The 72,089-nt window shown below is 46.0% G+C and overlaps 1 protein-coding gene across 1 annotated transcript; it reads right to left on the bottom strand.

The window, feature by feature from the left end:
* Nucleotides 1-16,838: 16,838 nt before the first annotated feature.
* Nucleotides 16,839-71,741, bottom strand: LOC119961789 (serine/threonine-protein kinase 17B-like). Its single transcript, XM_038789115.1, is given in 8 exon segments — nt 16,839-18,715; nt 18,717-18,975; nt 31,515-31,694; nt 36,566-36,614; nt 46,833-46,959; nt 61,825-61,969; nt 62,747-62,959; nt 71,323-71,741. Coding segments are annotated over 8 exon segments (1,146 nt in total). The 5' UTR covers nt 71,454-71,741; the 3' UTR covers nt 16,839-18,673.
* Nucleotides 71,742-72,089: the final 348 nt, after the last annotated feature.

Here is a 72,089-nt window from a genome sequence, read left to right as displayed (position 1 = left end):
TTAAGGGGGGGGGGGGGGGGGGAGGCTGATTCACCCGGGTCGGACCTAGTTGGAAATCCACATTTTCAGCAAGAGTGTATGAATTTAAAGATAAAGTTACAGTTCGTGATTTGAGATGGTCGGCAACTTGAAAGGATATCAAGCAGTACATAGGGTCGTGAGGTCACCGAAAAGGAGAAGCGGTACCTTTCACCGTAAATCATGAGGTCAAAGATATTGAAGTGATAAGCCATGATCGGTAAACTCAAAGGGTTGCGACTTGTAACACTACACTGGTATCAAACTGGACATGTTAACTTTGGTCGTGGGACCGTTCTTAATGTCTTACTATAGTTGGACCAAACTTCTAAGTTTCAACAGTTGTCTCAGTTGCTTGCTGGTGTGAACACTGGACAGTGGATTGTCTCCTCTTCTGAAGCTGCATAGGCCACAGTAGTATTGACTAATGAACATAACTTACTTACACTTCAATAGGCTATTTTATATTTTTTATCAAGTAGGGGTTTATTTGGCGTTCCTTCAAGTTATTCTTGCAATCATCAACATTCATTTTTCCCAATGTGGGCTATTTTTATTTCAGGAATATTACCCCTACCAGCATGGAAAAGAAAAAGCATAAATCTGGGTCACTAAAACGCAAAGAACAAAAAGAAGCAGAAAGAAAGGAATCAGCCAAGCGATGCAGGCCTATTAGAGAGTTTATAATACCACAAGCACAATCCACATCAATATCCAGTTCTGCAACAAATAATCAAGAAGCAAGAAACAATGCTCATGGTGATGATGCAATGACATGCGAGTTGCAAGAACAGAGAAGAGCTACTTTGAATGTAGAGACAAATACAAGTGCATCCATTACTAATCAACCCAGGCCCAATATTTCTTCTGGCTTCCTTGTTCCGGTATCTGTACTGCCTGTAGTTACAACAGCTGAACACATAGCTTCAACTAGTGACAGGGAATCAGATATTCCTTCAAGCATAAATGACTTGGTTTCTGAAGCACATCCTGTAAATGAACCTACGCAAGAAAATTAAAGATCAATTACTGGAATCTTCCAATATCCATCACAAGCAAAGCTAAAACAGTTTTTTGCTGAACATCCACTTCAGCCACTTGATGATCTGCCATTTGATGCTCGTTTGTATGAGAGGAAAATTATGAATGACTCAGTCCCAAGAAAATGGCTAACATATAACAAAGAAAATAGATGCTTATATTGTTCATACTGCTTAGCCTTTGAGTTTCCCAACATTTGTAATCCATCACCCTTTGTACGTGGCTTTAGTGACTACAGGCGTATTAACCAGAGCTTGACTTTACATGAATCGACAACAACACATTTCAGAAATGCTCAGCAATATATCAGTGTGGTTAATGATGGCACCTTAGATAATTTTTTTGCAGAATCACTAATTAAAAGGAAAGAAGAAGTATTGAAGCAGAGAAGTATTGTCATGAGGATTATAGACATCATAAAGATGTTAGGCAAGCAAGCACTTCCTTTTTGAGGTCACAGAAATGAATCGGCCTACACTCTAGATAATGAGGTTCTGAATCATGGCAATTATTTAGCTACAGTGCAGTTGATGGCAAAATATGACCCCATTATGGCAGCTCACGTTTCTGCGGTGCAAAATAAGTCTAAACAAAGAATCAAACGATTAGAGCAACAAGGAAAGGCTCAAAGTAAAGGCCGTGGTGGACTTGTTACATACCTGAGTAAAACAACTATAAACATGTTAATCAAAATTATGAAGAGTATGATACAAGAAAGAATTAGTCATGAAGTTTCTTAAGCAAAATATTATTCTATTCAGGTTGATTCAACACAAGATAATTCATCCATCGATCAGTTTAGCATTATTATTTGGTATGTGCTTGAAGGTATTATCTGTGAGCGACTACTTTCAGTTGTGCCAAGTAATGATGGTACAGGACAGGGACTTTTGATCTATTGATTGAAACATTACAACATCTTAAAATTGCCCCCAAAAATGTTTATCTGATAGCACAGATGGCGCTGCAAGCTACCATGGCCAGTATAATGGTTTACAAAGTAAAATTGCTGATGTGGCTGATCAACATGTTCATATATGGTGCTATGCCCATGTCTTGAATTTGGCGATAACTGAAACAACAAAATGTTGTGTGCCTGCAGTTTCTTTTTTCAATTTGCTCCAGAATATAGCAACCTTTGTGAAAGCATCATACAAGAGAATGGCTGCATGGATAGAAGTTGTTGGAAAACATCTAGGACAAGAAAATATTAAACGATTAAAGCTAATTGGTGAGACCAGATGGTCAGGAAAATCCAATGCAGCAACAACTATATTTGGACGTTTTGATGATGCCGCTGCCAGTACTTTCGTAAATCTATTGACATGCTTATCAATGATACAAGATTCAGAAAAGTTTGATGCAAAAACAAAACATGAAGCAAATGTTTTACTTCAAAAGTCTTCTAAAGTTTGAAACCATATTGACAGCATTTACTTACTTGTATATATTTGAAACTACAACCCCGTTATCAAGTTATCTACAGACAAGTGGTTTAGATATGTTTACTGCATGGTGTTTGGTAGATTCAGCTACAACAAAGTTGAAGGAACAGACAAGAACATTTGATAACATTCACAGCAAGGCTTTGAAATTTGTAAATAAATGTAATGACAGGATTTCACAGATGAATATGGATGAAAATCAAACATTGGAAATTGATGCGTTGGAAACAGCATTGCCAGTTAAGAGGCAGAGGAAGAAGAAAAGAATGGCAGATGAGCTTATTGATGATGAAAGAAATTCCTCAGATTCTCTAGCTGATTTTCGAGTAAATGTGTTTAACCTAATAATGGATCGCATTGTCCAGTCACTAGAATCACGCTTTGTACAACACAAACAGTTGTATAAAGATTTGTCCTGCTTGGACCCAACAAAGTTTAAAACTATTGCAGAGAAGGGCCTTGAAGATGAAGCATTGGAAGGTATTATTAAGCTGTTTCCACAAATCAGCAAAGATCAAGTAATATTGAAATTGTTTTCTTTTGCTTCAAACTTTGATGTATTAAAGCTATTGCTTAATGATGGTGAGAATATGGATTCCAGTTGCAACAATTGTAAAATTTGCGGCACTTGCCCATCGTGTGTACTAAAAATTCTGGCGTCCAACAGACTTCATGACAAGGCATATGATAACTTTTATGAACTTTATAAAGTCATCTGCACACTATCATTTACTCAAGTCCAATGTGAGAGGACATTTTCAAAGCTAAAGATCATAAAGACAAGGTTAAGAAATTCGTTGTCTGAGGAGAATTTGGAATCATACATGTTGCTATCCATTGAAAAGGAATTGTTAGATGAATTGGATGCAGAAGCAATTATTGGCAGATTCGCACAATCATCAAGCGAACACAAATGATTGCTCTTAATATAGTGGACTGCATGCAATGCTCTATTGTGCTTTTGAACTATCTGTTAATGTGTAAATTGTGCAGTAAACTATTTAAAAATATCAACCAATTACTTAAAATAATTTTTTTTAAAAATTCAATTATAACATTCTGTATTTACATTTGGTATCTACTGCCAGTAATATGTACAGTACATGTACACTGTAATTACTAAGAAATACACATTTTTTTCCACAAAAAGTTTAATTGTACCCTTTTTTCCATATGTATTTTTTGAAAATGTTATTTATTCGTTATGAAAATTAAATGATGGCATTGTAGTTGTGGGCGGGCCCCCTTTGTCTCCTGGCAACCAATATTTTTAGACCCAGTCCGCCACTGCTCACAGTAACTTCCATCATACAACATAGTGCAGAGTGAATTAAACCTATTTAAATAAAAAGAGGTTCTATTAAAATTTTGTCGTGATAGTTGGCAAAAAAAGCATTCCAACAAAACTCAAGCATCAAAATCTGGTAATACTTCTGGCCAGCCATTCTGGTCTATCTGTTTGTGAGCAAATCATAAAGTAGAAGCTATGATATGACACATCCTTCATTAGCAAGAGTAAAGCAACTATGCGGTTGTTATCCTTTGCAGTTTTCAATTACTTCGAAAAAAGTTGGAAAAGCTAGTTTTAATTCTCATGAACCAAATCATTGATCTTTTCAAAGTTATTTTGTCTCCATTCTCTCTTCAGGGCATTCCATATCAGAACTCCAAGCAAAGATTATGCAAATGCATTACATTAAGGGCTTTAGCATACTACTTTAATTTTTTTTGGGGGGGGGGGGGATGGTGAGTGCTACTGGAAAGGCCCATCCCAAATTGCCCTCGAAAATGTGGTGGCGAACTGCCTTCTTGAACCACTGCGTCCCATGTGGTGTAGATATGCTTTTGTGCAGTTAGGGAGAAGGTTGCAGGATTTTGACCCAGCAGTAAAGGAACAGGCATATAGTTCCAAGTCAGGATGGTACAGGCTTGGAGGGAATCCTGGGGGTGATGTTCCCATGCATGTGATCACCTCATTCTTCCACAAGTTTGGAAGATGCTGTCAAAGGAGGCTTGGTGAGTTGCTTCCGTGTATCTTGTAGATGGAACACACTGTTGCCACTGTGCGTCAGTGATGATGGAGAGAATGAATGCTAGAGGTGAAACAACTTTGATTCCTATGGGAACCAATGATTCACTTAATGTTAAAACCGGAGTTTGGTTTTCTAAGGTGAAAGAAATTATGTTCAAGTTTCAATACCGTACCATACATATGCATTCCTATCTTAAATAACTAAATCATTAAATATAAGAAATGCTATATAAATTAAAATTTGATAATACTCACCCAGTCTCTCTTTCTTCTTGGCTAGTCTGTCCGGTTCAGGGATAACTTACTTCCACCCTGTTTAATGGGTTCCAAGACGGCTATATGCGATCTGCAGGCTCTACCACATGAGCAGAGGTGGTGCTTGGAGGGTCAGTTACATAAGTTGTTTGAAGGCTTGTGCACCCACTCCATGACTTTGAGTTTGCCTCCAAATGTTCCTGATGCAGTCTCTCTGCAATCAATGCTTTCCTGACTGAACCTATTCCATTTTGGTTGGTCATCACCTTGCTGGAAACTTTTGACCTTTTCAGGGATGCTTCGAGACCATCCCTAAAAAGTGTGTCTGTGGAGGTGCCGTTGAGCAATTAGCACCTGAAACTGGGCAATATGGCTCATATGGGAGAAGACCTTGCCATTGGACAGCCTCTCTTGCCATTGAATCTTTTAAACTTTTGAGGAGCCTGCTGCAGCCTTGTCCAGGTCTCAGAAGGGAGGAATGCAGAGATCACTGGTGCCCAGTAAACCATGACCTTGGTCTTGGGTTCGAGATCCTGGTACTCAAATTCTCATCCTCAGCTCAGCTGATCTGATGGCACATTCCTTGTCGCTGCAAATATCTACCTTTGTCAAGAGGTGGTCCACATTGAACTTAATCAGAGAGAGGCAGTATTGTGCCTCGGGAGCTGGTTGGAAGAGGAGCTTTTTATAAAATTTGTTCATGGGACGTAGGCGTTTCAGGCTGTGCCAGCATTTGTTGCCCATCCCTACTTGCCCTTGAGGGGGCATTTAAGAGTCAATCACATTGCTGTGGGTCTGGAGTCACATGTAGGCCAGACCAGGTAAGGATGGCAGATTTCCTTCCCTGAAGGACATTAGTGAACCAGATGGGTTTTTACGACAATTGACAATGGTTTCATAGTCATCATTAGACTTTTGGAATTGCAGATTTTTACTTAATTCAAATTTCACCATCTGCGGTGATGGAATTTGAACCTAGGTCCCCAGAGCATTAATCTGGGGATCTGGTTTACTAGTCCAGTGACAATACCACTACGCCACCACCTCCCCATATATTCCAAGTGTTGGTAGTGAAAGGCCTATTTTCCCATTCGCTTTGAGTGAGTACAGACTCAAGCATATTCTGCATACTGAAGTTAAGAGTGATTTGGTTTGTATTGAAGATGGCACAGCCAGGTCCTGGCGGAGGTAACAGGATCACGCACAATCTCTTCTCACCAACTTTAAAATTACCTGTGGAGGTGGGGGCGGCACGCGAAATGAGCATGGGAGCGGCTGTGTTTTCCCAAGCTTTAATCTTTTATTTTATCCTTGTGCACCTTTCATAATTTTGTCTTTTTAGGGACACATGCTTGGCAATAAGTCTCAGGGCGATCCAAAGAACAAAGAGAACAAAGAACATTACAGCACAGGAATAGGCCCTGCGGCCCAAGCCTGCGCCAATCCAGATTCCTTATTTAGACCTACTTCTTATTGCCCATACAATCTGTATCCCTCCTTTCCCTGCCACATCAGGTGTCTATCAAGATATATCTTAAATGTTGCTATCGTACCTGCCTCCATCACCTCAACTGGCAACATGTTCCAGGCATCCATCACTCTCTGCGTGATAAACATTCCCTGCGCATCTCCCCTAAACTTTCCCCCTCTCACCTTGAACCTGTGCCCCCTTGTAAATGAGTCTTCCATCCTGGCAAAAAGCTTCTGATTAATCACCCTATTTATACCTCTTGTAATTTTGGAGACCTCTCAGTTCTACCCTCAGCCTCTGTTTATTCAATATCTCCTCATAGCTAACACCCTCCAGACCAGGCAACATCCTGGTAGACCTTCTTTGCATTTGCTCAAAAGCACCCATCCCCTTCTGGTAGTGTGGCGACCCGAACTGCATGCAATATTCCAAATGTGGTCTAAGTTTTATATAACTGTAACATGATCTGCCAACTCTTGTACTCAATGCCCCCCCAGGCAATGAAGGCAAGCATGCCGTATGCTTTCTTGATCACCTTATCCACCTGCATTGCCACTTTCATGGAACTATGGACCTGAACACCCAAATCTCTCTGTATGTCAATGCTCCTAAGGGATTTACTGTCCAACTCACAACTTAATTTGATCTTCCAAAATGCATCACCTCACATTTATCTGGATTAAACTCCATTTGCTATTTCTCTGCCCCAATTCTTTAGTCTATATTCTGCTGTATTCTCTGACAGTCCTCTCCATATCTGCAACGACAACTAATTTAATGCCATTTGAAAACTTGCTGATCAGACCATCTATATTTTCCTCCAGATCATTAATATATATTACTAACAACAGTGGTCCCAGCACTGATCCCTGTGGAACACCATTAGTTACAGATCTCCATTCTGAAAAAAATCCCACAGTTACTGTCTCCTGTTGTCAAACCAGTTCTTTATCTATCTAACTAGCACACCCCAAATCCCATGCGACTTTACCTTTTTACCAGTCTGCCATGAGGGACCTTGTCAAATGTCTGACTAAAGTCCATGTAGACAACATCCACAGTGCTTTCCTCGTCGATTAATTTTGTCACCTCCTCAAAAAACTCTCACAAGTTGGTAAGATATGACCTTCCCTGCACAAAACCATGTTGCCCATCACTAACAAGTCCATTCGCTTCCAAATATGAATACATCCTGTACCTCAGTATCTTTTGCAACAGATTCCCCACCACTGACGTCAGGCTCACCAGCCTAGTTACCTGGATTATCCCTGCTTCCCTTCTTAAACAAAAGGACAACATTGGTTATTCTCCAGTCCTTTGGAACCTCGCATGTGGTCAAAGATGATGCTAAGATATCTGTTACAGCCCTAGCTATTTCCTCTCTTCCCTCCCACATAACCTGGGATATATCCCATCCTGCCCAGGGGACTTGCCTACCTTAATGCATTTTAAGACAGCCATCACTTCCTCCTTCATTCTGCTGACATGTCCCAGAGTATTCACACACCCGTCCCTAACCTCAACACCCGTCATGACCCCTTCCCTTGGTGAATACTGATGCAAAGTTCTCATGAAGTATCTCACCCACTTCCTCTGACTCCACACATAACTTCCCTCAAGTGGGCCTATTCTTTCCCCAGCTACCCTCTTGATCCTTATAAATGTCTAAAAGACAGTGGGATTTTTCTTGACCCTGCTGTCATTTCATGGCCTCTTTTACCCCTCCTAACTCCCTGTTCCTACTTTCCCTATATTCTTCAAAAGCTTTGTCTGTTTTTAGTTGCCTAGACCTCATGTATGCTTCCCTTATTCTTTTTGACTAGTCTCACAATTTCCCCTGTCATTCATGGTTCCCTAATCCTGCCATTTTGGTCCTTAATTTTCACAGGGCCATGCCTGTCCTGCACTCCAATCAACTAGTCTTTAAAAGACTCCCACAAATCAAATGTGAATTTACCCCGAAACAGCCGCTCCCAATCCACATTCTCCAGCTCTTGCTGAATTCTGTTGTAGTTAGCTTCCCCGCAATTTAGCATCTCTGAAAGGACCACTCTTGGCCTTATCCATGAGTATTCAAAAATTTACAGAATTATGATCATTATTCTCAAAATGTTCCCATACTGAAACTTAGATCATCTGGTCGGGCTCATTCCCCAATACTAGGTCCAGTAAGGCCCCTTCCCTGGATGAACTATCAACATACTGTTTCATAAAACCCTCTTGGGAACACCTAACAATTTGCTCTCCATCCGAACCTCTGGCACTAAGGGAGACCCAGTCAATATGGGGGAAATTAAAATCACCCATCACAACAACTCTGCTATTTTCACATCTTTCCAGAATCTGATGACATGTCTGTTCCTCTGTATCTCGTTGGCTGTTGGGAGGCCTGTAGTATAACCCCAACATTGTGATTGCACCCTTCCTATTTGTGACCTCCACCCATAATACCTCACCCCAAGATATCCTCCTTCATCACAGCTGTGAGATGTTTCCTAACCAGTAATGCAACTCCCCCACCCTTTCTACTACCCTCTCTGTCTCATCTAAAACATTGACATCCCGGAATGTTTAGCTGCCAGTCCTGTCCCCCCTTTAAGCATGTCTCCGTAATAGCAACATTATTATAACTCCCCACATTAATCCAAGCTCCAATTCATCTGACGTACCTGTTATACTTCTTGTGTTGAAGCAAACGCACTCCAAACCTCTAGACCCACTGAGATAAGTGACTTCCCTCTGCCTGGTGTACTTCTTAGCTATGTTTGTCTTAGTCCGAAGTTGTTCCCCAGTTTCTACACTAGCTAGCCTGCTGCTCGGGTTCCCACCCCCTGCCATACTAGTTTAAACCCTCCAAAACCACATTAGCAAATCTCCTGGGCAGGATATTGGGGCCCCTCCAGTATAGGTCCCACCTTTGCTGGAAGACATCTCAATGATCCACATATCTGAAGCCCTCCCCCTTATATCAGCACTTTAGCACATGTTCAACTGCAGTATCGCTCTGTTCCTAGCCTAACACGTGGCATGGGGAGCAATACTGAAATGACTACCCTAGCGGTCCTGATTTTTAGCTTACTACCTCTCTAGAATGCCTTTGCAGAACCTTGCAGCTCTTCCTGTCAATGGCATTTATACCAACATGGATAATGACATCTGTTTGTTTGCCCTCCCGTTTCAGGATATCCTGTACCCCCTCAGAGACATCCATGACCCTGGCAACAGGGAGGCAACACACTATTATGGGCGGCACTGTAGCAGTGGGTAGCACTGCTGCTTCACAGCTCCAGGGTCCCAGGTTCAATTCCCAGCTTGGGTAATTGTGTGGAGTCTGCACGTTCTCCCTATGTCTGCGTGGGTTTCCTCCGGGTGCTCCCATTTTCTCCCACAAGTCCCGAAAGACGTGCTGTTAGGTAAATTGGATATTCTGAATTCTTCCTGTGTACCTGAACATGCGCCGGAATGTGGCGACTCGGGGCTTTTCACAGTAACTCCATTGCAGTGTAAATGTAAGCCTACTTGAGACAATAAAGATTAAAGATTATTATTATTATCCTGGAGTCTCTTTCGCAATCGCAGGAGCACTTACCTTTTAAGATAAAGATAGATAGTTTTCTGAAGAATAAAGGGATTAAGGGTTATGGTGTTCGGGTGGGAAAGTGGAGCTGAGTCCATAAAAGATCAGCCATGATCTCATTGAATGGCGGAGCAGGCTCGAGGGGCCATATACCCTACTCCTGCTCCTAGTTCTTATGTTCTTACCTGTGCCCCTATCGAATCCCAATTAGTATTGCTCTATTATGCTTTGCCCCCTCCTCTGTACAGCAGGGCCAGCCATGGTGCCACAGCTCTGGCTACTATTGCTGCTGTCACCTGATGGGCCATCCCCCTCATCAGTATCCAAAGGGCATACTTGTTCGAGAAGGGCACAACCACAGGGGACATCTGTACTGAATGCCTTCCCCGTCTAGTGGTCACCCATCTATCTTCCTGAACCTTGGGTGACCATATCTCTATAACTTCCATCTATGAAGGTAACACGGTTGTGCAATGGTAGCACTGCAGTCTCACGGTGCCGAAGTCCCAGGTTCGATCCCGGTTCTGGGTCACTGTCTGTGTGGAGTTTGCATATTCTCGCCGTGCTTGCGTTGGTTTTGCCCCCACAACCCAAAGATGTGCAAGGTAGGTGGATTGAACACGTTAAATTGGCCCTTAATTGGAAAAAATGAATTGGGTACTGTAAATTTATAAAAAAAACTTCCATCTATGGCACTTTCTGCTATTTGGTTACTTAGTACGCCCAGCTGTTGCTTAAACCGATCCATTCGTTCAATCAGCAAGTGCAGCTGGATACACTTCGCGCAGATGTAATTGTCAGGGATGCCGTCAGCATTCATGATTGACCACATGTCGCAGGCGGAACACCAAGCCCCACCAACTGTCATGACTAACCCTGTTAAATATTAAATTACTTTTAAGAAAATAAAAAACACTCAGAAAAATGACTCACCAAACAGCTGCCTTCTTAAATCCATACCAGTGTCCCTTGCAGGTCTGGTGCTCTCCTAAAGTTCTGTCTCGCTCTTTTTTTGGTTTGAGGAGGAAGGAGGGATGGAAATACTCCAGCAATGTAACATATGGGCTATTCCGTTCTTTCACAGTATGTCCTCCTCAATCCCCAAGTTGTGGTGACTGCACAGATTTCTTCCAGAATGATTTTCAGTACCACCCTCCGGTGAATGCTGTTCCTCCTGTTTTGGTTTGAGGAGGAAGGAGGGATGGAAACACTACAGCAATGTAATCTGATTGGAGTTTTGCGATGAAAAGCGGAGTGAAATCGTAAAGAATCTTTGTGTGATTGAGATGGTTGGAGTGGGTGAGGGTGTGGGCCAGCTTGCAGTGACGTTGTTGCTGATGAGCAGGCCTGCACTCCGACGGTGCAGTGGGCATCAGGTTGATGACCGCCTCAGTTCTTTCTGGATGACGCTCTCAGCTCAGTGTTGCAGGTCTTTGGCGCTCACCTTGAGGAACCGCAAAGTATCTTGGAGAGGATGGAGGAGGTGGAGACTCCATGCATTTGATAGAACACTTTCCCTGGTAAGTGGCAGCGTTCTGTTTTTTGAGACCGTGCTGCATGTCTCGCATATCCTGACAAACACGTGAGGCAAGGGCTGGGCAAGGGATGTCCATGTGTCTGGTTTCTTACAGGAAGTGAGACGAGTTCCCCACTGAATTTGAAGATTGGCTGTTATGCTTTAGCAATCCGGATTTGGAGGCTGGGCATAACAGGTTCAACAGAGCGCAATGCATCACGTCTTTGAGGCCTGTGGTCGATTGCCCCCCCCACACACAAAATCGCTGGCCATATATTATCCTGTTAAGTGAAGGTGCTGTGTTCTTTAGAATGAGAAATCATGAGAAGTTTTTGCTGATCCTGTCAACCATCCTGGATAACACTCCGTTATGATTATGTTGTTGATAATTTGTTGTCTTTTCTCCTGTAAAAATGTGAGCATGCGGGCAAAAGTTACCTGTCATCCTGTTCTAGCAAAAACCATATTAAGTCAATTATGTGATCTGTTCTCAGTTTTATTCCTTTTTCTGTGCAGTTATCCTTACGGTTATGGGAAGGAAGTGTGTTTTGGACACCCCTTAATCTTGTTGATAGTGAAGATCAGTGGAGCCATGACAGGGCGATGGATAGTGGTTTATAAAAAATTTGTTCATGGGACGAGGGTGTCGCTGGCTGGCCAGCGTTTATTGCCCATCTCTAATTGCCCTCGAAGGGGGGGCTGTTGAGTCAACCACATTGCTGGGTCTAGTCACATGTAGGTCAGACCAGGTAAGGTGGCAGATTTTCTTCCCTAAAGGAGCAGAGTGAACCAGATGGGTTTTTGTGACAATCAACAATGGTTTCATGGTCATCATTAGACTTTTTAAATTCCAGGTTTTTATTGAATTCAAATTTCACCATTGCAGTGATGAGATTCAAACCCAGGTCCCCAGAGCATTACCCTGAGTTACTGGTTTACTAGTCCGGTGATAATAACACTATTCCAACCCCTCCCCTGGTGGAGATGGGTGGTAGAGTTGGTGAAATCCTCACAGAGATCAAAGATAGTCCACTAGTTAGAACTAACCCCAAGTATCTGTGCCTATCTTTGTCAATGGCCTGGCAGATTATGTATCCTGGGGAGGACTGTGCTCCTTCTGATTTTTCCTTAAGGTTGCTGATTTTAGGGAATGAGTGGTGGCACATGTAGAGATGGGCATAGTTAATCCTGGATTGATTTGTTGATCGTTCCTAAAACAACTCGGGTGCTTTTCTGTTAAAGGGTTTTCCTTCTCTTCATCTGGGTGAGCAGGGCGCTGTTCTGTGGAGGAGGTCTACTGCCCTGGGTGTGGTGGAGGATGTGCAGGACTGGCTGGGCTATAAGTTTTGGGATGTGCTGAGGGAACTGACGTGTGTCAGAGTGTCCTCTCACTCGCTCAAATGGCACCAGTCAGGTCACGTAACCCCACATAACTCTCAGCATGAATATTATGCTGAAAAGATCAACCATGAATATTGGCTCTATAACACACTTGGCATTATATTAGAACAGGGGTGGGCAAACTATTTCTGCGGCCCACCAAGTCATTAAAAAAAATTTTTTTTTTTAAGGTTAATGGGGGGGGGGGGGGGGGGGGCGGGGGTGGTGCGGGTGCTGTTGGGTTACTTACTGGTATAGGGTGGATACGTTGACTTGAGTAGGGTGATCATTGCTCGGCACAACGTCGAGGGCCGAAGGGCCTGTTCTGTGCTGTACTGTTCTATGTTCTATATGAGGTGCCCAGAATCATAACCGGGTGAAGTAATTATTTTACTTAATATACTATGCGGCCCTTTGTGAATTTCTGAATGTGGCCCTTGCACGGAAAAGTTTGCCCACCCCTGTATTAGAACATAAAACAGGGCAACTTAAAAGTGGAAACTTACTGTACATTCCACAATCCACCTAATATGTGATCACCTGAGAGAGGGAAGAAACAGAAATACCCAGGTCAATTTTGAGAGAAATATATCCCCTCAGCTCAAAGCACTGCAGGAGGTTAGGCTCCGAATTAAACAACATCAGAATCAGACCCCCCAAAACAGGTCTAGCTCATGCTTCTCCCTCAGTGTATCCGAACAGGCGCCATAGTATGGCAACTAGGGGATTTTCACAGTGACTTCATTGTAGTGTTAATGTACACCTACTTATGACACTAATAAAGATTATTAAATGAATCCAGTGAATCAGTGGGCACTATATAAGCTGGCAGCCTGTTCCAAAGGTCCCTGATTCTGTGGGAGAGTTAGCCTGCGATATCTAACATGGATCTGATCTTGTACAACTTGAAAAGTTACCATCTCCGATCCTCCTTAACCTATTTAATTGGAACACATCTGCTGAAACACAAACTATTCCCTTCATCTTATAGACCACACCACCTTAAAGTTTACACCCTCTCTAAAGGCCTAGAGTTCCAGTTTTTTAATCCTATCTTGAAAACCAAAGTGCTTCAAATTGTGAATTCATCTCGTGGCCCTCATTTTCACTCCTTTGAAAGCCTCAGTACGACTCATCGCATGTTGACCAAAACTCCAGGATTCTAACTAAAACCTTGTACTACAGACTTGTACAGTGTGCTTCACCTTAATGAAACCACCACATCAATGTACCACAACAACCCAATTCTCTCTCGTTACCACCCCAGATCTCACTTTTCCTGGCATATGTACGTACGTATGTTTAGGATTCACACATCTGTTCATAAGCATTGCATGATTCCAAGTTAAATATCCAAGTTGAGTCAGTCAGAATTTTACAGCAAAAAGAGGCCCTTCGACCCATCGTGCCCGCTCTGGCCATCAAGCACCTACCTATGATAATCCAATTTTTCAGCACTTTGCCTGTTGCCTTATATGGAATGGCATATCCAGTGCTCATTTAAATGCTGGAAGGATTTCCGTCTCTACCATCCTTTCAGGCAGTGAGTTGCAGATTCCCACCACTCTCTGGGTGAAAAGGTTTTCCCTCAAATCCCCTCTAAATCTCCTGCCTCGGCCCTTAAATCTATGCCCCATGGAAATGGCCCCTTGGATATTGACCCCTCTAAGTGGAAAGGTTTCTTCCATCTACCCTACTTCCCTCAATTTTATTCACCTCAATCAGGTCTCTCTCCTGCCACCCCCCCCCCCCCCCCCCCCCAAGCATTCTGCTCCAAAGAAAACAATTCCACCTAGTGTAAAAGACATTAAGGTGGACAAGTCCCCAGGACCGGATGGGATCTATCCCAGGTTACTGAGGGAAGCGAGGGTCGAAATAGCTGGGGCCTTAACAGATATCTTTGCAGCATCCTCGAGCACGGGTGAGGTCCCGGAGGACTGGAGAATTGCTAATGTTGTCCCTTTGTTTAAGAAGGGTAGCAGGGATAATCCAGGGAATTATAGACCTGTGAGCTTGACGTCAGTGGTAGGCAAACTGTTGGAGAAGATACTGAGGGATAGGATCTATTCACATCTGGAAGAAAATAAGACTTATCAGTGATAGGCAGCATGGTTTTGTACAGGGAAGGTCATGTCTTACAAACCTAATAGAATTCTTTGAGGAAGTGACAAAGTTAATTGATGAGGGAAGGGCTGTAGATGTCGTATACATGGACTTTAGTAAGGCATTTGATAAGGTTTCCCATGACAGGTTGATGGAAAAAGTGAAGTCGTATGGGGTTCAGGGTGTACTAGCTAGATGGATAAAGAACTGGCTGGGCAACAGGAGACAGAGAGTAGTGGTGGAAGGGAGTGTCTCAAAATGGAGAAGGGTGACTAGTGGTGTTCCACAGGGATCCGTGCTCGGACCACTGTTGTTTGTGATCTACATAAATGACCTGGAGGAAGGTATAGGTGGTCTGATTAGCAAGTTTGCAGATGATACTAAGATTGGTGGAGTTGCAGATAGCGAGGAGGACTGTCAGAGAATACAACAAAATATAGATAGATTGGAGAGTTGGGCATGAGAAATGGCAGACGGAATTCAATCCAGGCAAATGCGAGGTGATGCATTCTGGAAGATCAAATTCAAGAGCGGACTATATGGTCAATGGAAGGGTCTTGGGGAAAATTGATGTACAGAGAGATCTGGGAGTTCAGGTCCATTGTACCCTGAAGGTGGCAACGCAGGTTGATAGAGTGGTCAAGAAGGCATACAGCATGCTTGCCTTCATCGGACGGGGTATTGAGTACAAGAGTTGGCAGGTCATGTTACAGTTGTATAGGACTTTGGTTCGGCCACATTTGGAATACTGCATGCAGTTCTGGTCGCCACATTACCAGAAGGATGTGGATGCCTTGGAGAGGGTGCAGAGGAGGTTCACCAGGATGTTGCCTGGTATGGAGGGTGCTAGCTATGAAGAAAGGTTCAGTAGATTAGGATTGTTTTCGTTGGAAAGACGGAGGTTGAGGGGGGACCTGATTGAGGTCTACAAAATTATGAGAGGTATGGACAGGGTGGACAGCAACAAGCTTTTCCCAAGAGTGGGGGTGTCAGTTACAAGGGGTCATGATTTCAAGGTGAGAGGGGGAAAGTTTAAGGGAGATGTGCGTGGAAAGTTTATAACGCAGAGGGTGGTGGGTGCCTGGAACGCTTTACCAGCGGAGGTGGTAGAGGCGGGCACGATAGCATCATTTAAGAAGCATCTAGACAGGTATATGAATGGCGGGAACAGAGGGAAGTAGACCTTGGAAAATAGGAGACAGGTTTAGATAAAGGATCTGGATCGGTGCAGGCTGGGAGGGCCGAAGGACCTGTTCCTGTGCTGTAATTTTCTTTGTTCTTTGTTCTAGTCAGCCACTCTTCACAACCGAAACGTTCCAGGCCATCCTGGGGAATCTCCTCTCTGCCCTCCCTTTCTATAGTATGGCAACCAGAACTGCACACAATACTCCAGCTGTGACCTAACAAGCATTTTATACAGCTCCATTATAACCTGCCTGCTCTTATATTCTATGCCTCAGCTAACAGAGGCAAGTATCCCATAAGTCTTCTTAACCACCTTATCCATCTGTTCATTTGCCATTGTTCTGCCCATCTGATCAGCCCCTCTATATTGTCCTGTAATCCAAGGCTTTCCTCATTGCTATTTACCATCTCACAAATTTTTGTGTCATCTGCAAACTGTACCGACTGTGGACTGTCATGTCAAGCATTTCCTTCGAAGCCTAAATTTCAGATTCCCTGAACGAACAAAGTTGGCTTCACAAGCACAGTTGTTACATATTGAACCATTGGTGAAAGATATTTCTGGCTCATTTCACCCCCTCCCCCCCCCCTCACACCCACCATTGCCTTTACAAAATAAGAGGCAGATGGGACTTAAATCTGGTTCCTGGAAACTGCTGAGCAGAACTTCAGATATATAATAAATATATTCATTTCATATATTACAAAGACCTTCGTTCAAGCTTGAATTAAATAAATTGACAAAATATTTCTGAGAAATTAAATTATAATTTGCAAAATGTCATAAAAAATGAAAAGATTTCCAAGCACGAAAGTCATATTTCATCAGATTTAATTTTCAAATTATAAAACATTAACATGAATGAATCAAAATTAGATATGTATCCTAAGTTTTAAATTTTCAAAAGGGAAAGTGTCATCTTCATTGGATTGAAGATTCCATGACTTCCATTGTAGCAATGACCCATGCATTCTATGTTTAAAGCCATGATTCAGGCTTCCTGCATTGTCATGTGAACATAGAATATACAATGCAGAAGGTGGTCATTCGGCCCATCGAGTCTGCACCGAGCCACTTATGCCCTCACTTCCACCCCATCCCCTTAACCCAATAACCCCATCTAATCTTTTTGGCCACTAAGGGCAATTTAGCATGGTCAATGCACCTAACCTGCACGTCTTTGGACTGTGGGAGGAAACTGGAGTACCTGGAAGAAACCCACGCAGACACTGGGAGAACTGCAGACCAGATCCGCACAGTGACCCAGCGGGGAATCAAACCTGGGACCCTGGCACTATGAAGCCACAGTGCTATCCACTTGTCCTACTGTGCTGTCCTTAAGTTTTGACTGGACATCTAAAAGCATGATTATTCATGAAGCCATTAAAATATCTCTAAATATTGGCAGGTAATACATCCCCAAATTTCATTTGAGACAGACCACTTCCACATGTACATTACCCTCTTAAAAAATTAAAATTGGTTGCCTTAGGATTCCAAAATAAGGCAACTGTCACATATAAAGTGGAAAAAGTGCAGAAAAATATTTACTCAAAATATTTTCAACTATCCATCTATTGCTTCAATTTAATATGCATAATCAACACATCCAAAACCACAACTGGAAAAAGTTATAATCCTTGGTGAATCAAGATTTCCTTCTGAAAAAGCTGAGAACAATGCCAAATGTGTTTGCACCAAATTAAGAACATGAATGAATGCAAGACAGGGTTTTTCACCCCTGCATTTGTCACCCCATATATCTTCTCCTATTCATCATAATGAAACAATCATGAATAGGTGAGCACAGAAGTAGGCCAAAACCTAACAATATTGTTACATGGAAGCATAACTTCTAATTGTTTGTTCAGAATTTATTTTTGAGATTTATGTACATTTATACTAAAAACTGAAAGAATCAAATCCGTCAGGCTACCAATCAGCAATGAACCTTGGTACAACAAAAAGGAATGCAACTTTTTTTTTTATAAACAGAATGCAACAGAAGCAGTTTTCTCTGCAGGGAATAATTTTATTTTATACTGAAGACTATTGTTTAGAAGAACAAAATTTTCAAACTACAACTACAATTGCAACATGCCATTTGAGCAAGTTTGAACAACCTCCTTACAAATTGAACCACCTCAGGGTTTCTCACATAATCACAATTTATCCAAATAAATTATCTTTATCATGGAGTTGCTGCAACTGTGAAAAATCTTTAATAATTATATTATATTAAATTTGTGAACTATAATCACTGACCTCAATTACAGCTGTCCAGTAAAACCTAGCTGCCTTAAAAAGGAGGTTCATATTGGTGTACTAATAGAACCATTCAACATGGAATGAATCAAGTAGACATTAAGACATCACTTTCAATTTGCTCATTATCCTAAGCTTAATAGCCATAATTCTAAATCATTTCACATGAGTATTTCCTATCGAGATAAGTGCAAAAGGTTGGTGTGCTTCCATGTAACTTTTTTTTAAAAAAAAGTTTGAAAGTGCTAATTTATCAGTGCTCCACGGAGTCACTGCTTAAATTTACCAAGAAAACATTTATCGACTTACAAGTCACATACATCTGGATCACTTTTATAAAGTGATCAAGCCCAACATAAAAGGGGAGGATTTCCCAAAGTGCATTCAATTTGCAATGAACTGTGTAGTTTCAGAATACCAATTCCCCGGTGACCTCATGACAACTTTTGTACGAATCATCAAATCGGAATCGTTTGGGAACGATAGTAGATTCATCAGAAATATTTTCTTTATCCAAATGTCTGCAAACGCCAAATGTCAGGGATCGTACAGGGTTTTCTTCTAACGGCTTAGTGCACTCTTCGGACTGTGAAGCACACGGCATAATTTCAGGCACAGAATTCATCATCAATTCTTCTGCTTGCAGCCATGGATGAAAAAGACATGCTTCAGCATTTAATCGGTCCCTTCAAGATGAAAAGAGAAGTTATAATTTGTCTAATTTTTTTTTAAGAAAGACAAAATGATGCCGATTAATGAAAACAGTTAAAATAGTTGTTCAATCACATCAAACCAAACTATTGTGCATCTGCCAGTGACTTAAACAGCTAAAGATCAATTTCATGACAGTACAAAACACCATTGATTTATTTGTTAAACAAGATAAACAAAAAGCATCATGAACAAAACAAGACGTAGCAACCAGTCAAGTCATTAAATGACTTCATGAATAAAAGAATGGGTCAAGGCTGATAGGCTCAAGACTGATGGGCAGAAAGGTTAACCAATGTAGTAGGGTACATTTCCTCCTCCAAACTGAAGCAACTGCTAAACATTACAGAATTGAGACCAACGTAAAAGGTGTTTCTTTAACAAGTTTTACATAAAGTGAAAATAGGGCACAGTCCTGTGATTTTCGCTTCCCGTCATAGAAATGAGGCAAGAACCATGGATAAGTAGTGAAATACAGGTCAGCCAAAAGGAAATATTTGAAAACTAAATGGATGGATTGTGGGCGGGATTGGCAAATCTGCATATTAGAGCGAGACAGCTAGTCTGACTCTAATGTGCAGATACATGAGGTACCTGAGGCTTTGGGATCCAGCCCCTTTGCCTCAGAGACCTCAAACAACCACAAATGGGAACCAGGCAGAATGGCACTCAAGGGGATTGGAGGCCCCCAGCTTCATGCCCTTTGGGCTGGATGCTGCTCTGACACTCCTGGTGTCACGTGGGTACCCTGGCAGTGCTGCCTGGGTGCCAGCCTGAAATTGCCAAGCCCCCATATGGCATTGTCAGTTGGCATTGGCACTGCCAAGATGCCATTTCTTGCGCATGTGCAATTGGGGCAGGGTGCCCTATGTGGGGGAAGCTAGTTAGGGTTCACTTTGGAGGCCTCGGAGAACAGGACGGCATTTGAAAATGGTGTTCTGACTACTCGCTACACTGGGGAGCTCTAGTGAGCGGAGCTCCCCACTGTACAAAACAGGGCTATGTGCAGTCTTAGCATAATCCCATTCGGGCTCCTTATACAATGCGAGTCGCGTTGAATAGCTATCCCTTGCATAATTTCTACATAATCCCAATGAAAAGCCTTAATGCCGTTTATTAGTTTGAACTGCACATACCAAACTATTGGTAGTCCCACTCTGCTTGGCTGAGTATACCCTCCTGAATTACATTGTCTGCCAATTGAGAAAACAGATCGGTGGCATTATACAAAAAATGGCACTGGGCTGTGTCCAAGTCTTCATTTGACCAAACTCTGCCATTTTTTCCGGTATTGGAGTGGTATGTATACTGCACAGGGGTAACTGTGCATGTACTCATGCAACTTGGTACTTGCCTCCAACCAGTGAAATTCTTTTAATTCTGTCTGGCACAACCAAGTTTGTGTCAGTTTTTGGGACACTGACAAACTCCAATTTCTCCAAGACTGTTTCTTTCCCAGGATGCTTTGAATTGTATGAAAGATTTGGACAGGGTGAGATTGTTTAGTTCTGTGAGGTACTGTGGCACAGTGGGTGCAGTGCTGCCAGTGCCAGGGACCTGGGATGAATTCCGGCCTTGTGTGACTGGTGTGGAGTTTGCACTTTGTACCTGTGTCTTGCGTGGGTTTCCTCCAGGTGCTCTGGTTTCCTCGTACAGACCAAAGATATGCAGGTTGGGTGGATTGGCCATGCTAAATTGCCCCTTAATGTCCAACAGTTAGGTGAGGTTACGGGGATAGGACAGAGTGTGGGCCGCTCTTTTGGAGGGCCAGTGCAGACCCAATGGGCCAAATGACCTCCTTCTGATCTCTATGATTTTGTGTGTTTCTTGGCACTGCAAACGCCGGGAAACACATGGTAATCGCATGGGGACGTTGTTCCCCTTTGGGAGAGTCATGCCCATAGTTTCCTTTTGTATCGTCCATAATGGTGACCATGAAACTATCAATTATCACGAAAAACCATCTGGTTTATTAATGGTCTTTACAGAATAAAACCTGTAGCCTCATCTGATCTGGTGTACTTGTGATTCCAGATCTAAAGCAATGAGGTTGACTCTTAATTTTCTCAAAAGGTAATAAACCTTGCCAGGTAACCCACATCCCATGAACAAAAAAATGACAGATCTGGCAAGTTGGATCTTGATGCACTTTGGTTGTGCAAGATCTTGATAATCCACTAATTTTTACGGTTTGTTATTGGTCTGTAACATCTACTAATTTTATTTAACAACTTTTAAATGGTTCAATTTCTTTTAGTGAGATGATGGACAGTCAAGACAGTTGGAAATCTTTACAGGAAGGCTGTTGTCTGTGAGAAAGACATTTTAATTTTTTTTTAAACTTAAGTGCCTAGAAATCTGGTATTCCGCAGCTATTTGAAGAAATAGCTAAAACTAGTGTGTTCTTAGAATAATAAATTGCACTCTATTCATAAATACTAGTTATTCATACCTTATAAGTCAAGTACAAGTGAGGGTTTTAAAATCAATTAATACCAAAGTCCTAAAATCTTACAGTGCAACTCCAAATGGTATGGAAACCAAATGGAAAGTTGGCAAAGTTGACCTATTTAAATATCTTTCGACTACAAAGTTAGATGACAACAGAATTCATCTGTTTTGAAATGTTCTCACTGGATAGGCAGGAGATACATAACAACCTAGTTTTTGATCCACACTAATGTTTTCTGGAGAAAGAAAAGGCTGATCAAGCATCTACAAAGTACAATTTAGACTGTAACTCCAATTCATGTAGGAGGTAGACAGAATGAAGAAATAGCAATTCTGTGAAGAGAATTGTGAAACCTGAAGGAATTGAAGAGTACAGCAGCCCCTCTGACATCCCAGAACTCCTCATTCCCATTCTTCAATACACACTTCAATAACTTGCCTCTTCAAACCCACCAGTTTCACAATACATGCATGGCGGTGTCATAACCCATAATAACACATTCCCACAATTGATGGACCCTGGAACCTCTCTCCAATGCTTATAATCCTGGGCTCTTTTGTCAAACTCCAGACGTTGGTGTCGCTCCAAGACAACAGAGTTCATTCGTAAGTGCTCCCACACTCCAACAGTTCCACATCACTGGCAGATCCTTGCTGACTTTCAGTAATACCATACTTCACTATTCCCACCAATTTCTGATATATTCTAATGATCATCCCAATTCTACTCATGTTAAAGGGCACAGCGTCTTCCATGGTGTTATCACAAGTGTCCGGAAACCCTCACTTGCGATACCTTAGAAAGTTCTACTTCTAGGTTTTCACAGTATTTTCCAGTATCCTCATATTTTAGCCCTGCTCCTCTCTCATTACAGTGCAAAGGAAATATGATTTTTTTAAAATCATGGAACCTTTTCTTGGAACAGTGAAAGTATTTTTCATACAAACACTAAAATAATTTAAAGCATGAATTGTGTTTTTCCTTGGTTACTTCATTCAAGGCATTGTTTATGTATTCAAAAATGCTTGCATCAGTTTATTTTATTTTTTAGATTGTATTCGCAAGTAGCAAACAAAAAATTAGTCATTTTGTAGTACAGAACTAGAAGACAACATTTTGTCAAAGCTTTTCGTTTTGCACTCATCAGGACATCGCAAAAATATCAAAGTACAGGGAAACAACAACAATATAATGTATGAAGAGAGGGTGTTGATCGGTTGGACTCTGATTGAAGCATTGCCATGGAGAATGCACCAGTTGATGGTAATTGAAACTTAACTGCCCAGCATTTTTTGAAATTTAAACCAGGCAGCTTGACTCAGATTGGTCAAGGCAGTGCCGTGAGGAATGAACCAGCAAATGGTCACCACTTATTTTGTTTAGCTGAAATGGGCAGTGTGTGCACATTCTTTCTGACTACAAATAACAGAGTCCTGTGTATTAATACATGTAGCTTCCAGTGTACGTAAACGCGCCAAACTGTGAGCCAGACTGAATGTTAATTTGGTTGTTGTTGACTTCGGCTTTTTTCAGCAATACTCAGGATACAAAATTAAATATTTTCCCCTGGTTATATTTAAAACTCACATAAAACACAACTTTTAAGCACTACTCCAACATAAAACTCAAACAAGAATGCTGCTATGACATTGAAGAGTCAGTTGCAACAGTAATCAAGTGCTTCTGCAGTGCTAACCAGTCACCTATCCATTTACAAATAGTTTGGCTGCCTTGCTCATCACTGAACAAAGTACAACTGAATATTTGCTTGCCAATCTTTACTTCTTCCTTTCTGCCAAAAAAGTGACTTGGTCAAAATTATGGATTGGCAATTTTTATTCCATAACAACAGGAGCATCAAATGCAAGATTATTATCGAGATTTGGATCAGTGTCAGCGCTTTATTAGCTTTAGAGTATATATTACATGCTTTGGAATTTGCACCTTCATCTCATGGGTTATTTCTCAATTAGCATTTTCCTCATGACACTGATAAGATATTTATGAAATAAAGGACCATTCACCTCATTAACCCAGAACTTTCAACAAACATCCACAAATCATGGTTAATATCCCATGAAACCTTAACCACTGACTTATCTAAAATACACTGAAGCTCAAAGATAACAATTTATGTTATTCAGTCCTAATCAGTTGCATTCCATAAATTACATCCCTATGATTGCAAATGGGACTGGATTTGATTCCCGAAACCACTTCAATTTAAAACCAAGCCCCTGATTCAGTGATCTCGTCAAGAATTACAAACCTGGGCTTCCGGTGGCGGAGATGTCCGAGTGAGCCGCACATTCGGCGGGCTCTCACTCCGGCGGGGCTGAACAGCTGATTCCCCGCGATAGTGGGACCACGGGGGCGGCAGAAAGGCTGCCGTGAAAGAAGAGGAGAGCGGGCTGCAGCAGATGGAAGTGTGGGAGGCCAGCAGGTGAGGAAGAAAGAGAGAGAGACGGAGGCAAGGAGGAAGCTGACCTGAAGGGTAAGATGGCGGACCCACGGACCTTCCTTCCTCCAGGACAAAGGGAAAAAAAAGTTTGGAGTTGCTGAGGAGGGACAGCTTGGACCCACTTCAGATGCCCAGGAGGTAAAATTTAAGGAGCTGGGCGAAGGAAAGCGGCAGCGAAGGTGCTGAGGAGTGGGTTGCGGCATATGGAACAGCGGGATTCCAGAAGGCAGAAGAAGAAGGAGAAAAAGGGACAGAGACAAGGACCGGAAGAAAATTACCTGGGACCTAAGATGGCGGACACACGGACCCCGGACTCGGCAATCGAGCTGGCGCTGGATAACATGCTCCAGGTAATGAAGTCCACTTTTGAAGCGCTGAAGCGGGATAGCTTGGACCCAATCCAGAAAGCGGTGGATCAGCTGAACCAGAGGCTGGACGCCCAGGATGTTAAAGTTAAGGAGCTGGGAGAGGCGGTGGAGGAGCAGGCGGATGCGCAAACGGTTGCAGCGCTAGAAGTGGACGGCCTGAAAGAGCGGCAGAGAAGACTGCTGGACAGAGTGGAGGAGCTGGAGAATAGAGTCCGCAGGAACAATCTGAGGATGGTCGGCCTCCCGGAGGGGGCGGAGGGAGCTGATGCTGCAGCGTTTGTAGCAGACCTGCTGAAGGAGCTGATGGGGGCCGAAGCCTTTCCGCGACTGCTGGAGCTGGAGGGGGCACACAGAGTGCAGGCAAGGCAGGGGCGGCCCCCCCCGCCCGATGGTGATTAAGTTCCACAGGTTCGTGGACAAGGAGCGGGTGCTGCAGTGGGCAAAGAGCGCCAGGAGCAGCACGTGGAACAACAGTGTTCTCCGCATTTATCAGGACTTAAGCCAGGAGGTGGCTCGGCGGCGAGCAGCCTTTAAGAATGTCAAGGAGGTGCTGTTCAAGAAGCACGTGAAGTTTGGACTGCTGTTCCCAGCCCGGCTATGGGTCACACACCAGGGTCAACACCACTACTTCTCCGAGCCCGAAGAAGCGATGGATTTTGTGAGGGACCTGGGGCTGGTCCCGAAAGGAGGCCCCAAGGACGCGAGTTAGGGCCCGAGGATTTTTGTGGGAAGGAACGCCGAATGTGCCTGGACTGCTGCTCAACGGTTTGCTGGGCCAAAGGGGCCAAGCGGAACATTTGAGACTCTTTCCCTTGTTCATGGACATTTATGTGCTTTTTCTCTTTTTTCTGTGGTTTTTTCTTTTTTTTTCCTGTTTGGGCTTTTGTGCAGCTCGCGGAAGACACTGGAGCCGGCTTGCCCAGTGGGTGGGGAGGAGGACAGGGAAACAAGGGGAATGGGACAGGAAGGCGCCGGAGTGTTGAGTCACCGGGCTAGCAGATTGGCTAGTCAAGGAAGTCAGATGGGGGGGGGGGGGGGGGGGGGGAGTTACAGCCAGTAGATGGCAGGGGTGGGGGTATTGGGGGATGGGGTTAGGGGAGGGGGGGGTTGTTCTGCTGACGGGAGAGGGACTTGAAATAGGCACTGGAAAGGAGGTCGAGGGTGGAGGCAGCCAAAGGGCGGGCCAGGAATGGCGCGACGCACGGGTCAGGGGCCGGCCCGAGAAAGGCTATGGCTGACCGCCGGCGGGGTGGGGGGGGGATGGGATGTGCCCCCCGACCAGGCTGATCACCTGGAACGTCAAGGGACTGAATGGGCCGGTTAAGAGGGTGTTCGCGCACTTGCGGGCCCTGAGGGCGGACGTAATTATGTTGCAGGAGACACATCTGAAAGTGTCAGACCAGACCAGGCTAAGGAAGGGCTGGATTAGCCAGGTCTTCCACTCGGACTTGGACTCGAAGTCCAGAGGGGTGGCAATCATGATCAACAAGCGCGTGCAATTTGAGGCAGAGGGCATATCCGCAGACAGGGGGGGCAGATACCTGATGGTACGGGGCAGACTGGAGGGGAGAAGAGTGGTGCTGGTGAATATATATGCCCCGAACTGGGACGACGTGGACTTCATTAAAAGAGTGCTGGGGAAGATCCCGGACTTAGATTCTCGCAGGCTAATAATGGGAGGGGACTTTAACATGGTCCTTGACCCGACTTTGGATCGGTCGTGTCCCAGAACGGGTAGACTCTCAGCAATGGCAAGGGAGCTGAAAGGGTTTATGGAGCAAATGGGGGCAGTGGACCCCTGGAGAGAGGGACAGCCAACAGGAAGGGGCTACTCGTTTTATTCGCACGTCCATAAAGTATATTCCAGGATAGATTTCTTTGTACTAAGCAGGGACTGTATGGGGGAGGTAAAGAACACGGAATACTCAGCAATTACCATTTCAGACCATGCCCCGCATTGGGTGGACCTGCAGTTCGGGGGAGTGAGTTATCAACGCCCGCAATGGAGGCTAGATGTGGGACTGCTGTCGGAGGAGGGGATCTGCGAGAGGCTTCGGAAATGTATAAAAAATTACCTGCAGGTGAATCTGACACTGGGGAGGTCTCAGCGGCGACCGTGTGGGAGGCGCTAAAGGCAGTAGTGCGGGGGGAGCTGATTTCAATTGGGGCCCACAGAGCCAAGGCAGACCGGGCAGAGATGGATAGATTGGTCAGGGAAATGGGTCGGATAGATGAAGAGCACGCGGAGTCCCCGGGGGAGGTTTTACTCAGGGAGAGGCAGAGGCTACAGGCGGAACTGGGGGCACTATCCACGAGCAGGGCCGTGGAACAGCTTAGGAAGGCGAGGGGAGTGGTGTACGAGTATGGGGAAAAGGCTAGCAGACTGTTAGCGCAGCAACTCAGGAGGAGGGAGGCGGCCAGGGAAATAGGTAGAGTGAGGGACGAGGGGGGGGGCGCAAAGTGGAGGATCCGGCAGAATTGAATAGGGTATTCCGGGACTTCTATCGTAAGCTGTATACTTCGGAGCCGCCGGAAGAACCGGAGGGGATGAAAAGGTTTCTGGACGGGTTAACATTCCCAACAGTTGGGGGGGGGGGGGCGAGTGGAAGAGCTGGGGGCCCCGATTAGAGTAGAGGAGATATTGGGGGGCCTAAAGGCCATGCAGTCGGGGAAGTACCCGGGGCCGGATGGATACCCAGTTGAGTTTTATAGGAAGTTCTCTGAGCTGGTGGGCCCGGTCTTGGCGAGGGTTTTCAATGAGGCAAGGGACAGAGGGACCCTGCCGCCGACAATGTCACAAGCCACCATATCTCTGATATTGAAGCGGGGTAAAGACCCGGAGGTGTGCGGGTCCTACAGGCCAATCTCCCTGATTAATGTAGACGCCAAGCTCCTGGCAAAGGTACTGGCGGGTAGAATGGAGGACTGTGTACCGGAGGTGATTGGGGAGGATCAAACGGGGTTCGTGAAAGGTAGACAGCTGGCGGCCAATCTGAGGAGATTGCTCAATGTGATAATGATGCCCCCGGCGGGTAGAGAGGTGGCGGTAGTGGTGGCAATGGACGCCGAGAAGGCTTTTGACCGGGTGGAGTGGGACTATCTATGGGAGGTGCTCGGACGGTTTGGGTTCGGGGAGGGATTGGATCAAATTATTATATCAGGCCCCGAGGGCCAGCGTCAGGACCAACAGAGAAGTGTTGAAGTACTTTAGGTTGTACCGAGGGACCAGGCAGGGCTGCCCGCTCTCCCCGCTGCTGTTTGCGCTGGCCATAGAGCCGCTGGCGATTGCGCTGAGAGCCGCAGAGGGTTGGAAGGGGATGGTGAGGGGCGGGGTTGAACACAGGGTTTCTCTTTATGCAGACGACCTGCTCCTGTACGTATCGGACCCAGTGGCCGGGATGGGAACTATACTGGGAATGCTGAGGGAGTTCGGCCAGTTCTCAGGATACAAATTAAATACGGTCAAGAGTGAAATGTTTGTGGTCCAGGCAAGGGGCCAGGAGAACAGATTGAGAGGGCTACCGTTTAGGCTAGTTGAGGAAAATTTCCGGTATTTGGGAATCCAGGTGGCACGAGACTGGGGCAGGCTGCATAAGTTAAATTTGGCCAGGGTGGTGGAGCAAATGAAGGGAGAGTTTCGGGGATGAGATGCACTCCCGCTGTCGCTGGCAGGGAGGGTGCAGACTGTAAAGATGACAATCCTCCCTCGATTTTTGTTTATTTTTCAGTGCCTCCTGATCTTTATCCCACAGTCCTTCTTCAAAAGAGTTAACGGGCTGATCATGAGCTTTGTCTGGGCGGGAAAGTCTCCGCGGGTGAAGAAGGCGATGTTGGAGAGGAACCGCAGCGAGGGAGGGCTGGCTTTGCCGAGTCTGGTTAATTATTACTGGGCGGCCAACATTGCTATGATAAGGAAGTGGATGGTGGGTACGGGGTCTATTTGGGAGCGGGTGGAGGCGGCTTCGTGCAGGGGCTCCAGTTTGGAAGCCCTGGTCACGGCTCCTCTACCGCTGCCGCCGGCCAAGTACACCACCAGCCCGGTAGTGGTGGCGACCCTGCGGATATGGGGCCAGTGGAGAAGGCATGTGGGGGAGATGGGGGCGTCTGTCTGGGCGCCAATCTGCGACAACCATCGGTTTGCCCCCGGCAGTATGGATGGGGGGTTCCGAGTATGGCGGCGAGCAAGGGCGGGAAGGGTGGGTGATATGTTCCTGGAAGGGAGCTTCGCGAGTTTGAGGAGCTTGGAGGAGAAATTTGGGTTGGTAAGGGTAAATGATTTTAGATACCTACAGTTGCGGGACTTTGTTCGTAGACAGGTCCCATCTTTCCCGCGCCTCCCGCCAATGGGGATCCTAGACAGAATAGTCTCTGGGAGGGACGAAGGGGAGGGTAGAGTCTCGGGTATTTATAAGGTGCTCATGAGGGAGGAAGGGTCCCAGACAGAGGAACTGAAACTTAAATGGGAGGAGGAGATAGGCAGGGAAATGGAGGATGGGCTGTGGGCAGAGGCCCTGAGTAGGATAAACTCGACCGCGACATGTGCTAGGCTCGGGCTGATCCAATTTAAGGTCGTTCACCGGGCCCATATGACGGTGGCTCGGATGAGCAAATTTTTCGGGATAGAGGACAAATGCGCTAGGTGCGCGGGAGGACCAGCGAACCATGTTCACATGTTTTGGGCATGCCCCGAGCTGAGGGGGTACTGGGAGGGATTTGCGGGGGTCATGTCCCAGGTGCTAAAAACAAGGGTGGTGATGAGTCCAGGGGTGGCAATTTGTGGGGTTTCGGAAGACCCGGGCGTCCAGGGGGAGAAAGAGGCCGATGTTTTGGCCTTTGCTTCCCTGATAGCCCGGCGACGAATGTTATTGGCGTGGAGGGACTCAAAGCCCCCGAAGACTGAGTGGTGGCTTGCGGACATGTCGAGTTTCCTGGGGATGGAAAAAATTAAGTTCGCCTTGAGGGGATCTGTGCAGGGGTTCACCCGGAGGTGGCAACCATTTATTGACTTCTTTGCGGGGGAGTGAGCGTCAGCAGGGGGGTGGGGGGAGGGAGGTAGAGTAGAGTAGGAGGAAAATATGGCGGGTAGTACCGGTGGGAGGGGAGCGGGTTTGTGCAATATGTTACGGTGGAAGTATTGAAAGTACGTGGATTTTTGCCTTTTTTGCTTCCTTTCTGATGATGTCTGTAACTGTTTATAAAGCCAAAAACTACCTCAATAAAATTGTTTATTAAAAAAAAAGAATTACAAACCTACTCTGACCATTTGTAATTTTGTTGAAGGGCAATAATCCAATAAGTACAGTAAAATCTTTATTATCCAGTATGCACATTTAACGGATGGTGCTGATATAGTGATGGTTCGTATTAGGAGATCAGAAATTCCAGTTAGTATAGAATTCCAGTTATGTGGGCTGGATAACAGTCTACTGTGTTTGAGAACATTCATATGGATCTACAAATAGGCCTAAGTAAAACTTCCGTTCATCCACAAGTCGAGGATTGCCAGTAAGGGTCCAATATCGTGGATGCTGGAAATCGGAAATAAAAAACAGAAAATGCAGGAAATATTCAGCAAATTGGGCAGCATTTGTTGAGAGAAACATACTTAACATTTTGGGTCGGTGACCTTCTGAAACCTTGATGAAACTGTTTCTCTCTCCAGAAATGCTGCCAAACCTGTTGAATGATTCCAACACTTTTTTGAGAATCATAGACTTTACAGTGCAGAAGGAGGCGATTCGGCTCAGAGTTTGCACCAGCCCTTGGAAAGAGCACCCTACCCAAGCCCACACCTCCACCCTATCCCCATAACCATTAACCCCACTTAGTTTTTTTGGACACCAAGGGCAATTAAGCATGGGCAATCTACCTAAGCTGCACATCTTTACATTGTGGGAGGAAACCGGAGCACCCGGAGGAAACCCAAGCAGACACGGGGAGAATGTGCAGACTCCACACAGGCAGTGCCCTAAACTGGGAATGGAACCTGGGACCCTGGAGCTTTGAATCAACTATGGTAACCACTGTGCTATTGTGTCGCAAGTGTTTTGTTTTTATTTCAGGGTCCCTATGCTCTTCTACATCATTTTCAAGCTCCGATTCATGCACATCATCCTTCAACAACTGTACCATTTAAAAACTAATTGCTGTCAGCCACAACCATGAAGTAAATCAGATATTAATTTTATTGTAGTTATCTGCCAACTTCACTTGATTGTAAAGCACCAAGAAACCCTGAATAGACAAGTGAAAATACAGTTAAAGCACTTGAATGGTTTCAGATCCACTGACTTATTTGGTTTCTAGTTGGAAGTTCAAGCATCTTGATTAGTGGCTTTGAGTGGTCAGCATTGGTAGGGCTGATGGATTTAACATGCCATTGTAGCTTAAGCACAGTGAGCCTGTTTAAAAGTGGAATAGGTCATCTGCTTTGCCATTCATATATATGGTAGTCCACTTTCAGTTCTTCCAGTAGCTTTGCTATTCTGCCCGATTTATTCTACTGCCCCAGCCACTTTAAACAAAGTTATTTTCAACATTATAGCTGATTGAAATGCAGTTCATTGAGTTGCAATGTAGAAAACTACCATGTTGATTTAAAATAAGGCTGATAATAAAATGGTAAAATATCAAGGAGAGCAGAAGGTAGAATATCACAGCTGTTTAGTTTGCAGTAGTGTTGATGCGGCTTCTGTATACAGCACACAGCTGTCTACCAAGTTCTGTAATTCTGTAAAACTTCCGTAATTCTGAAATGCCATTCAATCCCTGAACAAAATATTCTGCTTGAGAGCAGATAAAGGCAATCCATTCTCAGCCTGTGCCAATTTGCACTTTACAAAAAAATGCCCAACGTGATTTTCATTATTTTATTTTTGGAAAGTCAATCTCCTGCATGATAGAACTTCGAACATAGTTAACGCAGAAGCACACTTCCCAACATGATTGAGACATTGACATTTAACCTGATCTAACACTTAAATTCAATAAAAATCGAATTATCTATTTTTCTTCAAGATTTATTTTACCAATGCCACGTTTTAACTTGAGAAAAGTCAAAATGACAATTGTAGTTTAGTGCCAATCACATAGAACATTAAAGCTATCAAAAACACCATGTGACAACTTTACAAATTTGTGCAGTTCAACAAACAACTTATTGCAGAATTCGTGAACTATTTTAAGATGCTTTTAAGTACATGATTTTATTTTTCCCATCAAATGCATACTTACTCAGGTTTTTTGACGAGAAGCTGCTGAATAAATTCAATGGCAGTTTTAGAGATTCCTTCAAATGTTTCTTCTGAATAATCAACATTAACTTGAGAGATATTGAGAAAAGTCTCTTGTTTATCTTCACCCTGAAATGGTGACTTTCCTGTCAGCAGCATATAAACCAACACTCCAATGCTCCTGTAGATAACAGACAAAACAAAACTGCAAATCAGAATCTCTAATTGTTTGTCCAATTTCAGTGCAAAGAATCACAGCTGTGTGCATCATTACACAACTTTGGCGTAATTTCTTGAGAGCATGGTGGATATGCTTGGCACAGCTCTCTTTAAAACATCACACCTGTGCACCTATGATAACATCAAGGTGACAAGTTTATCCAAATAACTTCCAGTTGATGGTGACTGACAGTTAACTGTCCAGCATTGTTTGACTTTGGTCAAGGCATTGCCCTGAGAAATGAACCAGCAAATGGTAGTCACTTATTTTGTTTAGCTGAAACAGGTGCAATGTGTGCATATTGTCCTCGGTCTGCAAAGAACAGGGCCCTGTGTATTAATAAATGTAGCTTCCAATGCACGCAAATGCACCACACTGCAAGCCCGACTGACAGTCTTAAATTGGTTGTCAGCATAATTCTTAGCACGTTGCTCAAAAGCAGAATCACATCAAATATTGGACATAATTTTGGGTTTTGTAAACAGGCTGATTAGGTATATTCTAAACCTTACCTGCAGCAACAGGGAAATGCCGTTTGACACAATGCACCAGCCTTTTGATGTATAGCCTACATACCTAACATTACAATGGCACTGAAATGCATATACCACGTTACTCATTTGTGCGATCCTGTTAGTGGCAAATACCACTTGTGTTGCCACTGCACAGTAGCAGCTTGAAATGGCTAGCTTCACCTAATGTTCAAATTTTAAAAAAAAATACCTTGACCTTCCAGGGGAGAATCGGAGATAAACTGGACACCTTGCAGGGCCGAAAGTGACGGCCGTTGGCCTGTTCAAGGGATTATCATGAGACTTGACACATGGATGATGTTTGCTAGATTTAAAGCTACAGCTCCATGTAATAACTTCCTTACATGCCTCAATGAGCTTCATCTCTACTTAAATTTTCTTTTGAAATAGAGCAGTCAAACAAACTCTCCTTCCTCGATCGGTTGATGCTGAAATAGGACGCATTAACGACATCCTACAGGGCAGCACGGTGGGGCAGTGGGTTAGCCCTGCTGCCTCACTGCGCCAAGGTCCCAGGTTTGATCCCGGCTCTGTCCATGTGGAGTTTGCACATTTTCCCCGTGATCGTGGGGGTTTCGGCCCCACAGCCCAAAGATGTGCTATGTAGGTGGATTGGACACGTTAAATTGCCCCTTAATTGGAAAAAATTAATTGGGTACTCTAAATTTATTTTTAAAAATAAAAGGCATCCTACAGAATAATAGCGCTGCATATTGCACAAATCCACGGACGGGCCTATGGCCATCGCTTAGGCTCAGTGTTTAATCCAAGGTAAAATGAAAGGGGCCATGTGACCTGCCTAACAGGCCTGAGCGACGTGGCTGTTAATGATTAAAGGGAGGCCTGGGTTGTTTTGCTGGAAAGAAGGTACAAGGTGCTCACACTTAGAGACAATGGCAGCAGCAACTGTGTTTAGTGGTTTGACTGCTGGTCTCCAAAGTCCCAAAAAGTTGTTGAAAATGTCCATTTGTAAACAGTAAAGCTTTAAACTATCAACTTTCTTCCAAGAGAAAATAGAGTTGAGTCGAAGACGGATTAATTTGCATTTCTACCTGGTTCCAAGGCTCATGTGATTCACATCGCCACGGAGGTGGGATTTCAGAAGGTGTTTTATAAGAAGCCATTATGAGATAAGGTTGTAATTTTCCTAAAAACATATCATCAAACCTCACCGCTAGGATTGGGGAGAGAGCAGCTAGTGGTTAAGTTTCTCTCGTTTGCAATGCAGGCGAGAGCTCACGCTCAGAATGAAATGACAGGTCTTGCGTAAGGATTTGAAATGAGACTGGAAGATTTGCCTAGCTTGAACTAGAGGGAGAATCTCCAGGAAGAACCCCAACAGTGAAGGACAAGCTACCAAGGAAAGGAAAATAATGGAAACAAACTTTCTTGATCCGAGTATCACTTTGGACTTTTTCCAGAATTTTAAGTGTATTTTATTCCAAACTGATTCAAACATAAATAATCCAGGGAACACACTCCCCAACGCAGTTTTACAGTCTGGACAAATTTTTCCCCTTTTCACTCCCCCCCCCCCCCTCCCCCATGAAGAACAACTCCTCAAACGTAGCCACAGTCCCCACCGTGCCTCTAAGCACTCCGCTGAATCTCTTATGAGTTATCTCATTGGTCCATACGCTCGCCACCGAGGCTACATACAATAGTCGCACCCATGCCACAAAATTTAGCCAAATGCAAACCTTGCCAGGATCTTGAACAGGTACCGCCCGCCACTCCACCCGATCAAATGCCTTCTCCACGTACATAGGCACCAACACCTCTGGTGCCTGTGCTCTTGACGGGGCCATGATCACATTCAGTAATCGCCTTGAATGGCTCAAGAGTTGCCTGAATTTTACAAAGCCAGATTGTCCTCTGCAACCACCCCCAGAAAGCATCCTTCCATCCTCCCAGCCACCAACTTAGCCAGCACTTTTACGTCAAGTGTTTAACAGTCATAAGGGGCTGTATGACCCACATTCCAATGGGTCCTTCCCTTTCTTTGGTGTAGCAAGGACCCCGGGGTTCTTAAATCTCCACGGGTCCACCATACCCATCCTTTCCATATACCCTCCCAGCTCCTTTGCCACCCACAGCCTTCCCATTCACCTGGGGCTCAACCTGTCCACCCTCAGCTCCAGCCCACAGTTAAAGCCCCCTCCCGTAACCAAGTGATGTGCAGCCAAGTCCGGAATCGCTCCCTATAAACCCCACCTCGTCCCAATTTGGTGCGTATACATTCACTAGCACAACCGGCGTTCCCTCCAACATCCCGCTCACCATCAAATATCTGGCAGTTGGCCCCCGTACAAACTTATTACCCCTGTAACAAGTAGTCGACCCAACAAAAGTTCTCCCACCTAGGAAGAAAATAAACTCCCCCCAACCCCTCTCCACCCCTACACTACTCGTATTCACCAAACTCCACTGTGTCAACTCCTCCATCGCCCAAAGATCAGTTCTTCCCCAGTTTATGTTCTTTAATAAATCCATTGGCCACCTCTGGAGTTTCAAAATAATACTCCCGACATTTGAAAGTCACCCACAGTTTTGCCAGGTAGAGCACCCCAAACCTAATCTGCCATTAATAAAGCACTGCCTTGGCCCTGTCGAATCCAGAATGCCTTTTTGCCAGTTCTGCTCCAATGTCCTGGCATATCCGGACCTTGTTCCCCTCCCATTCACAGTTCTGTTTCTTCCTGGCCCACTGCAGGATCTTTTCCTTCTCCACAAACTTGTGGAGTCTTACGATCACCGCTTTGCTTCTGCCTTAGAGACCTGTGGGGGCCTTGTCCAGCACCCTCTCTGTCACCGGGCCTGTCAGCATCCTAGAGGTGTATCTCGTGGCACTCGGGCCTTCCACTCCTTCAGGCAGGCCAATGAAAAGCAGGCCCTGCCAGCTAGACCAGTTTTCCGGCTCTTCCACTTTTGTTCTTAACGTCTTGCAAAGATCTCTCAGGAGCCCCACCTCCGCCTCCAATGCAATGACTGTGGTCCGACATCACTTTTTCCATCTCCTGGATCTGCGACCCTCATGCCTCCAAACACTTTGGCCCTTTCCCGGATGCAACTGCCCCTGATGGGTCTTCCTGCAATTCCTTTCTTTGTTGACAAAACTCCTCTCTAATAAAAACCATCAATTGCTTAATCTGGGGCTTTCCAACCTGTGCCAACCTTTCCCCCTCTACCATCTTTCTATTGCTGCTGTGCCAAAGGTCTCTTCCAACTCCTTGGCCTGGTCTTCCACCTTCTTCTGCTGGGTCTGGTAACCAGCAGACATGCCATTCCCCAGGAAGGTTTTGGGGGAGGGGGGAGGGGAAAGAGACTTCTCCACACCTTCAACTAAACTTTCCCATTGAAATTTCTCCCGTTCCCTGGTGAAAAAAAGAGCTCAGTTCGACACTTTTGAGCAGGAGCTGCCCTGTGTGCGACCACTCACTCCATTGGCCGCCACCAGAAGTCCTTTTTCCAGAATTGAACGTCCACTTGAGGAATAGCATAAAGTATATCTATGAAGTGGGCATTCTGTGCTGTAGTTTAAAGTACAAGCTGCCTACAAAAATAGTGTTCAGTGCACACTGCATTTTTGTCTATTTATTATAGCAAAAGCCATAAAACGTGAAATGTTGTTGCATCGTCACTGGAAGTTCCAATTTCCTTTTAAAAGATGGTGGTCTCAACAAAGATTATAACAACTGAGATCAAGATTTTGAGATACAATACAATACCATGATAGAGACAAAATATGAAACGACAAAGGGCAGCACGGAGGCACAGTGGTTAGTTAGCATTGCTGCCTCACAGCTCCAGGGACCCGGATTCAATTCCAGACTGTCCGAGTCAAGTTTTCACTTTCTCTCAGTGTCTGCAAGGGTTTCCTCTGGGTGCTCTGGTTTCCTTCCCCAGTCTAAAGATGTGCAGGTTAGGTGAACTGGCCATGCTAAATTGCCCCTTAGTGTCCAAAAGTTAGGTATGGTTACAGAGATAGGGTGGAGGCGTGGATTTAAGTGGGGTGCTCTTCCCAAGGACCGGTGCAGATTGGATGGGCTGAATGGCCTCCTTTTGCACTGTAGGGATTCCATGAAAAGCCTGGTTTAATGTCTAAGATCGATCAGAATGGTCAGGTGCACTTGCATGGAATGTGGTTATAAAAAAACTTCTGGCGGTTGTTTCCTGCCAAACACTAGCTTGCAGAGTTATCAATGCTCCCATCTATCATGAAATCTTGCTCACTTCTTCGTTGGAACTATCATACTCGGATACAAGGGGCACTACTATTACTGCACAATTTTAACATACCACATGTCTGTTTCTGTGGAAATCGGATCATAGTTCAAAATTTCAGGGGCTGCAAGAGAAAGAAAAACTACATTAAGATAAAACATTCCTATACCTTTTATGAAATGGAAATCATATTTTGTAAATTTATTAGAGCTTTGAGGAATATAACTACAAAGCTAGATAAAAGGGGGACCTGTGAAAGTGGTGTATTTGGATTTCTAACGGGGTTGGGGTTATACATTAGCATAAATAAAGGGTCAGTTAACAGACAGAAAGCAAAACAGTAGAGGTAAATGGGACATTTTCAAGTGAGCAGGTTGCAACAATGTGGTGCATCAAGGATCAGTGATGGGGCTTCAGCAATTTGAAATCTATATCACTAACTTCTATGAAGGGTTCATGGGTAATTTATCCAGGTCTGGTGATAATGCAAAGTTAGATTGGACAGCAAGATGTGAGGACAACATAAAGGTTACAGAGGAGCATGGAGGTTAATGAGTGGAAATTAAGTGGCAGAAGGAGCATCATGTGGCAAAATGTGAGGTTATTCACTTTGGTAAAAATAGAAACACAGAATATTTATGAAATGGTGACAAACTTTATATGATGTTCAGAGATATTCTAATTGTTTTTCTTACAAGAGAAACAAAGTGGTAGCTGCAACAAGCAATTAGGAAGGCAAATGGTATGTTGGTCTTTATTGCAAGGTGAATGGAGTATAACAAATGTCTGGTTCATGAGCATTCTACCAAAGGGAACAATCTCTCTCGACCTAATCTATGTAGACCCTTCATGATTTTGAACACCTCTATCAAATCTCTTTTTTAATGAGAATACTCACAAGCTTCTCCCTCGTATAGATTCCCAAATCAGTATCATCCCTCCTCTTATCACCCTTTTGCTATGTATATGCCATTCACTTCTCATTCTGTCTCCCAGCCTCATTTCCTTTTTCACTTCTCCTCTTCAATTTTCATATACAGCCCTGTTCTTACTTCCACAACCTGACATCTTGCCATATGCTCCTTCATCCTCCGCTCTCTCTTTTGTCATGTGAGAGTACCTTTAAGAAATGGATGTTTAAGCAATGTACCTTTAAGAAATGGAGCAGCTCATATTACTGAAGTGATGTCAGAGGGGGGAGCTGAGCTGAGATCACTTCTGCTTTTGGTTTCAGTTTGAGAAAGCAGCTGAAAAGTGCCTGGCTGGTTTGCTGTGAGCTGTTTTGAAACGAGAAAGCCAGTTTTGAGAAAAGAGCTTGGGTGTGTCTATGTTTGCAGTAAGTTGGATCTGCTGTGATCTTTGCCAGGAAAGAATATCTCGGAATCATTTGGGTGATTTAAACTCATAATAGTAATGTCTTTAACCTGATTTCTGTTTAAAGGTGTTAAGTCTTTGGAGGTTTGAAGGAACATTTTGAGGAATTATTTAGTGTTGTATTATTTTAAGTAAGGGGTGTTAAGGGATCCAATGTTTATTTAAGAAGGTTAAGTTGAATTCATGGAATAAACATTGTTTTGTGTTTAAAACCCCACGTGTCCATAATTGTAGTACCACACATGGAGAACAAGCCGTGTGCTTCAAACGCAACAATACATTAAAGTGGGGGTTGGTTGAACTCCATGATACATTTTGGGGTTCTGGAAATGCCGCTCCCATAACACTTTCATCATCCAGGAAACTCTGGCTTTGTTTGTCCCACCGTTCCACATCATGGAAATGTACCTTGATTTTGATTAGCTGTGATCACTGTCCCCCAAATGTTGCCCAAATAACGGTTGATCCACTTGACCCACCTCATTCCCCAGAGCCAGTCACTGCAATGCTTTCTTACTCATTTGGCCAGAACCTTATCTGAAAAAAACTTCTCCCAAATGCACTTTAGAATCTCTTCTCCCTCTCAGCCCAATGTGGACTGAAATTACAGGGTAATCACTATTGTTCCTGAAGTGAAAATGAAATGAAAATCGCTTATTGTCACAAGTTGGCTTTAAATGAAGTTACTGTGAAAAGCCCCTAGTCACCACATTCCGGCACCTGTTCGGGGAGGCTGGTACAGGAATTGAACTGTGCTGGTGGCCTGCCTTGGTCAGCTTTAAAAGCCAGCTATTTAGCCCGGTGCTAAACCAGCCCCATCATCTCTAATTCTCATGCACATTTGTTTCTCTATATCATGCCCATTAATTGGTAGCCTACAGATTACAAGCAGTAGTGTAAAGGCGCCCCTATTATTTCTCAACTCTAACCAAATAGATTCTGTCCTCATCTCTTCTAGTTCATCCTCTCTTGTTCCAGCACTGTCATATTTTCCTCAATCAATACTATTTTCTTTTAATCCCCATGATTCTCAAACACCTTGTATTCATGAATATTTTGTATCTGTTCTGTCCTTTTTGATCCAGAAGAAAACCCGCAGCTGGAAATTGCACTTGTGAATGTCAGGTAAGGAAAACAAGTTGCACTTAGCAAAAGGAAACAAAAAAGGATGCTGAGGCTTTTAAGTAAAGTATTAGGTTCAACGGTTGATCAAGAGGGGCAGCAGGGTAGCATGGGGCAGCAGGGTAGCATGGTGGTTAGCATAAATGCTTCACAGCTCCAGGGTCCCAGGTTCGATTCCCGGCTGGGTCACTGTCTGTGTGGAGTCTGCACGTCCTCCCCCTGTTTGCGTGGGTTTCCTCCGGGTGCTCCGGTTTCCTCCCACAGTCCAAAGATGTGCAGGTTAGGTGGATTGGCCATGCTAAATTGCCCGTAGTGTCCTAATAAAAGTAAGGTTAAGGGGGGGTTGTTGGGTTACGGGTATAGGGTGGATACGTGGGTTTGAGTAGGGTGATCATGGCTCGGCACAACATTGAGGGCCGAAGGGCCTGTTCTGTGCTGTACTGTTCTATGTTCTATAAGAGATGGCTTTGTCTTAAGACAGGCGTGCGGGGAGTGTAGAGGGGTACAGAGGTTTAAGGAAAGAAAAAAAAAAGGCTCACTCTTGCTAACAACAAGCCAAACCACCAAAACACCTTTTGCTTCAAATATTCACAAGAGAATTCTTGGGTACCAACAAGGAGTAACGTCTTTCAGAAAAAACAGTTTACAAAAGAAGATCATTCAACATGTTATGTCCATGCTGGTTTGTTTATACAATAATCCAAAGTTATACTGTCCTCGAGTGTGGATTGGATAAGACCATAAAAACGCACCGTACATTTACACTGATTTAAGATGTCATTCTCCACTCGGAGCATACGGCATGATAGCACAGTGGTTAGGACTGTTGCTTCACAGTGCCAGGGTCCCAGGTTCAACTCCTGCTTGGGTTACTATCTGTGGAGAGTCTGCACGTTCTCCTGGTGCCTGCTTGGGTTTCTTACGGGTGCTCCGGTTTCTTACGGGTGCTCCGGTTTCCTCCCACAAGTCCTGAAAGACGTGCTTTTTAAAAAAAATAAATTTAGAGGGCCCAATTATTTATTTCCAATTAAGGGGCAATTTAGCTTGGCCAATCCACCTAACCAGCGCATCTTTTTGGGTTGTGGGGGTGAAACACACGGAGGCATTGGAGAATGTGCAAACTTCACACGGACAGTGACCTGGGGCCGGGATTCGAACCCAGGTCCTCAGCGCCATAATCCCAGTGCTAACCACTGCAGCACCGTGCTGCCCTCCAAAAGGCATGCTTGTTCAGTGAATTGGACATTCTGAATTCTCCCTGTGGACTCGAACAGGCGCCAGAGTGTGGTGACTAGGGGCTTTTCACAGTAACTTCATTGTAGTGTTAATGCAAGCCTACTTGTGACAATAATAACGATTATTATTATAATAATCGCTTATTGTCACAAGTAGGCTTCAATGAAGTTACTGTGAAAAGCCCCTAGTGGCCACATTCCGGCGCCTGTTCGGGGAGGCTGGTACGGGAATTGAACCTGCGCTGCTGCCTTGTTCTGCATTACAAGCCAGTTATTTAGGCCAGTGTGCTGAACCAGTCCCTATTATAAGTGGTACCTCAACAAAAACGTTTTTTAAAAAAAAAGACATATATGGAACTTTAGTGTAAAATTAATCTTACCGGACTTCCGGTGTGCATCATGAAGTGAGTGAGCACACACGAGGCAGCTCCTGCCTAAGGTTGCAGAAAAGAGCTCTTTTTTGGGCAGCACGGGTTGGAATTTCGATGAAAAGGCATGGGTGAATGTTCAAGGAGTATTTTCCCCCAGGAATAGGATGTTTCTTGGTTATCAGACCCTCAGAAACAGTGCAAGATTTGTCTGAGCAGCAGCAAACAAAAGCCTCTGCAAGCATGCAAGCGGGGGAAGGGCCAGCTTATAGGTCTCAAGCTGACCTGAGGGCCTTTATGAAAGCTGAATTCTAGCAGCAGAGGGAAGAACTGTGAAAAGATCTCACCAAGGCCATTGAAGAAGCGGAGACGGACTTCCGGTAGCGGTGATGCGGAGCTAAGCCGCACGTTCAGTGGCTCCCACTTTTTTCGGACTTTGGGGCTCTTTTAAGGGCTCGTAGTGGTGCTGTTTGGAATTTTCCCCGTGTGGGAACACTCCTTCTCAGATTCTCCACCGGTGGATGGCCTGGACTAGGAGTGGAGCGGTCAGAAAACCGGCTTTGCAGTTGCGGCTAAGCCGCACCGCAGCTCCCGCTACTTAAGGACTTTTGGGCCGATTTGAGGGCCCCAAACGGCGCTGTCTCGACGAATCCTGGTGGGGGAAGGTGTCTAGAGGAGCATTCCCCATAATTTATGGTGCTCACCCGGAGTGGGGCAAAGGAAAAGGCTGCAGCAGCTCCACAAGAAAAGCGGGGGAAGAAGGACAAAATGGCGGCCGGCGGAACACCTGAGGACTGGTGGAAGTGGGCGCAGGAGCAGCAAGCTGCTCTTCTGCGCTGTTTTGCGGAGCTGAAGGCTGAGTTGCTGGACTCGCTGAATGCGACTACCAACAAGCTGCTTGGAGCTCAGGCGGCCCAGGAGGTGTCTATCCGGGAGTTGCAGCAGCAGGCCGCTGAGCGGAAGGAGGAGGCCGTGGTCCTTGTGGGGAAAGTGGAGTTGCACGAGGCACTTCACAAAAAGTGGCAAAACCACTTGGAGGAGCTGGACGTTCGCACGAGGCGAAAGAATTTGAGGATCCTGGGCCTGGCGGAGGGGCTGGAGGGGTCGGATCTCCCGTGGTACGTGACCACGATGTTGAGCTCGTTGATGGGAGCGGGGTCCTTCCATTTGCCCCTGGAGCTTGAGGGAGCTCACAGAGTGCTGGCCAGGAGGCCGAAGGCAAATGAACCCCCGCGGGCGGTGCTGGTGCGGTTCCATCGATTTAGTGACCGGGAGTGTGTGCTGCGCTGGGCCAAGAAAGAGAGGAGCAGCAAGTGGGAGAATTCGGTAGTACGAATCTACCAGGACTGGAGTGCGGAGGTGGCAAAGCGGAGGGCCGGGTTCAACCGGACGAAGGCGGTGCTGCATGCCAAGCAGGTCAGATTTGGAATGCTGCAGCCTGCACGTCTGTGGGTGACATACAAGGACCGGCACCACTACTTCGAGTCCCCGGAGGAGGCGTGGGCCTTTGTACAGGCGGAGAAACTGGATTCGAACTAGGATCTGGGGACACACTATGGCCGTTGCTGTTTTCGCCGTTGCTGTTCTTCAATTTTGACACGTGTTTTTTTTATGCTGCTTTTCTTTTTGCTCTGTTTCCGGGTGGGTTTGTCTGTTGGGTATGGGGTATGTGGGGAACGTTGGGGGTATGTGCTTTATATGTTCTCTTCTGTACGGGGCCGGGGGTTGGGGTGAAACTGGATTTTGAGGAGCTGCGTCGGAAGGGTGGGGTGTGGCAGTGTGAAAGCGCGGGCTTTCCTCTGGTTGTCCGCGCTGCGGGGCAGGGGGGGGCGGAGCTGGAGGTGGGGGCGTGGCCTCTACTGGTTTTCTTTCCCGCGCTGAAGCGGTGCCAAGGAGGTGTGGCAAGAGGGGATGACCCCATGCCGGGAGGAGATGGGTTTTGGCAGGAGCTGCCGGGACAGCAGAAGTCAGCTGACTCACGGAAGTACCATGGAGGGTGCTTCGCGGCTAGGTGGGGTCCGAGCCTGGGGGGGTGGGGGGGGGGGATACCGGGTTGCTGCTGGAATGGCCAGGAAGGAGCTGGTGTGGGCCGGGGGGGTAGAGGAGAGGCGTTATCGCCATGGGGAAACGGGTCAGGCGGGGCGAGCTGGCCTGGGGCGAGCAGCCGATAAGCTATGGCTAGCCGGCGGGGGAGAGGGGGAGGTTGCTCTCTGATTCGGCTGATTACCTGGAACGTGAGGGGGCTGAATGGGCCGGTTAAGAGAACCAGGGTATTTTCTCATCTGAAGGGGCTGAAGGCGGACGTGGCTATGCTCCAGGAGACCCACTTGAAGGTGGCGGACCAGGTTCGTCTGAGGAAGGGGTGGGTGGGGCAGGTTTTTCACTCAGGATTGGACGCGAAGAACCGGGGGGTGGCGATCCTGGTGGGGAAGAGGATGGCGTTCGAGGCGGCTGAGGTGGTGTCGGACAAGGAGGGCAGATATATTATGGTGATGGGTAGGCTGCAGGGAGAGAAGGTGGTGCTGGTTAATGTATATGCCCCGAATTGGGATGATGCCGGCTTCATGAGGCGCTTGTTGGGCCGCATTCCGGACCTGGAGGCAGGGGGCCTGATCATGGGGGGAGACTTTAACACAGTGCTGGATCCCCCACTGGACCGGTCCAGTTCAAGGACGGGTAGGAGACCGGCGGCGGCCAGAGTGCTGAGGGGGTTTATGGACCAGATGGGAGGGGTGGATCCCGGGAGGTTTGGGAGGGCGAGAGCGCGGGAGTATTCCTTTTTCTCCCATGTCCATAGGGTCTATTCCCGAATAGATTTTTTCATCCTGAGCAGGGGATTGATCCCGAAGGTGCAGGATGCAGAGTATTCGGCCAAAGCGATCTCAGACCATGCTCCGCACTGGGTTGATCTGGAGATGGGGGAGGCGCGGGACCAGCACCCGCTCTGGCGCCTGGATGTGGGGCTGCTGGCTGATGAGGAGGTGCGTAGGAGGGTCCGGGGAAGTATTGAGGGGTATCTTGATACCAATGATACGGGGGAGGTCCGGGTGGGGATGGTCTGGGAGGCTCTGAAAGCAGTGATCCGGGGAGAGCTGATCTCCATCCGGGCCCATAGGGAAAGGAGGGAGAGGAAGGAGAGGGAGAGACTGGTGTGAGAGCTCCTAGATGTGGACAGGAGATACGCGGAGGCACCGGAGGAGGGGTTGCTGGGGGAACGGCGCAGTTTGCAGGCCAAATTTGACTTGTTGACCACCAGAAAGGCGGAGACACAGTGGAGGAGGTCGCAGGGCACGGTATATCAGTATGGGGAGAAGGCAAGCAGGATGTTGGCGCATCAGCTCCGCAGGCGAGATGCGGCTAGGGAAATTGGTGGAGTGACGGATAGGGGTGGGAATGTAGTGCAGAAGGGGACAGAAGTAAATGGGGTCTTTAGGGACTTCTACGAGGAACTGTACCGGTCAGAACCTCCGATGGGGAGAGGGGGGGATGGAGAGCTTCATGAACAGGCTACGGTTCCCAAGGGTTCAAGAGGAGCTGGTAGAGGGGCTGGGGGCGCCGACAGAGTTGGAGGAGCTAGTCAGGGGGATTGGACAAATGCAGTCAGGTAAGGCGCCGGGGCCGGTCGGGTTCCCGGTGGAATTTTATAAAAAGTATGCGGATCTGGTGGGCCCCATGTTGGTGCGAGCTTTCAATGAGGCACGGGATGGGGGGGCTTTGCCCCTGACGATGTCGCGGGCACTGATCTCTCTGATCCTAAAGCGGGATAAGGACCCCTTGCAGTGTGGATCATACAGGCCTATCTCGCTCCTCAATGTTGATGCTAAGTTGCTGGCGAAGATCCTGGCCACCAGGACAGAGGACTGTGTGCCGGGGTGATACATGAGGATCAGACAGGATTTGTCAAGGGACGGCAGCTCAACACGAATGTGCGGAGACTGCTAAATGTTATTATGATGCCGGCAGTGGAGGGGGAGGCGGAGATAGTGGTGGCGCTGGATGCGGAGAAAGCGTTTGATAGAGTTGAGTGGGGGTACCTGTGGGAGGTGCTGGAGCGGTTCGGATTCGGGGAGGGATTCATCAAATGGGTGAGGCTGCTCTACGCGGCTCCGATGGCGAGTGTAGTTACAAATGGAAGGAGATCGGAGTACTTTCGGCTCTACCGTGGGACCAGGCAGGGGTGCCCCCTGTCCCCCTTGCTCTTTGCACTGGCGATTGAACCTTTGGCTATGGCGTTGAGGGAGTCAGGGAGATGGAGGGGTCTGGTGCGGGGTGGGGAGGAACATCGTGTATCGCTGTATGCGGACGACCTGCTGTTGTATGTGGCGGATCCAGAAGGGGGAAAGCCGGGGGTGATGGAGCTGTTAGCGGAATTTGGGGGCTTCTCGGGCTATAAGTTAAATTTAGGCAAGAGTGAGGTATTTGTAGTACACCCGGGTGATCAGGAGGGAATTGGGAGACTCCCATTTAAGAGGGCAGTGAAGAGTTTCAGATACCTGGGGGTGCAGGTGGCCAGGAGTTGGGGGACTGTCCATAAGCTTAATTTTACCAGGCTGGTGGAGCAGATGGAAGAGGAATTTAAAAGGTGGGACATGGTGCCGCTATCGTTGGCGGGTAGAGTGCAGTCCGTCAAAATGACGGTTCTCCCGAGGTTCTTGTTCCTTTTTCAGTGTTTGCCCATCTTTATCCCTAGGGCCTTTTTAGAAGGGTTACTAGCAGCATCATGAGCTTTGTTTGGGCGCATGGGACCCCGAGGGTGAAGAGGGTCTTCTTGGAGCGGGGTAGAGATGGGGGGGGGCTGGCATTACCCAATCTCTCGGGGTATCACTGGGCGGCCAATGTGTCGATGGTGCGCAAGTGGGTAATGGAGGGGGAGGGGGCAGCATGGAAACGGATGGAGAGGGCGTCCTGTGGAGATACAAGCCTGGGGGCCCTGGTAACGGCGCCGTGGCCGCTCCCTCCTACGAGGTATACCACGAGTCCGGTGGTGGCGGCTACCCTCAAGATTTGGGGGCAGTGGAGGCGACATAGGGGAGAAGTGGGGGGCTCGATGGAGGCTCCGTTAAGGGGGAACCATAGGTTCGTCCCGGGGAACATTGATGGGGGATTTCAGGGTTGGTACAGAGCGGGCATCAGACAGCTGAGGGACCTGTTTATTGATGGGAGGTTTGCGAGCCTGGGGGAGTTGGAGGAGAAATTTGGGCTCCCACCGGGGAACATGTTCAGGTATCTGCAGGTAAAGGCATTTGCTAGGCGGCAGGTGGAGGGATTCCCTTCGCTTCCCGCGAGGGGGGTGAGCGACAGGGTGCTTTCGGGGGTCTGGGTCGGAGAGGGGAAGATATCTGATATCTACAAGGTTATGCAGGAGGCGGAGGAGGCGTCAGTAGAGGAGCTGAAAGCTAAGTGGGAGGGGGAACTGGGGGAACAGATCGAAGACGGGACATGGGCTGATGCCCTGGAGAGGGTTAATTCTTCCCCCTCGTGTGCGCGGCTTAGCCTCATCCAATTCAAGGTGCTGCACCGGGCCCACATGACTGGGACGAGGATGAGTAGGTTCTTTGGGGGTGAAGACAGGTGTGTCAGGTGCTCGGGGAGTCCAGCGAACCATGCCCATATGTTCTGGGCATGCCCGGCACTGGAGGAGTTCTGGAAGGGGGTGGCGAGGACAGTGTCGAGGGTGTTAGGATCCAGGGTCAAGCCAGGCTGGGGACTCGCGATTTTTGGGGTTCGGGTGGAGCCGGGAGTGCAGGAGGCGAAAGAGGCCGGTGTGCTGGCCTTTGCATCCCTAGTAGCCCGGCGAAGGATCTTGCTACAATGGAAGGATGCGAGGCCCCCAAGCGTGGAGACCTGGATCAATGACATGGCAGGTTTCATTAAGCTAGAGAAGGTCACATTCGCCCTGAGAGGGTCGGTACAAGGATTCTTTAGGCGGTGGCAACCTTTTCTCGACTTTCTGGCTCAACGATAGGGTACGGGGACAGTAGCAGTAGCAACCCGGGGGGAGGGAAAAGGTGGTGGGGGCGGATGATGACTATGTTTGTTTATTTAATTTAAATTTATTTTGAAGTTCTTTTGTTGTTCATTGGGGTTGGGGGGGGTGGGGGATGGGATACATGCGTCGATACGGTCTGGGGGTGGTACGGTTATTATGGGTTATTTTGTTGCATTTCATGGTTTGTCGTTATGTTTTATATTTTCTGTAAAAAATTCCAATAAAAATTATATTTAAAAAAAAATTAATCTTACCAACATACTCTGGCGTTCCAGTAATTTCTCTTAATTCGCCAACATTGTCAACTCGCCTGGACAAGCCAAAATCAACTATCTTTATATCGCCCAATGGTAATGAACTGGTTAATAAAATATTCTGCGGCTAAAAAGAAAACCACACAAAAATAAAAGTAGTTAGCAAACATATAAAATGTTAGCAAAAGTAGCTTTTGATAATTCCATTTATTATGAATCTATGCCGGACAATATCACCGACCCAATTTATAAAAAGGTTTAGATAAATTGTACAAGTTGTGGAATTTCCTATACCATTTATACTCAAAGTTTCTGTGACTGACTAAACTTTTAGCCAAAATGGGGAATGGGTAAACCTTTACATCAGCAATTGACCAATAGTTTTGAGGGATTTAATTCTTCCTCCCTTTATGGTAGAGTTATCAGGTCGGGGACTGTGCCTGCCAACTCTATCACAAAAGTAACGCACAAGGAGCCAAAAAGTATTTTCAGCATGTGTTGACATGTGCAGACACAAGGAGCTTAACAACCATTTTCAATGGTGGGCTATTCTACAATTCTATCAATGAGCAGTTTCGCACCAGGGGGAGTTTGACTTTAGTAGCAAGTGCAATTTACAAAGAGTTTGGAATTTTTGGCGAAAAGTCAGAGGTCAATTGTTACACAAGATTAACCATTACTCAAGTATATATACGGTAACATCATTCAAAAGAGCAAAGTTTTAAGCTGCCAGAAACAGCCTTAGTATCACTAGGCCACATTCAAAGCATCTTGATAATTATTGAGCTACATAGCTCAAAAGTCATCTGCCAATCTTCATTTGCACTGAGCTGGTTAAGTCCAAAAGAGAAACACAAAAGAAATGGCAAAATTAAGAACCTGCGCCCGAGACCAACAAACAGAAATGTAGAGTGAACCAATAGTGCCATTCTCAATCGTGTATTGTCCATTTTAAAAATGAGGAACTGAAGGTTGTTTACTGTAAATTTGCAAAGCACTTGAAAATAAATTGCCTGCAAAGTATTTGTCTTTTAATTTCCTCCTCTTTCCACAGTGCATTATTTTAGGTTAATTTTCAGAAAATTTGGCTTGAACCTATATAATTCAACGCTGCTCTTGTGCTAAACTTCCAGACTTGAACAATTTTAGCATTAATCTACTATATAATGGGCGGAATTCTCCGCAACGGCTGACGCCGTTGTGAAACCCGGAGTGTTTCACGACGATGTCGGAGGCCGCTCCTCGCCCCCTATTCTCCCCCCCCCCCGGGGGGCTAGGAGCGGTGTTTTGTGAAGCTCGGCCGCCGGGCCTTGACACTGGCGTAAAGGCGGCACGCCGATAATGATGCGGCCGGCGACGCCTTAGTGATATCAGCCGCGCATGCGCAGGTTGGCCGGCTCCAACCCGCGCATGCGCGGTTGCCGTCTGCCCCTCCGCTGCCCCGCAAGACGTGGCGGCTTGATCTTGCGGGGCAGCGGAGGGGAAAGAGTGCGTCTCTTGGAGACACCGGCCCGACGATCGGTGGGCACCGATCGCGGGCCAGTCCCCTCCCGAGCACGGCCGTGGTGCTCAATCCCCTCTCCGCCCCCCACAGGCCCCAAACTCACCTTTCGCACGATGTTCACGCCGGCAGCGACCAGGTGTGGTTGTCGCCGGCGTGAACCATTCGGGGTGGTCAGGCCGCTCGGCCCATCTGGGCGGGAGAATCGGCGGTCGCCGGGAAAAACGGCGAGCGCGATTCTCCAAACAGGGGTGGGAGAATCGCAGGGGGTGCCAGAGCGGCCCTCCCGCGATTCTCCCACCCGGCGTGGGGAGCAGTGAATCGCGCCCAATAACTTCCACAATGTTCTGTTACTAGTTCAAACTTATCAAGGCAAGTTCTGGCCACTTGAAGAATGATTTAAGTAAATACCGACCTCTTTTCTCCTTCCATTCAAAACTATTTTTTTAAAAAATCAAACCAAGATATAAACTTCCAAAATTATCTAACCATGAGCATTTGGATTTCAACACTCAGAAGGGCAACTAGAGAACAATCATCATCCCACACAACATAGAACATAGAACAGTACAGCACAGAACAGGCCCTTCGGCCCTCGATGTTGTGCCGAGCAATGATCACCCTACTTAAACCCACGTAACCCGTATACCCGTAACCCAACAATCCCCCCATTAACCTTACACTACGGGCAATTTAGTATGGCCAATCCACCTAACCCGCACATCTTTGGACTGTGGGAGGAAACCGGAGGACCCGGAGGAAACCCACGCACACACGGGGAGGACGTGCAGACTCCACACAGACAGTGACCCAGCCGGGAATCGAACCTGGGACCCTGGAGCTGTGAAGCATTGATGCTAACCACCATGCTACCGTGAGGCCCCACAAGGAGGGACAAAACATACAATTAACAAGTTCAGAGGGCTACTGCTTTGTACGCCTATTAGATCGACTGGCTGGCTGCTGACTGAAAATATGTTCAACAGACAGATACTGGCAAGTTTTCTTAATTGCTTTGAAAGATATAGAGCAATATGAACTTAGGTTGCATAAATGCTAAAGAATGGCAGCAAAACTTGCAAAATTGGCTTGCTACTCAACATCAAACAATCCAGTATAGATTGGAAGTACATTAAAAATTTCTACAATGCAACGCATAGTAATCCATTCTCTTCAAGATGTGCTTTGCCTAAAAATGATTCATTTTAACTTGTAGCAGTGATTTGTACGAGAAAATGTTCCAACTCGTCCAGCTTAAAAAACAACCACGTTCTAAATTTTGAGTTATTCCAAAATCTCTCACCAATTATTCATTTGGACTATTATTGTGCAAAGATTGGTCCCATTGTTAGGAAAACAAGACTAGTTTGAAGGGATTTATATTGGTAAACAATCAATATAAAGTAAAGTTTGAAGTATGTTTAACGTTTCTGTTCCTAGAAGGGTAAAACCTATGGTCCTGCTGGACAAAGGTGTGAAGAATAAATAAACCAGCAGTGATTGCTTAGCAACTGGGGCCTTCAAGGTAGAGAACCATTTAAGTTTTAGTTTAGATAACTTGATTGCAGTTGAAGAAAGAAAGCAGTTCTCAGAGCTCAGATAGAAGCAGTTGTTTTAGAAGGCGAGAGAGAGAGCAGCTCTCCACTTTTCCAGAAGCAAAAGCATACCATGGAGTAATGGTTAAGAAAACAAGTGCAGGGATCTGAAGAGCACCTAGTTAAGGAAACTGGATAAATGAAGAGAAGTCTTAAGAAGTCTGAGGTGAAAGGTACTAGAACAGAGCACTGTTCAGTAAAGACAGAGCTGAGAAGGCGGCGGAGACACCAGAAAGAAATCGGAACTGATTTTCAGGTTTGAGAGATTTTACTACAGCGACTTGATAACTATGAAGGGCTTCCAGTGGAGGCCATGAAGTGAGTGGTTGCATGGCTCCAGCTTGGGGATTTGGTTGTTGGTCCTTTTTAGCCATTTAACGGGTGGGTAGTTGAAGAGTTTGGGATCCTCTTCTGGCATGTCTGCAGGCTACAGCACAAGGAATGAGCAGGGTCAGGGCATCTCTTTGGACTCTACAGGCCTGCATATTGCAGGAGGGAAGAAAATGAGGGAGGTCTCTGTATTGTCATAGCCCTCTCAGTGGACAACTGAGAGGCTGGTGGAATTTTTGGCAGAGGAGTTTTGAAAGCAGAGGCAGGTGATCACAGCTGATCTGGCAAAGGTGACTGAGCCAATTCAGGCAGCTCTGGACAGGGTGGAACAATGGTTGGAGACACAGGGCTCGACCACCCGGAAGCAAGAGGAGGCTGTCTTGGATCATGATGACCGGTTCACTTCCTTGGAAGCAGAGGTGACTGTGTGGTGGAGGGGCAGAAAGCATGGAAGGACAAGGTCGACGACCTGGAGAATCGCTTCAGACACCAGAATTGAGGATGATTGGGTTGCTGGAGGGCATGCAAGGTGCTAAAGCCATGGACTACATAGCAAAGATGTTCAGGAACCTGGTGAGGGAGGGGGTTTCACAAACCCTCCTGCAGTGGATTGGGCCCACAGATCATTGTGACAGAAGCCCAGATCTAGAAGCCACCACGGCCGATCATAGTCCAACTCCACAGGTGCTTAGACAAGGAAAAGATCCCGAGGTGGGCGAAGGAAACACGGAATGCAGATGGGAGAGTCAGAATTTACCAGAACGTTGGGGCAGAACTGACAAAAAGGCAGGCGGGGTCCAATACGACCAAGGCAGCTCTTTGCAAGAACAAAGTGAGGTTCAGAGCGATGTACCCGGCTCGCCTGCGGGTCACATTTGGAAACAAGGACCATTACTTCGATATGCCAGAGGGGACGAATAACTTTGTTAAGAAGCATGGACTGGGGGAAATTTGAATGCAATGGTTGCCTTCACCAGAGTAGTGGGATTTTATTAATTTTCATGTTTATGTCTGTAATCCTGTATTTGGAGGATGGCATTTTGATGTCTTAAAAGCATTGCTAGAAAAAGTTGGAAATGTAGCGGGGCGAAGGAGTGGGTTTGTAACATGTTCAATAGTAAACTTGGGTTTGGGTAGGGGGGCTGTTTGTGGAATTATTTAGTGCATAACCTGTGTTCCACCCCCCACCCCCAAGGTGAGGGTCACCCTGCTAGCAGAGATGCCAGTTAATGGGAGCGAAGTTGGGGGAGAGAGCCGCGGCTGGTTACCAGGGTGGTGGGACTAGTTGAGGTAACGAGCCTCGGGTGGTTGGATTTTCTTTCTTCAGGATGGGGAAGGGAGAGGGGGGCTGATGGAGAGGGGAGGGCTGTTTGTTTGGTGTTTGCAGCAAGTGGGATGGGTGGGGTGAGATTGGGGAGACAAAGGCTGATGAGGAAAGGTTCTTTGCTGAGATGCTGGTTTGAGGGGGATGGCTGTGGCCATCTTGGGTGGGCCTGGAGCCAGGGGGAGGTGGGGCCCTGCCTGACAGCCTTGCGGTTGGACTATGGCTGTTCAGTGTAGGATGTGGTGGGGGCTGGAGGTCCCCAAACAGGCTGGTCACATGGTACGCTGGTTACATGGAACACAAAGGGGTTAAATAGGCCAGTTAAAAAATCTTGGGGTGGTGGGGAAAGAATGGATCCGTAGAAATTCAGACACCAGAGTGAGAAGGAGTTCTCCTTCTCTTCACAAGTACATCAGGTCTATTCCCCTATTGACTTCTTTGTGGTGGGTAAGCCCCAGGGTTGTAGGGGCGGAGTATTCGGCGATTATCATATCTGACCATGCTCTGCACTATGTATCTGGAGGAGGGCTGAGCTTAGTGACTTCCGTAGAGGTCGTACACGCCGTTGCTCACAGATAAGGGTGCATATGAGAAGATGGCTTCCGCTATTGGGGTCTATGTGGAGTTCAATAAGAACAAGGGGGGCTTGCCTTCCACCTTCTGGGAGGCATTAAAGACAGTGATTATCATAGAATTTACAGTGCAGAAAGAGGCCATTCGGCCCATCGAGTCTGCACCGGCCCTTGGAAAGAGCACCCTACCCGAGGTCAACACCTCCACCCTATCCCCATAACCCAGTAACCCCACCCAACACTAAGGGCAATTTTGGACACTAAGGGCAATTTATCATGGCCAATCCACCTAACCCTTGGGGGGTGGGGAGGGTTAATTTTGATTAAATTTCACTGGGGCAACTCAGGGAGGGAGGAACAGCAGAGATCGGTGGAGCCTATTCTAGCGGTGGACTGTCAATACGCTGATCCCCCAACGGCAGAGAGCAAGAAGCTCCAGGTAGTTATCAAGTTGGTGTAGATGGAGAAAGCGGTTAGCCAGCTTCATTGTGCGTGGGGAAACTTTTAGGAGTATGGGGAGAAGGCCAGCTTTTTTATTGGCTCACCAGCTGAGGCAACAGGCAGCCTTTTGGGAGATAGCTCAGGTTAAGGGCCGGGGGGAGGATTTACCAGGGGTTGTACAGGTTTGAGCCTCTGGAGGAAGACTCGACTAGGGCACAGTTCTTGGTCTTTCCAATGGTGGAGAGGGAGAGAGTGCAGAAGCTGGAGGCACCACTCAGGCTGGAGGAAATTATGAAGGGTATCTGTTCGATGCAGTCTGGGAAGGAACCGGACCCAGACAGATTCCCGGTGGAATTTTATTTAAACATTTGCGATAGAACTGGGGCCACATCTGTTGGACATGTTTAACGGTTCACTGTCCCAGAGGGTACTGCTGGCTACATTGGCGCAGGTATCCATTTCTTTAATCCTGAAGGATAAAGATCGCGTGGAGTGTGGGGCATACCGGCCCATCTCTGTTGAATGCAGATGCAAAGCTATTGGCGAGGTGTTTGCAACTCGTTGGGAAGGGTGCCTGCCAAGGGTAATTTCAGAGGATCAGACGGAATTTGTCAAGAGCCAACAATTGTCAGCCAACATTTGGAGACTCCTGGATGTGGTGTTGTCGCCCTAGTCAGGGGCCAAGATAGAGGTAATGATTTCCATGGATGCGGAGAAACTGTTCGACTGGGTGAAGTAGGGTACCTTCTTTTTTTTATTAAATAAACATTTTATTGAGGTATTTTTGGTATTATAGCAACAACAAAACAAACAATGTACTTGAAACTATGAACATAGTGCAAAAGCCGTCTCCCTCCCTTACAGGTCCCACCTTTATTAACCCCCTACTCCAAGCTAAACTAACCACCCTCCCCTTCCGCTGACGATAAATTTTCTGCAAAGAAGTCGACGAACAGTTGCCACCTCCGGGCGAACCCTAACATTGACCCTCTCAAGGCGAACTTGATTGTCTCCAAACAGAGAAAGCTAGCCATGTCCGATAGCCAGGTCTCAGACTTCGGGGGCTTCCCTCCAAGCTAATAGTATCCATCTCTGGGCTACCAGGGAAGCAAAGGCCAGAAGGTCTGCCTCTTTCTCCTCCTGGATTCCCGGGTCTTCCGACACCCCAAAAATCGTCACCTCTGGACTCAGTACCATTCTTGTTTTTAACACCGTGGACATGACATCTGCAAACCCCTGCCAAAATCCCTCAAGCTTCGGACAAGCCCAGAACATGGAGACATGGTTTGCTGGTCCTCCCGCACATTTTGCGCACCTATCTTCCGCCCCAAAGAATCTGCTCGTCTGGGCCACTGTCATGTAAGCCCGATGAACGACCTTGAATTGTATCAGGCTGAGCCTGGCACATGTTGCGGACACGTTGACTCTACTCAACGTGTCCGCCCGTAGGCCATCCTCTATCTCTCCTCCCAACTCTTCCTCCCACTTGCGCTTCAGCTCCTCGGTCTGCATCTCCTCTGACCCCATAGGTTCCTTGTAAATGTCAGAGACGCTCCCTTCTCCTACCCACCCTCTGGAAACTACCCGGTCCTGAATCCCCCTTAGCGGTAAGAGCAGGAGGTTTGACACCTGTTTACGTAGGAAGTCCTGCACCTGCAGGTACCTGAATTTGTTTCCCCTCACCAACCCAAACTTTCTACTCCAGTGTCCTCATACTCGGAAAGCTCCACTCTATAAATATATCCCCCATCCTCTCAATCCCTGCTCTCCGCCATATCCGGAAGCCCCAATACATACTTCCCGGGGCAAACCGGTGATTATTACAGATTGGGGACCACACCGATGCTCCCTCAGCTCCCAAGTCTTCTCCATTGCCCCAGGCTCTCAGGGCCGCCACCACCATGGGGCTGGTGGAGTACCGTGCCGGCAGGAACGGCAGAGGCGCAGTTACCAACGCCCCCAGACTGGTGCCCTTGCATGAAGCCACCTCCATACGTTACCATGCCAACCCTACCCACTGCCTGATCATGGTTATATTCGCTGCCCAGTAATGGTTACTAAAATTTGGCAGCGCCAGCCCGCCCTCTCCCCGACTCCGCTCAAGCATTACCTTCCTTACTCGCGGGGTATTGCCCGCCCAAATGAAGCCAGTGATCACTTTGTTGTCCCGTTTAAAAAAGGACCGCGGAATAAAGATGGAGAGACATCTGGAGAGATTGAAACACAAACAGGAATCTTGGGAGGACCATCATCTTCACCGTCTGCACCCTCCCAGCCAGTGACAACGGAAGCGCGTCCCACCTCCGAAAATCGTCCTTCATTTGGTCCACTAGTCGGACCAGATTCAATTTATGCAGCCGGTCCCATTCCCGAGCCACTTGAATGCCTCGGTACCTAAAGCTTCCCACTACTAATCGAAACAGCAGCTCCCCCAATTGCCTCTCCTGTCCCTCGCCTGGACCGCAAACATCTCACTTTTCCCCATATACACCGAAAACCAGCCAAATTCCCCTAGAATCCGAATAATTTCTTCCATCCCCTCTATTGGGTCCGATACATAGATAAGCAGGTCGGCTGCATAGAGCGAGACTCTGTGCTCCACCCCACCCCCGGACCAGCCCTTTGAGGCTCTCAGTGCAATTGCCAACAGCTCTATAGCTAGCACGAACTACGGTGGGGAAAGGGGGCATCCCTGTCTCGTCCCCCGGGGCAGTCTAAAATAGTCTGATGTTGTCCTATTCGTCTGTATGCTTGTCACAGGAGCCTGATACAGCAACCTGACCCAGTCAATAAGGCCCTGCCCAAATCCGAACCATGCCAGCACCTCCCACAGATAATCCCATTCTACCCAATCAAAAGCCTTTTCTGCATCCATTGCGATCACTACCTCCACCTCCCTACCTTTCAGGGGCATCAAGATTACGTTTAACAACCTTCTTACATTGGCCACCAACTGCCTACCCTTAACAAACCCCGTCTGCTCCTCCCCAATAACGTTCGGAACACAATCCTCAATCCTGGAGGACAGCAATGTGGCATCCACATTCAACAGGGATATCGGCCTGCAGGACCCACACAGCTCCGGATTCTTGTCCCGCTTCAGAATCAGCGAAATTGTGGCCTGTGACATTGTCGGAGGTAGCACCCCTCTTTCCCTTGCCTCATTGAACATCCTCATCAATACCTGCCCCAATATCCCAGAGAACTTTTCATAAAACTCCATTGGGTACCTGTCCGGCCCCGGGGCTGTACCCGACTGCATGGCCTTCAGACCCTCCAGCAGGGTCTGAAGGCCATGCAGTAGGGGCAGCACGGTAGCATTGTGGATAGCACAATCGCTTCACAGCTCCAGGGTCCCAGGTTCGATTCCGGCTTGGGTCACTGTCTGTGCGGAGTCTGCACATCCTCCCCGTGTGTGCGTGGGTTTCCTCCGGGTGCTCCCGTTTCCTCCCACAGTCCAAAGATGTGCAGGTTAGGTGGATTGGCCATGATAAATTGCCCTTAGTGTCCAAAATTGCCCTTAGTGTTGGGTGGGGTTGCTGGTTTATGGGGATAGGGTGGAGGTGTTGACCTTGGGTAGGGTACTCTTTCCAAGAGCCGGTGCAGACTCGATGGGCCGAATGGCCTCCTTCTGCACTGTAAATTCTATGATCTATGTCTTCCAACCCGATCGGGGCCCCAAGCCCTTCTACCAGCTCCATGTCCACCTTTGAGAAATTCAGCCCCTCCAAGAAGTGCCTCATCCCCTCCTGCCCTGGAGGGGGCCCATAGGGGGTTCCGACCTGCCTGCTGTAGAAATCCCCAAATGCCTTATTCATACCTGCTGAATCGCCAACCTGGTTCCCATCTCCGTCATTTACTTTCCCCATCTCCCTGGCTGCCTCCCTCTTTCTAAGCTGCTGGCCTTCTCTCCATACTCATAGATCATCCCCCCCCACCTCCTCACCTTTCTCAGCTGCTCCACCACCTCCCCTGTGGTTAACAAGCTGAACTCCACTTGTAGTCCGCCGTTCCTTTAAAAGCACTGCCTCTGGGGTCACCGCATACTCGATCTGTAGTATCTCCTTTACCAGTCGGTCTGTCTCTGCCCTGTCCATCTTCTCCCTATGGGCCCGTATCGAGATCATCTCCCCTCTGACCAACACCTTCAGTGTTTCCCAGACCACCACTGCTGAAATTTCCCCTGTGTCGTTGACCTGCAGGTAGTTCTGAATACATTTCCTCAGCCGCTCGCACACCCTTTTGTCAGCCAAAAGTCCCACATCTAAACTCCAGTGCAGTCACTGGTTACTGTCTTTACCAACCTGCAGATCAACCCAGTGCAGAGCATGGTCTGAGATTGTGATCGCAGAGTACCCCATGTCCATCCTGCCAGTAAGGCCCTGCTCAAAATAAAGAAATCAATCCGGGAGTACACTTTATGCACGTGAGAGTAGAAGGAGAACTCCTTCACCCTCGGCTGCCCAAATATCCATGGGTCCCCCCCGCCCCACATCATTTGCTCCATGAACCCTTTTAGTTCCTTTGCCATTGCTGGCACCCTGCCCTTTTTCCAGCTTGACCGGTCCAAACCAGGTCAATAACTGTGTTCAAGTCCCATGACAAACCTGTGCGGATCCAGGCCCGGTATCTTCCCTAGCACCCTCTTCATAAACACCACATCATCCCAATTTGGCGCATACCTATTTACTAATACCACCTGCACCCCCTCCAGTTTCCCACTGACCATAATGTACCGACCTCCCACATCCGAGACTATTCTACTCGCCTCAAACACCACCTGCTTATTGATCAGGATCGCGACCCCTCTAGTCTTTGAATCCATTCCAGAGTGAAAGACCTGACTGACCCAGCCTTTCCTCAATCTAATCTGGTCAGTTACTATAAGGTGCATCTCCTGCAACATTACCACGTCCGCCTTCAGTCCCTTGAGGGCACGTGGGTTTGCGCATCTTTTGACTGGCCCATTTAACCCTCGAACACTCCAGGTGATCAGCCAAGTTGGGATTGGGGGGGGGGGGGGGGGGGGGCTCATTGCCCCCCATCTTCGCCGATCAGCCATCCCCTTTATTTGGCCCGCCTCCAGCCCATGCTCCGCGCCTCCACCGGCCTGCCCCTAGGCAGCCTACGCCCCCAACCTCCTCTCTGTCCCTTCCTCGTCAGCAGAACATTTACCCCCCCCCGCCCCCAGTAACAACATTCTGTAATCCAACTCCTTTACTAAACCGAACATATGCACACCCCCCACTGTGCTTCCGTGAGCTAGCCCGCCCAGCCAGCTTGGAGGCCCCACCCCTGGCGCCGGATAGCCTCCCACCAATTGTTCCCCACCCACTCTTCCCCTACCCCCCTCCCACCCCAGCCCATACAAACATACTCCAACATCAAACAATCCCCACAGAACTGGCCGACAGATCAGTCCACCACCAGTCCTTTCCTCGAACTCCAGTGCGTCCTCAGGCGACTCGAAATAAAACTGCTGTTCCTTGTGTGTGACCCAGAGACGGGCCGGATACAACAGTCCGAACTTTACCTTTTTCTTAAAAAGGGTCGACCTAATCTGGTTGAAGCCTGCTCTTCTCCTGGCCACCTCCACATTCAGGTCTTGGTAAACACGCAGGATATTGTTGTCCCACTTACAGCTCCGTGTCTCCTTGTCCCACTGAAAAATCACAATGCGCTCCTTATCCAAATACCGGTGGAATCTCATCACCATTGCCCACGGGGGGGGGGGGGGGGGGGGGTCCGCATTCGCGGCTTCTTCGCGAGTGCTGTGTGAACCCTGTCCACCTCCAAGCGCCGGGCGAATGCTCCATCCCCCAGCAGCTTCTCAAACATGTCTGCGATGTATGCCCCAGCAACCGCTCCTTCGGACCCCTCCGGGAGCCCAGCGATTCTCAAGTTCTGCCGGCGGGACCTATTCTCTGGGTACTTCACCTTCTCCAGGAGCTTCTACTGCTGGTCTCTCAGCATCCCCACCTCCAACTCCACCGCAGTTTGATGTTCCTCCTGCTCAGCCAGCACCTTCTCCACCTTCTGGATCGCCCGATCTTGGGTGTCCAATCCAAGCTCCAGCCACTCAATTGACCCTTTTATCGGGTCCAAGCAGTCCCATTTCTGCTTAGCAAAGCCTTCCTGAATAACTTGCATCAGCTGCTCCGTTGACCGCTGGGTCGACAAACCAGAGGTCCGGTCCTCCGCCATGCTGTCTCCTGCTGCAGCTTCAGCCCCCGCTTTCTCTGTCTTTCTGTTTCTGCCTTTACGAGCACTTCTAGTCCTTCTCTCCATGCACCGATGTGGGAATTCAGTACACAATTACCTCTGTCATCAGTTTTACAATTCAAGTCTGGTAGAAAATTGGGGGAAAAGGTCCAAATGTCCGACCCGACCGGGAGACACCAAATGTGCAACGTACTCCTTTATAGCCGCCCCGGAAGTGTGGGGTACCTTCTCTAGGTTCATTTCATGGATTAGATTCTTGTACAGGGTGTACACAGGGTGTACACTGTGAGCACCAATGCATTACATTCAGAGTACTTTTGGTCGTAGGGGCACAGGGTACTTTCCCCGTGGCGATTGAGCCATTGGCTATCATACTTGTATAGAGAGGCATGGTAGGGAGCATTGGATGTCACTTTACTGTTCTATATTATGGACCCTTTCTCTAATGTGGAAAGATAACGAAGGTATGAAGGAAGTTTGGCTCTTTCTCAGGATTGAACATGGGTAAGAGTGAGGGGAGCTGATCTGGGGAGATTGCAGTTTCGACTAGCCAGGTCAAGTTTTAGGTAGTTGGTAATGCGGGTGGTTCATGATTGGGCCTCGTTACACAAGTTGAACCTGGCCAGTCTGGTAGAGGGGGTGAAGGCAGATTTAAAAAGATGGGACGCCCTCCCGTTATAATTGGCAAGAAGGGTCCAAGTGGTCAAAATAAACATTTATTCAAGGTAATCTTTATTAGTGTCACAAGTAGACTTACATTAATATGGCAATGAAGTTATGTGAAAATCCCCTAGTTGCCACACTACGGCGCTTGTTCGGGTACACGGAGAGATAATTCAGAACGTCCAATTCACCTAACAAGCGCGTTTTTCAGGACTTGTGGGAGGAAACCGGAGCACCCAGAGGAAACTCATGCAGACACGGGGAGAACGTGCAAACTACGCATTGACAGTGACCCAAGCCAGGAATCGGACCCAGGTCCCTGGTGCTGTGACGCAACAGTGCCAACCACGGCTACCATGCTACCCATTCTCGTTTGTATTTCAGAACCTTCCAATTTTTCTGCCTAATGCGTTTTTCGATAAGATTAACAAGCTGATCTCGACCTGTGTGAGCGGGTAACACCCCCCCCCCCCCCCCCGCCAATGGGTTCGTCGGGCATTCCTACAGCATTTTAAGCTGAAATCTGTCATGGCACCGATCTGTAGGAACCATAGATTTATTCCAGTGGGAATGGACTCATCATATAGGACCTGGGAGAGGGAGAAGGTAGAGAGGTTTTGGGATATGTTTGTGGAGGGTAGATTTGGCGGGAAGGAACTCCCTTTGTTACCTTGTTTGCTGATCCCTTCTCTGGTGGATACGTTAGTGTCTTTGGATAAGATAGGGGAAGGGAGGATTTCTGATATTTATGGGCAGTTGATGGAAGTAAAGGGCAAATAGGAGGAAGAGTGGGGGTGTGCTTTTAAGGAGAGGGGGGTGTGAGGAGAAATGTGGAGTGAGGTTTTACTTAGGGTTAATTCTACCTCCTCGTGCACATGATTCAGTTTAAAATGGTGCATAGGGCTCGGATGAGTGGATTCTTCCAGGCAGGCTGGCGAATCACTCACATATGCTTTGGTCCTTCCCCAAATTGGGTGAATTCTGGGCTTCCTCCTTTTGAGATTATGTTGGAAGTTTTGGGGGTTACATTGGAGCTGTGCCCATGGGTGACGATCTCTGGAGTATCAAACGACCATGTCTGCAGGAGGGGAAGGCAGTTGATTCCTGGTCTTCGTCTGATAGCCTGGAAGCAGGTCTTGCTTGGGTGGAGGGCATTGAAACTGCCTAGGTGCAACAGCATGGCTGGGCGACCTGCCAGTCTTAGCAGAAAAACTTGGAGAAAATCAAATATGCCATCAGAAGGATGAAGGTGGGGTTCTATTCAAGGTGCATGCTGTTCATTTCCTTCTTTAAGGATCTGGCAGTCGTCAACAAAAAAGGGGAGGGGTTGGATAAATGAGGGAAATAGGGAGCGGAAGCTTTGTTTCCAAGCATCATTTAAAAAACCTGGTATGGATTTTGGAATGTAAACTGCTAAGGGAAAGTAAAGAAGGTTTGAAAGTGTGACTTGAAATCACTCGTGGAAGCCAGAGTTCAGTAAAAACAAGTGGCTCACGGTATATGAATCATCTGGGGAGATTTTGAGGAGAAATCCACAGACATTTACTTGAATTCAGAGAGGAGTGTGTTTTACCATAGTCATCTTGTGTGCTTGAAAAGGACTTTGTGTGTCAATGAGACCACTGTACTCGAGTTGTACTTTGTAATCGTGTTAATCCTAAAACCTGTGTATAATTGTTAAGCTAAAAACGGGGAGTAAAGGAGCATCATGTTACAATCCAATTTTTTCATATTAAGACCATAAGACATAGGAGCAGAATTTAGCCATTCGACCTGCTGAGTTTGTTCCACCATTCAATCATGGCTGATATATGTTTCTCATCCCCATTTTCCTGCCTTCTCCCCATAACCCCTGATCCCCTTATTAATCAAGAACCTATCTATCCCAGGTCTTAAAGACACGCAGTGACTTGGTCTCCACAGCCTTCTGCGGCAATGAGTTCCACAGATTCACCACCTACTGGCTGAAGAAATTCCTCATTTCAGTTTTAAAGGATCGTCCCTTCGGTCTGAGGCTGCGCCCTCGGTTTCTCGTTTTTCCTACTAGTGGAAACATCTCCATGACCACTCTAAGTAGGCCTCTAAGTATCCTGTAAGTTTCCCCCCTCATCCTTCTAAACTGCAATAAGTACAGACCATTAAAATAAACAAAGCCTGGACTCTAATTCAAGATAATAAAATATGGAGCTATATTAACAACAGTGACATACTACTTTTAATAGACAAACAGCAAACAAAAAGTTACTGGCCTTCAAAAATCTAAAAACATTTAAAACGTTGTCAATGCCTCAATCATAAACTACTTGAAACAATATCTTGCACCAAAAGAAAATGGAAAACTTACCTTTAAATCTAGATGTACAATATTGTTTTGGTGTAGGAAAACTATTCCTTCAAGAGTCTGTTGAAGAAGTCTAATCACATCCTTTTCTGAGGGAGCTTCGTCTCGGTCAGCTACACAAAGATTAAAGACTTCTCCCCCAGCAGCACTAGAAAAGAAAGTTTAAGTATGAAAACTAAATTAATTTTAATTATCATCTCTGGCCTGTGCCACGACTGGCTATTCCTTCTATTAATAGAAACAGTTTATCTTTATTTATTCCATCAAAACCCCTCAATTTTGACTTTTTAAATTAAATTCCTCCTTAACATTCTCTGGTTTCAAAGAAAACAATCCTAGCTTCTCCATTCTCTCCATAGAACTCAAGTTAATCCTCCTTGCTGCTATTCTGGTACATCTACTCGACAAATCAAAAGGAGCAGTGGTCCTAATACTAACCACAGCACGACACTACAGTATATCTCCATCCAGTCTTAAAAACAATCATCTCCATTTTCTTCACAGTCAATTTTGTATCCATGTTTCCACTGCTACTTTATTCCAACAGGTTTCAATTTTGCTACATGTCTCGTATATGGCACTTAATCAAACATCCATGACCAGCCTCAATGAAAGAGTATCCAAAAAGTAGTCAACATTTTTGATATGAGGCAAGAAAATTGACAAAAAAAAGTTTACTGTGCTCGGAATTGAATGAACTAGAAAAAAAGTAGTCATTTTAAAACGATAAAGAGGATAGAAAGTAATAGTGGAACATAGAACAAAAAAAGTTTAAATATAATGGTTAATTTTAGGCATATGATATAATGGTTTATTTTAGGTGTGTGCCATCAATATTCCAGAGGTAAAGTTAATCTTAACTGTACAACTGGGTTAGCTTTAACATTGTATTGTGGTTTAAGCAAAAGAGGAAGAGAATACTTACTATTCTAATATGAGGATAATTTCATTTGTTGTTTCATATACCTCATGCAAGTCTACCACACGTGGATTTGACTTTGTCAACTCAAGAACAGCAATTTCATGTATAATATCAGCTTTACAGTCCAGACCTCGACGCCTTTTCTTCAGAAACTTAGCTGCATATTCTTTCCCGGTAGCTTTTTCAATACATTTTTTAACAACAGCGAATTTGCCTCTGCAACAGGATAAAAAGATTAACACAATAAAAATGAACTGAAAAATTAGATTTATCTTAGACACTGAGCTTTCAATTTCCTGTTACAATCTGAAGCTTTATCTGCAACAGATATCCCCAGTAAATATCAAACATGTTAAAGACATGTGGGCAAACTTTGGAACAAAAGCTAAACTGTTAAAATATGAACCACAGGAGAGATTCTATGTATATACAAAAGCATGAAAAGATTGTATATACAAACCTGCACTGGATTTTAAAAAAAGGATGAGGTCCTAAAAGCAGAATAAAGGCAGTTGGGAATCAAGTTGAAAAGTAGGACCTCAAAAGTAGCGATCTCAGGATTACTACCAGGATGTGCTAGTCAGAGCATAAATAACAGGACATATCAGATGAATACATGGCTGAAGAGATAGTGTGAGGGGGAGGGTTTCAGAGAAATTAAGGGCCAGAATCAAATGGGGCCACAGTGAAAAATAATGGGAACGGGGCAAGTAATGTTAAAAACACATGCAGTAAGGCTGTGTGTCTTAATGCGTAGAGCATTCACAATAAAGTGAATCAATTAAGCACGCAAATAGATGCAAACTGCTATGATATAGTTGGGATTATGGAGACATGGCTGCAGGGTGACCCGGGTTGGGAATTGAACATTTAGGGTATTCAGCATTTAGGAAGGACAGACAAAAAGGAAACGGTGGTGGAATTGCATTGCAGGTTAAAGAGGAAATTAAAGCTGTAAGTGAAGAACGATATTAACTCAACGATGTGGAATCTGCATGTGTAGAGCTGAGAAACACGATGGGGCAAAAAACATGAATGGGGGTTGTATATAGACCCCTAAATGTAGTGTTGATGTTGAGAATGGCATTAAACAGGAAATTAAAGATGCATGCAATAATGGAATATCTGTAATTATGGATTACTTTAGTCTGCATATAGATGGGGCAAATCAAATTAGAAACAATACCATAGAGGAGGAACTCCTGGAGTGTATACAGGATGGCGTTCTGGAACAGTACATTGAGGAACCAACTAGAGAACAGGCCATCCTAGAGTGGGCATTGTATAATGAGAAAGGAATAATTGACAATCTAGTTGTGCAAGACTTCTTGGGGATGCGCGCCCATTACATCATAGAATTTTTCATCAAGATGGAGAGTGACACAGTTGATTGGGAGACGAGGGTCTTGAATCTTAATAAAGGAAACTACAATGGTATGAAGTTAGCTATGATGGATTTGGAAACATTACTTAAAAGGATGACGGTGGATAGGCAATGGCAAACATTCAACGGGCGCATGGGTGAACTGCAACAATTGTTTATTCCTGCCTGGCACAATAGCAAAACAGGAAAAGTGGTCAAACCATGGCTTACAAGGGAAATTAGATAAAATATCTGATCCAAAGAAGAGACATACAAATTGGTCTGGGAAAACAAGAGACTTGAAAATTGGGTGCAGTTTAGACTAAAGGGAAAATAGAGTAAGAGTTTAAGTTTGCGGCGAACATAAAAATTGACTGTAAAAGTTTATAGGTATGTAAAGAGAAGATGATTGGTGAAAACAAATGTAGGTTACTTAGTTAGAAACAGGGGAATTTCTAAATGGGGAACAAAGAAATGGTTGACTAACTAAATACATACTGTGGTTCTGTCTTCACAAAAGTGGACACAAATAACATACCAGAAATGTTGAGGAACACAGGGTTTAGTGAGTGGAGGAACTGAAGGAAATCAGTATGAGTAGAGAAATGGATGTTGGGGAAATTGAAGGCCGGTAAATCCCCAGGGAGTGATAATCTACATTCCAAAGTACTAGAAATAGTGGATATATTAGTGGTCATCTTCCAAGATTCTATTGACTCTGGAACAGTTCCTACGGATTGAAGATAGCTAATGTAGCTCCACTATTTAAAAAGGGAGGTAGAGTGAAAACAGAGAATGAGAGACCAGTCAACCCTACGTTAGTGGTGAGGAGACTTTGAGTCCATTATCAAAAAATTTCATAGCAGAAGACTTGGAAAACAGTGGCAGGATTGGACAGAGTCAGCATGGATTTACAAAAAAGAAATCATGCTTGACAAATCTAGTGGAATTCTTTGAGGATGTAACTAGTAGAGTTGATGAGGGGGAGCCAGTGGATATGTTTTATTTGGACTATCAGAAAGATTTTGACAAAGTCCAACATAAAAGAGATTAGTGTGTAAAATTAAAGCACATGGGATTGGGGGGGGATGTATTGAGATAGATAGAAAACTGGTTGGAAGTCAGCAATAAAAAGAAATAGGAATAAATGGCTTTTTCCCCCAAATGGCACGTAGTGACTAGTGGCTACCGCAGGGATCGGCGCTAGGAACCCAGCTATTCACAATATATATTAATGATTTAGATGAGAAAACTAAATGTAATATCTCAAAATTTGCAGATGACACAAAGCTGGGTGGGAGGAGGAGCTGTGAGGAGGATGGCAAGATGTTTTAGGGTGATTTGGACAAGGGGAGTGAGTGGGAAAATGCATGGTAGATACAGTATAATGTGGATCAATGTGAGGTCATACACTTTGGTAGCAAAATCAGAAGGGGGATTATCTGAATGACTATAAATTGAGAGGGGAATACGCAACGAGATCTGGGTGCCCTCATACTCCAGTTGCTGAAGGCAAGCCTCCAGGTGCAGCAGGCGGTAAAGAAGGGAAATGGTATGTTAGCCTTCGTAGCGAGAGGATTAGAGTACAGATGCACAGATCTCTTGCTGCAATTATATAGGGTCTTGGTGAGGCCACACTTGGCATGCAATTTTAGTCTCCTTATCGGAGGAAAGATGTTTTTGCTATAGACCAGTTGTGAGGTTTACCAGAATGATTCCTGGGATGGCAGGACTGACATATGAGGAAAGATCGAGATGGTTAGGATTGTATTTGTTGGAGTTCAGAAGAATGGAGGGTGGATTTCATAAAAACCGATAAAATTCGAATAGGACTAGACAGGGTAGATGCAGGAAGATGTCCCAATAGTGGTGGTGTCCAGAACCAGGGTTCACAGTAAGGATACAGGAAAACCTTTTAGGACTGAGAAGAGGATAAATTTCTTCATACAGTGGTAAGGCTGTAGAATTCACTACCATAGGAGCAGTGGAGGCCAAAACATTGTATGCTTTCAAGTAGGAGTTGGATATAGCCCTCAGGGCTAAATAGGTCAAAGGATATGAGGGGGAAAAGCAGGAACAGGTTACTAAGTTGGATGGTCAGCCATGTTGAAAATATTGAATGTCGAAGCAGGCTCGAAGAGCTGAATGGTCTACTCCTGCTCCTATTTTCTATGGTGCATCAACAAGCTACAGCATTAAGTGGTAGAAAGAAAAGTAGCAAATTGACTTCTTGATCTCAGTAAAGCTACTTATCCATTTCAAAATTCTCTTTGGGAGTGAGGGAGATTAAGATTTTAATCTTTCACTCCCTTTATTCTTGCCTCATTTTATGGTATTGCACTAAAAAGGGGAACCACAATTAAACATTATTAAAGCCTTCTCCTTACCGCTCATGCCATTGCTAAATATTCCAAGTTTTACACACTTTTAAATGTTAATACTGGCTATATTTATAATGAATAGTTTTAAAAACTCTTGTTACAAGATAACCCAAGCTAAAAGTCAACAGAGTTGAATATTTGAAATAATTGCATTGGTATGTAATATTGTTGAAAAGAGAGGCGTTGCCAAAGCTTTTCACTTTGTACTCATCAGGATAAAAGCAAGAATGTCAAATTTTAAACAATCACAACAATTTATACAACAGAAAAAAGGGTGCTGGCTGAGGCATTGCCATGGAAAAAGCAGTGGAGAACTATAGACTCCCATGTTGCCAAGTAGTTTAAAAAATGCACAAGGCTTGAACATATTTCCTTTGTTTGGAGAGAACAGGTCCCTGCGAATTAATGCATGTCATTTTTCACAAGCGCAAATGAGCCAAATTATGAGTTTGACTGATTATCTTAAGATAGTTCAGCATGTGGTACCCAATTGAGGAATCACATTTAACAGCAGACATTTTGTTTTGGGTTTTGCAAGGCTGTCAATAACAGCACCTTTTCCCAAGCCATATTTGTCCAGCATTGAGGTGCTAATCACTCAAAACCAGTACCGCTGGGATGACATGTAGTTAGTATAAAAGACTCCAAACTACCAAAACAACTGCTCTACTCAGAACTCAGTCGCAGCAGGAGACTCACAGAAGAACAATGTAAACAGTTTAGGAATGTCCTCAGAGCATCCCTGCAGAAATTCACTTTCCCTGTCAACTCTTTTGGATCCCTGTTTTTCAATTGATCAAAATGGAGAAGGTCCATCTGAGAGGGCACCGAACACAAAAGTAGAGGAAGCGCACAAACAATCAATCTATCCAACTCTTAAAAACACCTACCCAGCATGTGGCAGAGACTGCAGATCACACATTGTACTCATCAGCCAGCTCAGAACCCAACGAGCCGGAGTGCAAGCAAGTCATCCATGATCCTCAGGGCCTGCTTAAGAAGGTAACCTTGTACTCAATGAGGCTATTTTGAAACAACAGTTTATATGGTCATAGAATCACAGAAGGAGGCCATTTGGCCCATCGGGTCTGCACCGACCTTTGGAAAGAGTATCCTCCCTAGACCCACGTCCCGACCCTATCCCCGTAAACCCACCTAACCTTTTTGGACACCAAAGGGCAATTTAGCATGGCTAACCCACCTAACCTGCACATCTTTGGATTGTGGGAGGAAACCAGAGCACCCTGCACCCGAAGGAAACCCATGCAGGCACAGGGAGAAAGTGCAGACTCTACACAGTCACCCGAGGCCAGAATTGAACCCAGGTCCCTGACACTGTGATGCAGCAGTACTAACCAGTGTGCCACTCCACTGCCCCAATATTTAAAAATTATTAAATATTCAAAAAGTAATAACCAAGTGCCCCAAAAAGAATTTCCTTACTCAGTAAAAGATCCGATCTTGTGAACACTACGATCACTAAATTTCTGAGGCCTGTTGCTGTTTTTCTTACTTTTAGGTTAATACAAAATTTTAGGTTAATACAAATGGTTCCCACAAATCAGGTTTTAAATTGGATCCTGTTCTCGATAAGGAGCTGAAGGATTGGTTCTTAAACCAGTACTTTATTTTCTTTTATTGTAAAAATATAAGTTTTGTGATTCTTATTCAAGCCTTTCAGCAAAGACAACTCTACAATTATTTGGTGCTTTTAATATTGTAGCATGTTTAAAGGCAATTCACAAGAGCAGAACAAAATGTGACACTGTGCCTCAAGAGATATTAGGACAGAAAACCAAAAGTGACGTCAAAGAGATTTTAAGCAGCACCTTAAAAAAGGAGAAGACAGATTTAGAGAAGGAATCTCAGAACATACGGCCTTGGTAACTGAAAGAACACTCATCAATGGTGCAGCAATTAAAATCGGGGTGCCTAAGAGGCCTAAAATAGAGAAGTGTAGATATCTCAAGAACTTTGTAGGAATGGAGATGGAAGCAGCAAGGCCAGGAAGGGACTTGAAAACAAGGTTGAAAACTTTAAAGTTTAAGGCACTACCCAACTGAAGCCAATACAAGTTAGGCCTGAACAGGACTTGATGCGGGTTAGAACATATGCAAAGTTTTATCTCATGTCTACACAGTGGAAGTTATGAGCCAATATAAAGATCCTCATCCTGATTTTCAAATTGCCCAAGAACCCACTCTTCCACACATTACACCCAGACCCTGCAGAACCATTTCATCTTACTACCCACCTTCAAAATGAATGGCAGAGCAGGAAGTGCTGTTAAAAATCTGCCTGACCATACATTCAACATTCTCTTGTCAAATCCCTTCATTGTGTCAATTTCTTTCCTTTGCAAGGCACTCTCAGGCATGACTTGTGGAACACTACAAAAATGCAAGTATATGCAAATAGGGGCTAAACAGCTGGCTTGTAATGCAGAATAATGCGAGCAGCACGGGTTCAATTCCCACACCAGCCTCACCGAACAGACGTCCGAATGTGGCGACTAGGGGCTTTTCACAGTAACTTCATTGAAGCCTACTTGTGACAATCAGCGATTATTATTATTACTTCCCCTCACCATGGATTCTGCAGCAATACTTCCAAGCTCTGCATTACAGCAGCAAGTTACTTTAAAAACTCAAACTCTTTTGTCGCAAAGAGATCTCGAAAAGGAAATGAAGTCACTGTAGCTCCTCTGATTCAATCCGAAATACAAAGCCACATATGTCCTTGTCCACAGTGTTGAAAACTGAATGGCTCAGTTCCCACATTTCAGTTCACTATTTCAAGCTTACATAATGCCAATTTATTTTTTTCCACTTGCCATACATTAGTAAAAATGTTAAATTATTGCTGGAATAGCCAATTGGCATACAGTAAACCACCACCAACAGTAAAGTAATAACAACCAGATAATCTGCTTCAGTGATGTTGTTTGAAGGATAAACATTGACCAGGACGCTTTTGTCTTCTTTTAAAGAGTGCCACAGAATCCGGTGCGTCTGTTTTTATAGAATAGAACCTCTTACAGTGCAGGAGGCAGCCAGTCAGCCCATCGAGTTGGCAATGACCCTCTGAAAGTGAACCTTACCCAGGCCAACTACCCACTCCCCCACCCTATCCCCAGAACCCCACCTAACCTACCTGTACATCACTGGACATGAAGGGATAATTTTTTTTTTAAAAACATGGCCAATCCACCTGTCCTGCATTTCTTTGGACTGTGGGAGGAAACCGAAGCACCCGGAGGAAACCCATGCACATATGGGAAGAACGTAACTCCACGCAGTTGCCCAAGGCCAGAATTGAACTCGGGTCCCAGGTGCTGTGATGCAGCAGTGCTAACCACTATGCCACCCTCATGTCTCATCTGAAACTCTGCATAGCATTCCCTCAGTACTACACATGGGTGTCATCCTCAATTCCAAGACGTACTTGAACCCATATCTCAAATGAAAATCTCAGCTGCAACCTGACCCACATGTAACACTGAGGATATCTGACCCGTGAACCTTTATTCTGCAAGATAAATAAACTAACATTTAAGTTTTCCCCTTACGCTGCTGCTACACTTGCCTGTGGTGTCCCCCAAGTCTCCTTCTATCTCTCATCTATATGCCAGTCCTTGGTGGCATTACGCAAAAGTCGAGCATTAGTTTTTACATGCAAGCTGATGAGAACCAGTTCTGCCCCACCACCACCCTCCACCTCACTATTGTTGCTAAATGATCAGATTGCTTGTCTGACATCTTGTACTTGGTCAGCAGAGATTTCTTCCAATTTAATAGAGAAGACTGAAGCCATTATCTTTGGCCCCTGCTCCAAACTCTGTTCCATAGCTTCACTCCATCCCTCCTCTCTGGCATCAATTTTATACTAAACCAGTGTTCGCAATCTTGGTGTCATGCTTGACCCAGAGATGAGTTTCTGACTACATATTTACCAGGCATCACAAATACCACCAATTCCCACCTCTGTAAAATTGTGTGATTTTGCCCTGCCTCGGCTGATGCCTCCCTCATTCATACCTTCATTACCTCTGTCTTGTCTATTTCACTGTAATAGTGTCCCGCATTCTCTGTAAACTTATCCAAAACTCTAGCTGCCCTGGTCTTAATTTACACCAAGTAATGCCACAACTCTTCAACATATCTGCAATAATCAAATTCCAGCTTCTTGAGCATCCCCTCTTTTAATCGCTTCAATATTAGTTCCTTCAGTTGCCAAGGATCTATGCTCTGGAATACCACCCTTAAAACTCTCCACCATGGTTCCCTTCTTGAAGTGGAGATGCCGGCATTGGACTGGGGTGAGCACAGTAAGAAGTCTTACAACACCAGTTTAAAGTCCAACAGGTTTGTTTTGAATCACTAGCTTTCAGAGCGCTGCTTGAGGAAGGAGCAGTACTCCAAAGGCTAGTGATTTGAAACAAACCTGTTGGACTTTAACCTGGTGTTGTAAGACTTCTTACTACATTCTGTCACATTCCTTCTTGAAGACACACCTTAAAATCTACCTATTTGACTAAGCCCATGCCTTCTGACCAAATGCCTTATGTGGATCTGCGTCATGTTTTGTTTAACGTGTTCCTGTGAATCGGCATGGGACGTTTTAATACGTTAAAGAATCTGTATAAGTGCACCATTCGGTGAGTATAACTGCGGAGTGCAGATATCCGAGGCAACTAATGCAGACTAAAGAAACTCACGAAATGGTAGGAAAATCGGATGACATACAGCCTCCTCCCTACAAACATCAACCCGAAGTTCCTCATTAACGGCACAAGTGACCGAGTTTGTGCGTGTGCTTTTAAAAGTTGTACTCACCTGCCGAGTTCCTTCGGGGTGACAGTGTAGTTACTGTCGAAAGAGTCCGTCATGAAAGCGGTCTGGGGGTGAGCGAGTAAGACGGGCCGCTTGTGCCTGTCCGCCATCCTCCGACACCGGCTCTCGCACATTCTCCTCCCACACCTTGTCCGCTCGAAACCTCCACTCACCGGACAACCGGCTGCTTGGACTGGAAAGGAGAACGCGGTACCTGCCGCTGCCTCCGAGCCTCCCACTTCACAGGCGCACGCGGATTTCGAAATGATCGCGCTTCTCCTCGAGAGGGACAGCACAACCGTCACCTTTTCCAGACCAACAACTTCCTTCTCTCGCCCGACCGGCACTTACTCCACCAGAGTTCCTGCAGTGCTGGCAGGTGCCCACTGATTGGAGCAAGGACGTGGGCGCGGACGCTGCGTGCGCGCGTGCGCGCGCTCCTTCCCTCCTTATAGCGAGATGGGGGTTGAACGTGCTCTCTCATCCGGGAAACGCAAGTGTGCGTCCGTGCGTGCGTGCTCCCGTCTGGGGGACAAGACCATCAACGGCCGCGCGCGCGCGCGTTATCGTCCGAACTTTTTAAACGTCCTCAAGGCACCAGGCAGCCAATAGCGTCCCTTAGATTTCAAAACAGACTCGTTGAAACTGCCGCCTCTTGTTCGTTGCTGATGTGGACAAGTTCAAAGTTAGTATAGGGAGAGGCGAGGGGCGGTCATTCGGGTAGCAATCGAAAGATTATACATTTCTATCTCCCTTAACTTAGATGCGAA

This window comes from Scyliorhinus canicula, chromosome 2 (assembly GCF_902713615.1).
Source record: "Scyliorhinus canicula chromosome 2, sScyCan1.1, whole genome shotgun sequence".
Classification (NCBI taxonomy): Eukaryota; Metazoa; Chordata; class Chondrichthyes; order Carcharhiniformes; family Scyliorhinidae; genus Scyliorhinus; species Scyliorhinus canicula.
This window is presented reverse-complemented; position numbering and strand designations above follow the sequence as displayed.